At 45.6% G+C, this 53,860-nt stretch overlaps 1 protein-coding gene across 4 annotated transcripts; it reads right to left on the bottom strand.

Annotated features, from left to right (window-relative positions):
* Positions 1 to 2,051: 2,051 nt before the first annotated feature.
* BCAM (basal cell adhesion molecule (Lutheran blood group)) lies at positions 2,052 to 49,688 on the bottom strand. 4 transcript variants are annotated; one of them, XM_089478156.1, is made up of 16 exons: positions 49,671 to 49,688; positions 19,920 to 20,050; positions 19,572 to 19,785; positions 16,574 to 16,644; positions 15,540 to 15,636; positions 14,098 to 14,280; positions 13,426 to 13,550; positions 12,388 to 12,562; positions 12,144 to 12,259; positions 10,602 to 10,743; positions 10,149 to 10,273; positions 9,814 to 9,940; positions 9,002 to 9,037; positions 6,923 to 7,070; positions 5,540 to 5,654; positions 2,052 to 4,877 (listed from the first exon to the last, which is right to left on the bottom strand). In XM_089478156.1, exons 2-16 carry the CDS (start codon positions 20,010 to 20,012, stop codon positions 4,872 to 4,874), a joined length of 1,773 nt encoding a protein of 590 aa, XP_089334282.1. In that variant the 5' UTR covers positions 20,013 to 20,050; positions 49,671 to 49,688; the 3' UTR covers positions 2,052 to 4,871. The 4 variants fall into 4 exon arrangements, with proteins under 4 accessions (XP_089334282.1, XP_089334281.1, XP_089334279.1 ...); XM_089478155.1 differs by lacking the exon at positions 49,671 to 49,688 and adding an exon at positions 49,250 to 49,347; XM_089478153.1 differs by lacking the exon at positions 49,671 to 49,688 and adding an exon at positions 22,666 to 23,331.
* Positions 49,689 to 53,860: the final 4,172 nt, after the last annotated feature.

Here is a 53,860-nt window from a genome sequence, read left to right as displayed (position 1 = left end):
AAGGTTTGGTTTCCAAACCTGGGACCGTCTTGGTCACCCTCCTCTGGACATCCTTCACCTTGAACTTTGGGGACCAGAAATGGACGCTGGGTTCCTGGGGAAATCTGTATCAATAGTGTCCAGACGGAGAGAAGTAATGTGTTGTTGTTGTGTGCCTTCAGGTCATTTCCAATGTATAGCGACCCTATCACAGGGTTTTCTGGGGCGAGAGTGTGCAACCAATCTGCTTTGGCCAGACCTCTCCTGGAAGAATTGCTCCAAAGTGCGGAATCCTATTCCTAAAAGACAACCCAAACCTGGGCTAGATCTCCCCATCCCTTTGCTCTCCAAAGCACAGGAGCCAGGGCTAGGAAGACAGTTGGCCTCCTAGGAAGAGAGGCAGAGAGGAGAAGGTGGAAATCTTCTTGGGAAGGGGAATGAGTAATAAGCCAAAAGCAGAGGGGCGTGGGACACATTTGGAAGGAAAGGAGGAAGGATGCTGTGAGTAACCAAAGGGCCAGGAAGGAACTGCTCTAATTGGGAACTTTGCAACCTTCCAGAGATGTTCAAATCTCCAAGGAGGAGCTGCTGCAAAGGATGGAAAAGCTGAGCCACCAAGGCTGGGTCGAGATGGTTTTGAGCATTTCCACATACACACAAAAAAGAGGTGGTAGGATTCATTTTACACAGGAGTGAGCCGTTCCAGGACCCAAAATAAAATAAACAACCAAGAAAATACAACAAAGCTGTTCAAGGATCCCCAAGTTGCTCCCAGCCCTGAAAGCCTCTGCAAGACTGAACAGCCCAGATCCATGGATTTTGAGTCCTTTTCTCAAATTGCACACAAAATAAATGAAGATAACAGAACCATCATCAAGAGGTTTAAGGAATGCCTGGGGAAGCCCTCCAACTACAGAAAATTTTTATATATATATATATATAAATATATATATATATATATTGCATTTTCTGTAGTTGGAGGGCTTCCCCAGGCATTCCTTAAACCTCTTGATGATGGTTCTGTTATCTTCGTTTGCATATATATATATACACACACACATACACACATGGTTTTAAACTCTTTTAAAAGTCATTTTTAGCATGTTAAAAAAATAGTAGGGTTTTTTTTTTAAAAAAATCTGTTTAACCTATTTTATGATGGATTTAACATTTTGATTTTTAAAAATATTAAAGGTGATTTTTCAGATATTATTATTATTATTAATATCCCACCATTCTCCCAAGGCTGGGACTCAGGGCGGCTTACAACATTAGAAAACACCCTACAGTTAAAAACATACAAAAACAGTCTATTAAAACAGAACTAAATTACTACAATAATTAAAACAAATTCAGTGCTAAAATCAAGCACTTTAAATGTTAAAATCAAGTACTTTAAAACCAAGTACTTTAAAAAGACGGGGCCTATACAATGACATCGGGTGGCATGAAAATAATTTAAATGGTGGGGTGAATGCAATGCATAAGAGTGACGTTATTTCATTGATAAAATGAGTCGCCCTTTCTATTTGCTTGCAAAAGTTACTTTCTGAAAGAGCACTTCAAGGAGCTTTTCAGCAGGATGGGAGACCGCCAACGAACCCCAAAAGCTGTAGGATCCAGTCCTTGGTTTTGCAAATTAAATACACAAAACAGTAGACTAGGAGGACCAAAAATAGGTACAGCCGCACAAGATGGACGCCAGCCGGCTGCATGGCCTGCTGACTGCCTTATAGGGATAGAAAGGAAATATGCACACAAAATAAAAAATGAATGACACACACAAACACATCTACAGAGCCAGTTTTGTTCCCAGTTCCCAGCTGAAGTTCCCTTTGCAGGAAAAAGGAAGGAGGGACACCTGCAAAAGCAATGGCTAAAGGGAGAGCCTTTGCTGGAGGACCAGCTATCTCTTACTGCTTGCAATGGCACACAACCCACACAAGACAGACAACAGAGAGGTTATGTTTCTTGAAATTCAGTCATGAAGGTTATATGTGGAGACTGGGCATTGCCGACGTCTGCCAGGAAACAGATGCAGCAGAAAACAAAACACGCTCTGGAGCCAGACGGGAGGTTACAGTATTTTCCTTTTAATTGCTAATGTACAGTGTAACCTGAGGAAAGGGCAGCAGGTGGCAGACACATCGGAAAGGGGGGCATTGGAGCTATGGCACTGGGGTTGCAATGGGGTGGCAGGTTACCGCGGGGTGCAAAATGGCAAGGGTTGCCAACTGACCGGCACCAGTGTTGCATCAGAAAAAGAAAATCAGTAGGCATGGCATCTCAGCACTGAAGGGGGCTTGGAGGTCATCTATTCTCAACCCCCACAAGACAAGAATATCAACATCACAAATGTGTTTCCAGAGGTTAGTAAAAGAAGGAGCAACTGGAGAGCATCCCATGGGATCCACAGAAGAAACGAGACTCACCTTAAAATGAGACTCGTTTTAAAATTCTCATCTGACACTCCGTTTTTCAAAGTTCAATGCATTTCGGCCCCTTCTTTATGGGGATACCCAGAATCAAAATGCACCAAATTTCCTAAACCATTTACTAAGCAAACGCAAAACAGGCCACTTTCTCAGCATCTTAGGAGGTGTTTTTCAGTAGATCCCAACCAGCAGAGCAAGCTGCAGAGTTAAAGAAAGGCGATTTTCAGTTTAGTAGTCCTGTTCTCTGGGGAATTTGGGGAATTTGAGTCCAAAACATTTGTTTCTCCAAGCTGCTGTGAAAGGCACAAAAGCATCAAGCACAAGTTTTTTGTTTGTTTAAAGAAAACAAAATTAAAGGAAGAAACAATAATAGAGACAACGGCACTGAGGTGCCACCTCTCTCCTGCAATGCAAATCTGCCAAGGGTTTCTGCCACGGCTCCAACGCCTTGCCCAGCTTTCTAAGATGCAACACCATTAAATATACTACATTTTAAAAAATTAAAAATAAAAGCCCCAAATCTGCCCTCCCCCAAAAAAGCCAGTGTCTTGACCAGACAAGTGCAAGAAGAAAATAAAAAGAGGGGAAGGGAACCCAACGTAGGGATCAGGGGACGGCAAGAAGGCGACGACTCCCACCAAGGCTTCTCCTGTACAGACACACGCACAAAAATATGCCATATACATATACATATATATATATAAAGATTTAAACAAACCAATGCATTTCAATGGGGAGAATCAAGATACTGGAAGATTTGGCCGCCCTAGGAAGGTAGTTGAGGGTGCGGATGCAGAGATGGGATCAGTAGGAATGGAAGGCAAGCCCCGAAACCAGGATCAAAAAAGGGTTCGGTTCACATGGGAGCCAAACGGTTGCCCCAAAGAGAAGCCCGTGAAAAACCTGAACAGAGGCTAGAAATGAAATAAAGTAGCTGCCTATTGGGAAGATTTGGGGCAAAGCGGAGTCACTCGTTTCCCTTGGGAAGAAAAAAAGGATGGGCAATGGAACCATATAATGGAGACAGTCCTGAGACCTTCCTTAAGCCTTGCCCCTTGCCCAGGTAAGCTCCACTTTCTAAAACCCAGGAGTTGGTGTTAATGTCTGAAGGAAGTCTTCTCTATTTATGGAGGAAGGGAAATGCAGGAAGCACACCTCTCCAACCAAGTTGAAACAAAAAAGCATCTATCTTGCAGGACAGATGCAGGGGTGCTACAGGGTTGCCAGCTGATATAGGGAAACATAGTGTTATAGTGCTATAGCAGTGCAGCGTGAGTGTGCCTGGGGTAAAACCAGGATAAATGCAGACACCAGACATGAACACCTCAACTCCACTTAACTGAAATATAAGAAGCTGAAGCTTTATATTTCCACAGCATGGCAGTCCACATTAGCACATGGTGCATTGCAGATGTAATGGCTGTTAATGGTCAGCCACAGGGGAAGGGGCAATTCCAAAAGCTGGAACTATCACAAGCTGGCATGCTCAAGATGCACCGTGGGGGTCTGTCCATGTGCTAGGAACACAGATGAAATTTCAAAATTGAGCAAAGGACTGGGAAGGCCTTGATCGTTCACACAATAAAGAGCGAATGCACACAGACACAGAAAGGGTACATGAATGGCACACGTGAACATGTTGGCATCTGGATAGGATAGACTGACACATATCTGCAGGTGGAAAAGAAATGCCCACTTTCGTTCCTTCTTCATCCCTGGGTATATTTTCAAGTGATGCATGTAATTAGCACATCGTTGTGCATTTGGGGAGGCAGGATACACTTGTGGGGTATGTGCATTTGGGGCATTTCTTTTACACCAAGGATACAGAGGGGTACAACTGTCCAAATTTGCTGATGCCCATGGCTTTGCACAAGCTCAAAAAGCAGAGTTTTGCCCCATTCACCTGCGATGAGTGGGACTTGTCTCCAAGCGACCAGGCAGCCAAGATTTCCAAAAGGCAGTTTTTGTTTCCAGCTACATTAGGAAGACATGTGTTTGGCAAAAGGCAGTAAACCCAGGTTTAGAAAATTAAAAGTAAAAGGAGAGGCCAGTAACTCTGGCACTCTCCCTTGCAAGGCAGCGTGTTGTGTGTTGCTGACGTTAAGTGCCTCCAGGAGTAAAGTGTGCAACAGGGGTGCAGCCGGTGTGGGGGAAATAAGGGGATGGGGGTCAGTTTCTTTAGGGTGACAAAAAAAAATCATCTGGCATTTTTAAGGAGGGAGAAGAAGTAGTGGCAGCACAATCATCCCCACACCTTGTCCCATACCCAAAGTCTAGATGTACGGACGCTCCTTCAGCACCCTAAGGAAGGGAGGAAGGAAGGAAGGATGGCGGAAAGGGCCAGAGTGACCATTTCCCGCTTGAAAATACCAGCCTTGGCATTGTCTTCATCCAAGATGGGTGCTGGGTTCGGTGCAGAACGGAGAGGAGAAAGAGAGAGAGGTTCCTCTGTTCTCAGCACTGGAGGGAAGGAGGGACATTGAAACAGAAAGAAAGTTCGATTAAAAAAGAGTCACAAAACTAATTGCACAACAGACTTGTTAATCCTGGTTTTATCCCCACTGTACTGCTATAATACTATGTTTCTGCTTTAACTGTTGTTGCTGCATCTTAGGCAATCCTGGGATTTGCAGTTAGGGAGGAACGCTCAGGGTGCATCTACATTGTAGAAATAATGCCTTTTGACAACACCAAACTACAAGCCTCATGATTCCACAGGAAGGAGCCCTGGCGGTTAAAGTGGAACAACAGCATTATAATTCTGTATTGCAACTGATTCCTAATCCATGCTTGGGAGAGGTTTGCAAAAAGGTCTTTTGAAAAATTATTGTAGAAGATTTCAGTGAATTTAGAGAAGTTTAGCAAATTCATTTCCAATCCTTGTTCCTCCCAAGCCCTGGGCAACAGAGAGATAACTCCTGTCCCAAAACATTAGCAGCACTTCCCAACCTTTGGTCCTCCCTTTGTTTTGGACCTCAGTGCCCAGAAGCCCCAGCTGAGTAGGCCAAAAGCCAGGAATGATGGGAGCCCAAGTCCAAATCATCCAAAGGACCAAAGGTTGGAAAGCAGTAATCCAAAGCATTGCCTGGGCCCCATTTTATCCTCTTCCTCTTGCTCCTCACCTCGTTGGTCCCACCTCCACCACCGCCTCCGTGACTCAATAGCCCCGTCTGTTCGTTCCGTCTGTCCGTCTTCATCTCCACAACCGTGTCATCAGGATTCCCTTCCTTGGGGGTCCTGGAAGGCAATAGGAACGCAACACATCTGAGTACAACTCTCGGGGGATGAAAGAACTCAAAAGAGGGGAGTGTCTTTATGGACTTTTTCAGCAGTGAGAAATCTAGCAATATAATAATATGTGGCTATGGGTTCAGTCACATTCTCTCAGCCTCAGGAGAAGGCAATGGCAAACCCCCTCTGAACAAATCTGGCCAAGAAAACTCAATGATAGGGTTGCCTTAGGGTCGCCTTAAGTCAGAAACTACTTGAAGGCACACAATACACACAGGAGTACAGTTGGCATGCCACTGAATTCTGCATCCATGGATTCAACTACTGTTTGAAAATATTCACCAATTTCCGCCCCCTCCCCCAAAGCAGACCTCAATTTTGCCATTTTATATAAGGGACACCATTTTACTACCCCAGTGTATATAATGGGACTTGAGCATCCATGGATTATGGTATCCACAGGGGGTCCTGGAATCAAACCTTGACAAATACCAAGGCCCCTCTGTATTAGAAATATTTAGTTGGATGTGTGATAGTAGAATAATTTTCCCCCTTTTTATATGAGCTGTCAGGATCCACTGGGGTTTGGTTTCAAGATCCCTTGTCGGTACCAAAATCTGTGCTCAAGCCCCATTAAATACAGTGGCATTGTAAAATTGCATCCCTTACATAAAATGGTGAAATCAAGGTTTGCTGTTTGGAATTTATATATCTGAAAATGTATTTTTAACTCATGTATGGATGATTGAATCTGTGTATAAAGGATCTGTTGATACAGAGGGCTGACTATATCAGGAGTGCAGTGTCAGAGCCCTACTGCATATCCCAATATACAATAGACTCTACTGGTGCCCCAGTACCCCGATGTGCATCATGTGTGCCCAATGAACATGGGCACATGATTCGTCTGGGTCACTTTAATGGCTCCCTCATGTTGTAACACCATAACAGCCCCTTACTGAATACGGATAGTGCAAATCTTGTTGTTGATGATGTTGTTATGTGTCTTTAAGTCATTCCCGACTTATGGTGACCCTCAGCTGAACCTATCCTGGGGTTTTCTTGGCAAGGTTTGTTCAGAGGAGGTTCGCCATTGCCTTCCTATGAGGCTGAGACAGTGTGACTTGTCAAAGGTCACCTTTCATGGCTCCAAATCTACTCAGTTCTATTCATCACAGACGTAAGTCTCACACTGAACACCGCTGTCTTAGAGTCCTTATTCCAGATGGGATCTCCAAAGAGGTAATAAGGTTGTGGGTTCAAGTCATACTCACAACGATCTCTTTTCTCCACCTCCACAGGGGAGCTGCCCACGGCGCTGCATGAAGTAGAAGAATCCCACGATGATGAGGAGAAGCAAGACGCAGACGCAGACCGCGATGACCGCCACTGTGCTGCCCCCCTGTGTTTCCTGTCCATCCACTGTTGCGGGAGGAAGGCAGCCAATGAAACAAAGATCAACTCACCAATTCTCTCACAATTTTGCTTCTTATCGGTCAAATGGGCACGGGTGACCCAGAATTCAAAGTGGGGAAAGACTGCCATCCCCAGAGTGCCCCTTCTTGTTTGAGAGAGGCACTTCCTACTGCGCAACTTGGCGCTAGTGCAGCCATTTTAGCTCAGTTGCTCTTCCCAGCTGCCTTTTGGATGAGCTGCAATTGAAACAGGGACTCACTCCAAATTCCAAAATATGAGAGATCTATAGGAAGCATATGTTGCAATTCATCCAACACCACAGGCATAGCATGTGCCTGCATTGCACACTTAATAGTGCTATGGTTCCACTTTAACTGCCATGGCTTTATCCTTGGGTTTGCAGTTTTGGGAAGGGGAACTCAAACTCCCTTCCGAGGAGCTCTTGGGCTGCACATCAGGGGCAAAGACTAGATCTCTCTAGAAGAGAATTCCAGGGACCTCCTTGAACTACAAATCCCAGGGTCCCAAAGAATGGAGCCATGAAAGTTAATGTGGTATCAACCTGCTATAACTGGCTAATGGAAGTATCCCTTCGAATACTCTTAACACCAAATTCCTATAAAACCAGCATACTATTTCTTCATTTTTTTAAATGACCCTCAATTTTCCAGGCCTGTATTATTATTCTAGTATTATTTTACTCTCAGGAAGAAGGGGGATTTGAAACAAGACTAGCAATGGCTTTGAAACTCAGGATGAAACTCCAAGATTACACACTGCAAGCCTTCCTTGACCTTGTTTGAACACATGCAAAGGAAATCTGCAGCAGGCCAACTGGGAAATTAATACTATTCTGCTCTCTGTGGCAAAGCAGCAAATCTAAGGAATGTTTTGCTTTGCGTTCTGCCCAGGATTTCCCACTTTTCCTGTTCGCTGGGGGATCGGGGACTGAAGTGCGACAAACCCAGAACGTTCTCCTGTCCTGGTCTGCCCCATATCTACCCACTTCACATAGTAACTATGCTTCTCTGCATCTACACTGTATAATTAATCCAGCTTGACACCACTTTTAAATGCTGTAACTCCAACCTATGGAATCCTGGGATTTGTAGTTGATTCCTGAAGTCCAAATAATCCTCAAAATTATTTAAAGGAAAACTGCCTGCATAAAACACATGATTTTCAGCAAGCAAAAATCACATTTCTACAGAATATATCATTTTATGAATTAAAAGCTCATTTTCTGTGTGTATAAAATCATGTTTGCTGTACCAAAATACCACAAATTTTCTTTTGTGGAGAGATAAGCTGCGTTTGCACTGCAGAAATAAAGAAGTTTGACAACTTTTAAACTCATAGCTGGAGGCTAAGGAATCGAGGGATTTGTAGTTTGTTGTGGCACCAAAGACCTTTCACAGAGAAGACTAAGTATCTCACCAAACGACAAATACTACAGTTCCATAGTATTGAGCCATGGCATTTAAACAGCTGTCAAACTGGATTATTTCTGCAATGCAGATGCAGCCTAAGTCCCAAACAGTCCACAGTTCTCCCCAAAACACTACAGTTGTCAAGAATGTCCTTGCACTGAGGAGAAAACACAGCAGACTTGCTCTTTCTTGTCTTTGGAGACTGAAACTGATCAAAATATCCATCCCTGTTCCCCAAAGACCCACCTGTCCGGAGCTCAGGGTTTCCTAAGGCAGCATGCACAAGAGGGGCAAAAAGCGGTTAGTGGTTTAAAACCCCCAGATCTAAATGGTAAGATATGTCGCCCAGCCCATAGCCACCGTCCATTCCCCAACAAGCTTTCCCCAAACCTGCTCACTGCCCAGATTAGCAATGTAAGAGTCTGCAAGGATGGGGAGAGAGGTCAGGCAAGGAAGTGAGGCAGGTAAGCAGGACAGACGGACGGATGGATGGACGGACGGACTTACCTGCGGGACCCGGGGAAGATGATGCTGTTGGGGAAACTATAGGGAGAGACAGGTCTATTAGGAATGGTCCATGGAGATCTCTCATCCTCTTACCCCCATTTTCCCGTCACCCCTTCCTTCGTCACAGCAACCAGAAGTCTCCCTGAAGGACCCTGACATTCATGTCTAAAAATTCGGGGACTGATCCGCACACCGACAGCTATGGAAACTCACTGGGTGATCTTGGGTGAGTTATACACTCTTATCCCCCCAAAACCTCATGATAGGCTTGCCTTATGGTCACCATAATTCAGGAATGACTCGAAGGCACACAACAACAATGCCCCACTGAGACCTGCAGTTAACAGTGAAAAAAGCTGGGGTCTTCTACAAATGCCAGAAGTCACCTCCCTTCCTAGGTGAACAGCCATTTCTTTTGCAGTTGATGAGATATTCATTGGGATGCTGGTGTGGTGATAAAAGTGCCAGTCTTTCCCAAACTTTGGTCTTCCAGACGTTTTGGACTTCAGCTCCCAGGATTCCTGATGGTTGGCCAAACTGGGAGTTGAAGTCCAAAACACCTGGAGGGTGAAAGTATGGGAAACACCGGGTTAAACTCTCCCTTCCATACAATGTCATCTGCCCCCCAACAGCTGCCATTTACCTTAGTAAAAAAAATCAACATATTAAACTGAAATAGTAAACTTAACGCTGCATGCATTTTGACCAAGTCTTGCTGCAAATTAATGGTGAACAGAAATCATTCAAAACCTGCTGTAAAGTTGCAAAGGGACAAGGGACCCCTTGCCTAACTCGCCTCCTGTGCCACTCACCAATCTCAAACCGGAACATCTGCTTGTCTGAACCATGCTTGTTCTTTGCCGAGCAGGTCACCTCACTCTGGACCAGCTCAGGGGTCAGCTCCAGCGACAATTTGTTTCCAGAGTGCTCTATAGTAGCCTAGGGGGAAAAGGTGCAAACAAGACTATGATTCACGTGGGACAGGGCCTCCAAAGACACCCCAACTCCATTTTGTGTCTTCCTGTCCTGTCCCACATCCGACGCCATCCCCACACCTACTATAGCAGAGAAAGGGGCTACCTCTAGTTAAAATCAAATTAAGCTGGAAATTTCACTTCCTTGGGATGTCTGCCATCACAATGCTCACCTTTCCAGGGATGCTCCACTGGATCTCTGGTTCAGGGTGACCCAAAACCGAGCAGGTGAGCTCCACTGTCTGTCCCAAGGCATGGTAATGGGTGATGGTCTGGTGCTGCTCCATCTCTGGTTTCCCTGTTAAGAGTGGGAGGCAGTCAGGACATGAAAACATCCAGGCCCACACCCACCCTGTGACACTGAAAGGCCAAAGGTTCATTAAAATTAATTAGAAAATTTAAAAAGAAGGGCAAAGATCTATGCATGCCTCCAAAGTACAGGAAATCCTACTGAGCTTGCAAGACTACACATACATGTGCAGACATGGCAAAGTGGACGACATCTGGCCCCCCAGCCACTGCAAACCAAGCCCACGTTAATCTCGACGGTGGCTCTTTCCTCAAGCCCCGTCTTGCCCATTTCTGAGCCAACCCTGGCCAACTCTGAGCTTTGCTCACAACTGTACCTTCCACGACGACTTGGACAGCTTGTTCCTTCTCCAGCCCAGGGATGCTGGAAACGGAGGCCTTGCAGGAGTATGTGCCCGCCATTTGGTAGGTCAACGAATTCAGGGTCAACGTTGCACCTTTTTCTACCTCTTCCCCTCCCTGACGGTGGAAAAAGGGAGGAAAAAGAGAGAAGGCCTTCTTGATGGTTGCTCCCAGGCTTTGTAACTCCATCCCTTAAGAAGGCTGGGACGGCTCCCCTCTCGCTATCCTTAACCCACAAAGAAGCACACTTTCTGTTCTGACAAGCTTTTAGGAGTGGATTGCAATGGACCTTGAATGGTGTGCTGTCTTGTGGATTTTTATCTTCTCTCTTTTAATGGACTTCCAAAGCCAAAGGAAAAGAAGAGGAGGTTTGGAGTAATTTATTGTCCTTCCAAACCCTGTTTCCCCAGATTACACTTAGAATAGCAGTTGCATTTTGGGGGGACTAGGGACAATGTAAACTGCCACATTTGGGGGAATTTCATGCCATTGAGGTGGAAAATTCCCCCCAAATCAGCCTGATATATATATATTTTTAAATGTAAATTCACATTTAAAATTAATTTTGGATCAAATTTTAAAAATTTTCTTGCTCAGCTCCCAATCACATCAAAGTGGAACAAGCAGTTGCAGAGATGAAGTTTTAGTTGTGAAATCTTCATGGCAGAAGATGAAGCATTCAGGATTTTATTTATGGTTCCCCATGGAGGCAAAGCAAGGTTTAGTTGCAAATTTTCATGTTGCCAATTCTTAAAAAGACACAACTGGGTGAATGAGACAAGGCCAGGAATATCTGAAGAGGGGCAGAATGGCGATAGGCGGAATGAAAGAGAAATGGAGGAGGGAATAAGCCAAACTCCCCCAGATCTGGCCAGAACATTTGCAGCTTTGGAACAAGAATGTGCGGTGAAGCACCAACAATGTTTCAAAGACATCCTGATAGCGGAGGCACATGTTCATCCGGAATTACTCTGGAGCAAATCAGAAACAGAAATGATTTGCTTTGAGGGAATAGGAGCTCTCTAGAATGTGGGGGGACCTGGAGCCCTCAAAACCAGCCAGAGGGCCACATATGGCCCATGGGCCACAGTTTACCCATCTCTCTTGTGGGGCAACTGGGGGAAGAAGTTATGTTTGCTTAGTGGCATATGGGCACCTGCTTTTAGTGAGAAACCCACAGCTTGGAAGCAGAAGAGGACCCCAAAGTTAATTCCCAATCTCTCCTTTCGAAAGGGTGACCTGGGAGGCTGAAGACCATTGACTGTCAGAAGAGACGACATGCAAAAATACTACAGAAATATTCTGGTCTGGTCTGAGGTTATTCCCTGTTTTCCCACATTATTCCATTTGTACACTTCAAAATTTGGAAACATGGCTTTTCGGGGAGCTAAGCACTCCCCAGCTAGGAAGCAAGCGCTGGCTGGGGATTCTGGGAGATGTAGTCCAAACACGTCTCCAAACTCTGGCGTGTTTCCCCAGCGCTAGGAAGCTATATTACAAAGGAAAGGTGCTCCCACCTTCTTCCATGACAATTCGGGAGTCCTGGAGCCCGTTCCGGAACAGGTCAGTTCGATGTTCTCGCTTATGTTGACCACCACCATCGTGCTTGGAGTCACAACTACCGGGTCCAGATCTGGAATAAGACAAGGTTGGAGAGTTGGGGGGGGGGGGAGGCAGGTGAGAATATTGAGGGTTTGGTCCTGAGCTTCTCCCCCCCAAGTCTCAGCTGGCCTCTCCCCCAAAGCTCCATGGGTTACTCACAGTGGACGAAGATGGTCACCTCCTTCTCCAAATCTACTTCGGGGGGGCTGTCGAAGTCAAGCACCTGGCACCGGTACATCCCACTGTCGGCTTTGCTCACGCGATGCAGGCGGAAGATACCTTCAGGGTTGGAGCCCAGATCACGCTGCGCTTCACCCGCTTGCGTGTCCAAAGTCTAGGTCCACCACAGGCGAGAAGGACAAAGAGACCAAAGGAGAAAAATTGGCATGACCTGGGTCAAGTGGTGCCAACCCACTACTACAGATAGCGTCTCCCTTATCCAAAATGCTTCAGACCAGAAGCAGTTTGTATTTCAGATTCTGAAGATTTTGGAATATTTTTATATGCATAATGAGAGATTATGGAAATGGTCTTTCTCTCTGGACAGCTTATCTGTTCGGGTTTGGAGACAACCAGAGCGTTACTTAAATGCATCTTAGGTGTTGAACTATCAACATGATCTTGACCAAATGACTAACTTCATAGTAATTAACAGAACACTTCATGTGTATAAACTAGCAAACTATATTCCAGCATTCTCCTCCATTCATAGGCATCACAACTAGCGCAATTCAATTCAACAATGTTGGAGGGAAGGAAAATCCTCTTCTCGTGGCCGTGGGGCTCTGCCACCAACATTAGGAAAACCTTTTTTAACTCTGCCTTTATTAAACCACCAGGGCGTTTACGTGCTTTTTATGTTTCCTTCCTCCTCTATGATGAAAATGCATCAATTCATTGTCACTACATTTTGTGCGGCTGTGTGCATTGTTTAACAAACTGGTCTATGAGCCCACACCAGCCTCCACCTGGAAGTATGGTTTGTCTGATTCCTTGACTTGACTATCAATTTTAACTAACTGAGCTGCAAGCATTTTCTTTCACAGTGGAGGCCACAGACCTGGCCTTCTCAGTGCCAAAGTATGAGAGCCAATTCCACAGCCTGGAAGCAGTCACCACAAAAGTCCTGGGACCAAGAGGATCTTAAAACTCTGGTGGTCTCATAAAGGAAAAGGACCAGGCAAAGGTCAGCTGTACCTGTACTTTGGAGAAGTAATACTCAGGTGGGGGAGAACCGTCCGCCTTGCAATGAAGCTCCACATCATCCCCTTCCTTGATGAGCTCTGGAGAATTCAGAAGAAACTCCACATTCTCTGTGTAGTCTGGGGATGAAAAGGAGGGAAGGTTGTGTTGTGGCATGCAGCCAACATTTGCTTTACACCTTATTTTGCATCACAGTCATGTTGTAGGACCTGCAGGTGCCTAGAGCGACCACCTCTCTAGGCATCTGGGAGCCCTCCAGCACAACGTTATGGTCATTTTTTGGCTGAAATTGACCATTGAGTCATGCTGTAGGAACTGCGGATGCCTAGCATCTGGAGTTCTCCAACACAACGTTATGGTCAACGTATGGTTGAAGGTGGCCATAGAGTCACACTGTAGGACCAGCATATGCCTAGATAAGCCAACTCTGAAGCCATCTGGAGGACCTCCAGCATGACACTATGGTCAACTTCTCCTGGAAATATAGCATCTGCTATTAACCTCTGTTTCACCTCCACTGTGGATACAGAGCCCTACTATACAGATAAGCTTTTGTGGTTGTAGCTGGTTCACCTCATGCTTCGCGCTGTCCTCCCAGGAAGCTCAGAGGAAACCTCCACCTTGTTCCTAAACGCTCCCCCAAATTCTCAGCCATTCCCTACTTACAGTGCAATGTGAGCTGGAAGGAGTCCGTCTCGGTGCTGCCGACTCTCCCTTGAGGCATGGAGTAGTTGACTTTGCAGTGGAAAGCCGAGTCCTTGTCCTCCTTCTTCAGGTGCATGTACAGAGTGCTGGAGATGGAGAAGAGGCCTGACGTTTCCTTCACCGTCCGTGACACCACATACAATTCTGGGGAGGAACGCAGAGATATGGGAGAGGGTGAAGGCGACACTGTTGCCTGGCGGAAAGACTGCTTGAGCGTGGGATGGGGTGGCCCGCCAGGGATTCAAATGGCCACTTTGTGCTCTTAATAGCCAGTTCCTCAAGCATTTGCTCCAAGCACCGTTGGCTCTAGCCCAGCCACTCAACATACCGACGCTCTCAGTGCCCATTTCAGAGCCAATACAGCAAGGCTGGGCATACTGTTATCCATGACCACATGTGGCCCATGACTGTGGCCATCTAAATCATTATGAAAAAATTCCCAAAAATGGATTCCTTGAGAGAACACTTATCTAGACATTTGTAGGTTCTCCAACACAATTCTATGGTCAACTTCTGCAAATGTGGAGGGACCACTATTCAATGAGATATCTTGGAGATGGGACCCAAGTCGAAACAATTCATTTGTTTCATGTACACCTGACACACATAACCTGAAAGTAATTTTATAGCATATTTTAAAAATAATGTTGTGCATGAAACAAAGTTCTTGAACATTAAACCGATAGAGAGCAAAAGTGTCACTGTCTCTTTGTGTCTGATAGAAAGAAAACTAGAAAAAAAAATAGATGGATTATATTATATATGTTAACAATAACTAGACTTATTTATGCCAAACACTGGGAGCAGGAAGTAATTCCAACAGATGAGGAATGGATAGATAGATAGATAGATAGATAGATAGATAGATAGATAGATTGGAGGAAGCAATGGAAATGGCTATACTAACAGCATTAATGAGTGGTTTAAAGATGGAAGAGAGGGAGAGAGAAAGAGTGGGAATGTTTGAAAAGATACAAAGAAATTAATCAAGATTTATAGTTATAAGGAGCTACAAAGGAACTATTTCCTCTCAGATTTAAACCTTGTAACCTCAAGTATATATAATGTATACTAGAATATACAGAAATACAATAACTTTGTGGAAGCCTTTATAACAGGTAATTGTCACAATTTCAACAAGATGGTATTTTGTTTAATTGTGTATCATTGTATATATATATACATGTGTGTAAATTTGTATTTTGTACTTTGAACCTTGTTTAACTGTTTTGTTAATTTTAATGCTAGACTTGGTCTTTTTGTTTTGTCTATTAATAAAAAAAAGTGTCACTGTCTCAGGACCTGTGGGGATAATTTTGGAATATTTTGGAATAAGGGAGGCTTGACCTGTGTATCATTTCATTTAATGATGAAGAGGTTATTGCAATAGGCGGCTTCCTTACCTTTATTGCGTTCCGTGGAGGCATTGAGAAGGCGGCCATCTTTGTACCAGCTGATGGTTGGGACTGGGTTGGCATTTTTGCTGGAACAGGTTGCAATCTGGGGAGGGATGAAAGCAAAGCAGCGAGTTATTTCTAACACCCCAAATACCATGGTTCTTCTGTCCCACCTGGGATGCCTCCTGCCCTTATTACTTGGCTCTTCCCTCCCAGCTAAGAGCTTATGGCGGTGTAGTGGTTTGAAGTTACAATAGGACTCTGAAGAACAGGGTTTGACTACCCAATCGGCCATGGAAACCCACCGGGTGATTTTGGGTAACCCCCTCTGAAAAAATCTGGCCAAGAAAACCCTAAGACAGGGGTGGTGGAGATCAGTGGTTTCCAACCTTTGGTCCTCCATTTGTCTTGGACTTCAGTTCTCAGAAGGCTCATCCAACTTGGCCAACAATCAAGCATTATGGGCACTGAAGTCCAAACCCTCTGGAGGAGCAAAGGTTGGGAAGCACTGGTGTAGAGGTTTGAGTGTTGGACTAGGATTCAGGGAGATGAAGGTTCGAATGCCCACTTGGCCATGGAAACCCATTGTGTCCCACTGGTCCCATCACACTCTTTCAGTCTCAGAGGAAGGTCCTGTAGTAAACCCTCCCTAAAGAAATCTGGCCAAGAAAACCCCACGATAAGATGTCCATAAATCAGAAATGACTTGAAGGCACACAACAACAACAACAACAACTGCACAGGGAGGGATACATGTGTTGCATCTCACTTCTCCTTTGAGAGAATCTGGATTCTGCAACCGCAGTTAAGCTATGCATAAAACACACTTGACATCTTATTTTATAAAACTGGCTCTTTCTACTCCTCGTGAGGATCGGCAAAGTAACACAGAATGGTGAAGCCCTGCTCTTGGTAAGCCATACTCGACAATTCTTCGTGAGATTCACCAGTGTTTGTCTGATGAAACATGATGACTAGAGACTTTATTTCACTTTTTAAAAGTAAAAGAGCATGGATAAGGAAGAAAACGAAAGGTTCACCTCTGAAGCGTAGTCTCCGGTCACGGAGAGGGTCCCGGTGTTATACACAACCTCCGGCGTTTCAGGTGGATCTGCGAGGAGAAAGGTGGGTCATCAGAGACGTTCGGAAATAAGGCAAGGGTGGGATCATGGAAGGCAAGGCCAGGGGTCTGGTGCAGCCCACCCAGCCTCCCATATGAAAATATTATAAATTGGTAATGTGATTTTTTAAAATGTGTATCGCTTTTAATTTTGGTAAGCTGCCTTTAGTCTCCAGGCTGGGAAACAGGCCGGATGACGATAAATGAGGATCAATAGAATGAAACAATGAAAGGATAATCCTGGTCAAGGTAACATTCAGAACAATCTCCCTCCAAAGCCAAAGTCCTTATCAGCAAAGAAAGGTACCATAAAGCAACATCCCCATCAGTTGGGTTTATCCAAGGGAGGGTCCAGGACCAACACACAGTTTGCTTCTTATCAGCGAGCGGAAATTTCCGCACGTTTCCTGTTTGCCGTCACCGAAGGTGCAGAGACAAACACAGCTGCTTCTCTGACGGCTGCCCTGTTTGTGTTCCCAGGTGGAGGAGCTGGGCGTTATCTCAAGCAACGTTTTCTTCCCTGCAACTCAACAGAGTCCCTTTGAAATCATATCCGAAGCCAGCGGAGCTTCCAAAGCCTGCAACGTGTATTTTGTGCATTTTGGTTGGCCCCATAAAGGTATCGTTGCTTTGTAGATTTTTGGATATCATTGTAGTATTTTCCCAGGCTGATAAACAGGGTTCCTCACAACGGGGAAATGCCTGTTGGGGCTAGCAAAAATCATGCACCTTTCCTCCCTGCATTTGAACTTCTTGAAGCATTGCGGAGGAATTATTCCACATTGAAAGTCATGCGGGGTTTTTCTGTGCAGAAACCAATACTTCCATGCAAAATGTTATTTTTGTGTGTGTTTGTGAATTAGAAAAAGCTGTAGTTGGAGAACATTTTGTGCAAAATTCACATTTTTTTTTAGCATAGAAAATAGCATTTTCTGCACACCAAACAGTTTCTTATGCCCTATTTATGCATTGAAATATCAACTGGGATTCTGTAAATTCTCCTGGACCAACTCACCTCCAAAATCTGACGGAAACATTATTCTCCCATGCTCTGATTTCTGGCAGAATGGACCTTCTTCTCCCCATACATCTGATGCCCAATAAAGTAGTTTGGGAAGGGAGTTTGTTTCATGGAAATAGTGTCACAATCATGACTTAAGTAGCCATAGCAAATATGAAACAGCTACTTGGATTTACTCATTGGTAACCGTTTCATATTCATGATTGCTACTCGAAATCTCTGCCGAATTGAGCCAAGACACTGCTTACTTGGGGTGGAAGAAGGTCCATTTGCCTGTGATCAGAGCATGGCTGAATGACATTCTTGTCATTCAGTATAGGATGGACACAATTCCTACAATTATTTTCTGTCCAGAAAGGGGTATTTCCTGTGCAGAAAATCCAATCTGCTCTGCAAAACCACCACGTACAAATAAGTCCCAAATTGCAAACAGGCGTAGAGAACTGTGTTGTTTTTGAAGATTTTTTTCTTGCAGCAGGGAGAAAATTGAAAAAATTACTCATTGCGTCCTTCAAGAAGAAACTTAGGGTCCAAACAGACAGGCCAAAATAAAGCTGCTTTGGGTCACTTTGGAAGTGCACTGTTTAAATGACGTATGCTTCCTAAGAGGCCAGAAGCCACAACAAAGCCATGCTCCACTCCTAAGGATTGGAGTGCAACTCCGGCGCAGCTTCTGGCCTCTCCAGATGTATGTATCATTTAAACAGTATACCTACAAAGTGACCTGAAGCAGCTTTATTTTGGCCTGTCTGTTCGGGCCCTTAGAGAAGAACTGCATCTCTAATCTGTACTATGGACAACCCTAAAGAGGACAGGGAAGCCCCCCAAGGTAGGAACAGAGGCACCGGTTGTTGGGGAGGCGCAACAAGAAGGAGACACACAAGCCTTTGTTGGAGAGCAGAGGAGGCGTCTCCAGGTGTTTTGCTCCAGGCAGGGAAGAGCAGTGGAATTACCTGTCACACCTGGCTGCTGGAAGAAAGCTCTGGGCAAGGAAAGTCTATTTCTAGGGATCATGGGAAGAGCTATGGCAGAAGTGGGAAGTGTGTACCTTTCCAGATGCTCTTGGACTACAACTCCCAGCAAGCTCACAACCAGTACACGGCCAACAGAAAGAATGCTGAGAGTTGCCATGCAAGAACATCTGGAGGGCCTTGTGATTCTCTTGAGGGATTGTTGTTACTGAGTGCCTTCATGTTGCTTCCAACTTACGGAGACCCTAAAGTGAACCTATTACAGCCATGCTTCTCAACCTTCCTAATGCTGTGTAACCCTTTAACACAGTTCCTCATGTGACCCCCAACCATAAAATTATTTTTGCCTCGGCTTCTAAGACCATCAGACATAAGTGTTTTCCGATGGTCTTAGGTGACCCCTGTGAAAGGGTTGTTTGACCCCCAAAGGGGCTGCAACCCACAGGTTGAGAACCGCTCTCCTAGAGGGCATTCAGGACAATAAAAAGTTTGGAAAACTTGACACAATTTTGTGTTGACCGCTGGGGCTACAGGCAGTCTACAATATGGCAGAAATGTATTATTTATTTGTGGGATTTGTATCCTGCCTTCCTCCCCAAATGGGAGTCTGCCAAAATGTGGAATGACTTCCACAAGCCCTAGAGATTATATTTTGAGCACTGCAATGGCAAAGCAATTGCTTTGCAAAATTGCATATATATATATATATATATATATATATATATATTGACCCCTGGGAGTCACACAATCTCTGGTGGGACCCCGGTGGGGCCCACGCATCGCTTAGCTTTGTGTTAAAATCTGGGAGGCTTTATGCAGTGGAAACACTTGGTTTGGTAAAAATAAATAAACGCCGTAGGAAGGAATGTGAAGGGTGGTGTCTCATAAGCAGTGAGCCATATTGAAAGCCACGAGAGGAATCTCACCGAACACCTTGAGCTGGGTCTCTCCCACGCCAGTCCCCGACGTTGTGGTCACTTGGCAGGAGAAGGTCCTCTCGTCGCTCACGTCGGCCGCTTGGATGACCAGGCTGTGGCTGGAGTCCATGGAGGCCCGGTCTTTGTACTCGGTCCCTGCGTCCATCCCTTGTTGGCCTCCATCGTCGTAAGCCACTCGCCTCTGCACCCCGTTTTTGTCCGTCTAGGTGGGTTAACATTTATTTTTTTGAGAGGTAGGCAATAAAGTTGCGGATTATTACAACGCTATGGACGTCTTTTAAGTTACTTCCAACTGACACCCGGATGGCGTTCCTCTCCCAAAGCCCCCATACTCACGATGAACCACTCCACCAGGACGGGTCCCTCTCTGCCGGCCGCCACGCTGTGCGTGCACAAAATGGACACCTCTTGGCCCAGAAGGACCTCCATAACACTCGGGACGGTCACTTGGACTTGTGCCTGGCATTCTGAAAGGAAACAAAGACGAAGAGAGAGAAATTAAAAGAAATGGAAATTGCAACTGCTGGGGTCCTCTGTACCTGAGACCACCGAAACCCTCAGCTCCTCAGAGAGCCAGGGAGAAGCATTTTTAATGCTGCTGAGACGTGCCGTTCCAAAGGCTAAGCTACCCTCCAAATTTCCCAGCTGTGCAATAGGACTGTAACTCCTTCTCCTCTTTCCTGGCTAAAAATACCCATAGCTACTCCTATTGCCTATTTCTTGCAAGTAGCAGAGGATCTGGGCAGCTTGAGCTGAACTGGAAACTATCCCAGCTTATTCTTATCATCCACTTGCTCCAGGATGACCAGACATCGCCTTTTTCCAGGACACATCCTACATTTCAACCTTCTGTCCAGGAGGAATTCCAAAAATGTCCTCCATTTGGAGCATGACTAACAAGCACAGATTTATATTTATAGGACTGTTTTCAGCTTTTATATGTTGTAATGTCCCACATTTTTCTTGAATGTCCTACATTTGGCAGTGCTTTGTCCTCCTTTGTGGTTATGACATCCGGTCACCCTGCTTGCAATCCACTCTCAGCCCACCGTCCCAAAGTCCAAAGTCCCAAATGAATATATCCACAAATCCTAAATTTTACTACAGTTGCCACTCCATTCTCACGAACCTGAGATCCACAGTCTTGAATATTCACAGAGGGAATGTCAATGGAGCGCACCCCTATGGCACACACTCAATTGCCCCATTCAAGCCTATGGGGCTTGAATATTGGCAAGTCTCCGTTTTCACGGGGGAAGGCGGTCCATAACGGATCCTCCTCAAAAACGGAGGGCTGACTGTACTTGGAAAAAATTTGCCAGTGTATTCCATTCTGCTGTTTTGGGAGCGCTTTCTCTTTGTCCCACCACCATCATAGATTCAGATTGTAAATACATGGGAGAGGGCCTTCTTGGTGGCTGCTCCCACGTGGTGGAACTCCCTGCCACTGGAGGATCTCTTTTTGCCAGCAAAGGCAAACACCTTTTTTATTCACACAGCCCTTCGGTCTTTAACTGGGGGTGCATCTGCACTGTAGAAATAAGGCAGCTTGATACCACTTTAAATGTGCTAAAGCTCCACATCCTATTGAATCCTGAGATTTTGTCATTTTGCAAGGTTTTTAGCCTTCTCTGACAAAGAGTGCTGGTGCCTCACAAAACTACAACCCCAGGATTCTGTAGGATGCAGCCTAGATCCATTAAAGCAGTAGCAAGTTGCATTATTTTTCCAGTTAGAGATGCAGTATAAAGCATTGCTAGTCTTCTGTTGCACATCCTCATAGTTCACTACCAGGGTTCCTTAGCATCTCTGCTACATAGATAAGTAGACCTAAAAGTCACATAACGTCAATTAGTGTCTCTGCTACAGAGCTAAGCATACATAAAGGCGCATAATGTAGATCCTGACATAGGATTCCAGCCATCTCATATATATATATATATCTCTTAATAATAAGTATTGTTGTGATTATGAGAGCCAGCATGGCAAACTGGTTTGAGTGTCAGACTACGATTCTGGAGACCAGGGTTCAAGTCCCAGCAGGATGGGATGGCAAAGGCAAAACCTCCTCTGAACAAATCTTGCCAAGAAAACCCTATTCACCTTAGGGTCTCCATAAGTCAGTTTCTTTTAGGGTCTCCATAAGTTGGAAACAACTTGAAGGCAGACAACTACAACAACAGCATCATATTATTGCGATTGCAAGTGTGTTTGGTTGTTGTTGCTGTTGCCAGTTTGACCCAAATATTTCCACAATCTTCGGAAGGAGGGGATGTGCCATTGCTGGTGCCACGAACACTAAGCGTTCTCCTTTGTTCGGCGCAGTGTGAATTTTCTCATTTGCTGAAACAAAGCAACCATTCCCCCAACGCTCCTCTCAGTTCCAGCCTTGACAAAACCATGGACAGTTATTACCCGCCTTTGGCCCCACTTAAGGCAAATCTCGAATTTATAAATATGCAGCCGAGAGTGGGGAAATAATGTGTCTATTTGGCACGGTGTGGGTGGGGGGCGTGAACGGAGGGCACCCCGCCATTGAAAAAGGCCCACAGCCATGCAACCCAGCAGCTGCTTGAGATTCCAGGCTGGCGCTAAGGGCTTTGTTCCAGGATAAGCCCCTCCAAAGTAGGGTTTCTCTTTTGGGAGGGGGGGAGAGAAAGAGTTTGCTTTCATCTCTCAGTGGGCAAAGCCAAGTGCCCACAAACTGCTCAGTGCCAGGGAACCAGCTGGGATGCCCAAGACAGAGCAAGAGTAAAAGCAAGAGAGGTTTGGTTCACAGACTTTGCAAGCGCGGAGCCTTTGCAAGAACTTCTCATGCATCAACAGCTTGGAAAGCTTGCAACGTGTATTTTGTGCATTTTCCTTGGCCGATTAAAGGTACCTGTATAACTGTTTTGTGGATTTGGGGCATTAGTATACTTTGCTATATGGCCAGCATGGCTACCCCTGGACATGTTTCTTGGAAGAAGTTAGTAAAAGTCTGGATGAAACCCAGCAAGATGATGGTGGTAAAACCAAAAACAAGCCTTTACAGTTCCCTTCCTCCCGCAGGTTAAAACATGCCCCTGTGGAGGTAATGCACCTCCAAGCCATCCAGGTCCTTGTGCCGAAACATGCTCAGCATTCTTGTGTTCTTTGCATACGCTGGGCTGAAAGCAACCAAGATCTACCTTCCTTCCTTCCTTCCTTCCTTCCTTCCAATCTGGCTCCATCTTCTCCATGATATTCCCTTCAGATACTTAAATATAGCTGTCACTCACATCACCTCTCACTCTTCTCTTCTCCAAGCTAATGATGCCCAGCTTTGTAAATTGTTCCTCCTAAGGCTTGGTGTTTTCCAGACCTTTGGCAGTCTCAGTCACCCTTCTCTGAACACTTTCCAGGCTGTCAATATCCTTCCTGAACTGCGGTTCCCAAAAATGGACGCAGTATTCTGACCAAAACTGAATAGAGCGGCACTATTACTTCCTGTGATCTGGACATTATGGTCCTGTCCATGTAGCCCAAAACTGCATTGGCCTTTTCACACTTGCAGTCTCTACTAAGACTCCCCCAGATTTGTATTATTCACATTTAGGGTTTCCAAAGGCAGAAGGCTCCCAAAATCTCCAGCATCCATTCTTAAGCTTTCCTGGTTGCAAGAGAAAAGCTCACAAAGTTGTGGACACAGCATCTGCTCAACATTCACAATTTCTCTACATTTATCAAGCAGCCCAATATCATGACGCTGAAAGGACAGCCAACGATTCCGAACGATTGGAAGCTTCACTGGCTTCTTCAACACGCAAAAGACGATAAAAATCATATCTTTAAACTGTAAGCCGCCTTGACTGTCTTTTGAACAGAGGAGGGGGGTAAAAATAAAGATGATGATGGTGATGATTATATAGAAGAAGAAAAGTGTCTGTGTCAGAGGCTGCAGAAATCATCCAGTTTGACGCCACTTTAACTGCCATGGTTCAACGCAATGGAATGCTGGCGTTTGAAACCATCATTTTAATTCCATTTTAACTGTCACTTCTGTAGGCTTTTAATGGTACTGTGTTTTTGGACAGTAAGCCGCTTTGAATCCCAATTTGGGGAGAAAAGTGGGGTTCAGATGATGATGATGATGATGATGATGATGATGATGATGATGATGATGATGGAATCATAGAGTTAGAAGGGACCACAAAGGCCATCCAGTCCAACTCCTGCCATGCAGGAACTCACAATGATGATGATGATGATGATTCCCAGAATTCAATAGCATTGAGCCATGGTAGTTACACTGATGTCAAACTGGATTATTTCTGCAGTGTGGATGCAGCCAGAGTCACACAAGCCTTCTTTTTGTCTCAGATGTAACTTCCGTTGTCAGTTATGATGGTCTAGAGAGAGATATTAATGCAAGCAGAGGCCTTTCAGCTTCTCTCCTTGATAAAATTCAGTAATTTAGGAACAGGAACAATTTATAAATTGCAAATCCGTCTGCATCCCAGACGCCGATCTCACACTGATGTTGCAAACATGTCCAAGCGCAACCACGCAACCCACTTCTGGGCTTAGCCTAACAATTACACAAGAGGCTGCCATGGAAATGTGGCAATATGTCGACCGGCAGGAGCATCTCGCACCCGCCGCGCACATGTTAAATTGTATGCAAATGAGGTTAATTGTGCATAAATAACTCCGGCAGGTTAGCCGCCGCCGCCTGCCAGCTTGCGACGCTTCGCTTGGCTTGTGTTGTTGTCAAAGCCGAACAAACTCTGCACTCCTGGCTGGGTCCCAGCCTCCAAGATGCCTTGTTACCGTAATCTCAATGAAAAACCCAGGTGGATAAAGAAGAAGAAGAAAAGAGTCTATTAAAATCCTTCATTTATGATCAGACCATTTCTCTCTTTCTCACCAAACGGTCAGCGCTCTTTTTAAAGGACCATCCCAGTCAATATACTGAGACACTTTTTGCACACATGCAAAAAAGGATTTGCATACAGAGGCCATTAAATGTGTCATCTTAAACTGGGTTAATTGATTGGAAACCAATCATATCCTTTCTCTGTCTTCTGTCTGGGTTTTTCCTTTCCATTCGCTCCGTTAACTGATTATGAATATTGTAACAAAGGTCGGCAATTTTATTTTTTGCAATGTATTTTTGGGGGGAATGATGCAGGTAAGAACCATTGGTATGTATTAGAAAATGGATGGAAATGGAACAGCCGCCACTGGTTTGAAATGGGTTGTCTCTGAATTAGGATCAAGCTTTCTCTGGAAGTCATCATGGAGAAAGATGCCAAGGACATATTGATAAACCCAGCGACTGGGAGACTTTGGCACTTTGTCATTTTGATGCATGCCACCCTTTTGTTGTTCCAGGTCATCTATGCTGTTTTTGACTTATCACAACCTTATTGAGACCTCCAAGTCTCCCTGCCATCAACAGAACTACTCAGGTCTTGCAAACTCAGGACCTCTATATAGCCAATGTTCAACCGTCTTAGGAGTTTATCACACTGGGGCTCATTTCAGCATTAAAGAGAGATCAAAGTGCATTTAAAGCATCCCACAAATAAAGCAAAAATGAAACCCATGGGGAGACCCTTGGGCAAGAAGTCACACTCTCTCAGCCTCAGGAAAAAGCAATGGCAAACCTCCTCTGAACAAATCTTGCCAAGAAAAACCCAGGATAGGTTCACCTTAGGATTGCCATAAATCCGGAACAACAGGAAGGCACACAGCAACATTAACAAGTTATCTCTTTATACTTTGGAGGACTTTGTCTAGTTCTTTGACTGCTGCCCTTCCACATCTTATAAGTCTTCAGCAAGAAGAGCCTGCATGACCCCCCAAAATCCCATCCATCTTGATACCACCAAACACCATAAAAAACCAGGGCTCCATGTGTTTTCCAGAGAAGCCAATGCTTTCCCTGGCTGGGGTTCCTTTGCTCTGGGACCGGAAAGTGTGCCATGGCGCCATATGGGCGCACTCCGCTTGCGCTCAGTAATGCAAAGCCCTGGGGATGCTGCAAAGCATACTTTATCTGCGGATTATTTTTTGCTTCTTTCTGTGGGTGGGGAGCCTGGGAGGTTAAATTTGGGACCATTCAGCCAGCTGTTTTCATGACTGGGAAAGGACAGAAACTGCAGAACCTCTGGCCCGCATCCAGAGCATGGGAAAGCTGCAGCTCCTTTGGGATGACAAATGCCAGAATCCACCCCAGACAACATCAATGCTGGGATTTGTCATCCAAAAAGTCACTTTTCCAGGTTCAGGAGGACTGAGCACAGTTCTCTAACATTCTCTCATTTGCCATAGTTTTCTCAGTACCTGACATGAAGGAAATAGGTCTAAACTCTCCCCTTTTCAACTAGAGATGCATCTGCACTGAGCAATTAATGCAGTTTGACACTGTTTTAACAGCCATGATCAATGCAAATAAATCCTAGGGTTTGTAGTTTTGTGAAACATTTAGCCTTCTCTGTCAGAGAACTCTGGGATCACAACAAGCTACAAATCCCATGATTCCATGGGATGGAGCCATGACAAAGCGGTGTCAAACTGCATTAATTCTGCAGTGTGGATGCAGCCGTGGAGAGATATCCAATGACCTTGTATAACATCCTTTACACTTTTGAGGATTTTGACTAGTTAGCAAAGACCAGCTGCATGCCAGGCCTGGACAAGACCACACTGAACTGAATGTGTGCAGCTGTGACAAAATGCAGAAAGGGCTTTTGCTACTTGCCTGCAAAGTGAGGAATGTGCGCCTGGGTACATGGTTGCCAGTTGTGTTCAGTTAATCCTTCCTCCACAGCCGTGTGTGGGCATGGCCACATAAGAGACCCTGAAATGCATTTTTGCACCATGCCCACTTTGCAAAACGAGACCCACTAAAGCTCTTTTCCTTCTCAGGCCCCGTCCTGACCGTCGTTCAGAGCTCTTGGGCGGCTATGGCTACTTTGGCAAAAGAATTGCCCTCTGTGCATGCTTAAGTGCACTCTCAAAAAAGCTTCAGCCATACTGGGCTCATTCACATGTCACATGGTTTGCTTTAACCATGATTTATTGCTTAAGCCAGAAGGTGACCAAACAAACCAGGGCTTGCCTTCCCTCTTTCTAGTCTTATTAACTCCTTTTGACAGCTCCTGTTCTGGTGTTAAAACAAGCCATGATGGAGGATTTAGAAGTCACAAGAACCCAAAGCATTTATGGTGGTTGCTGCCTTTAAGTCGTTTCCAACTTATGTTGAACCTAGCATGGGGTTTTCATAACAGAACGGGTTTGCTATTGTCCTCCGAGGCTGAGAGAGTGTGGGTTTGCATGGTCAAACCAGGATTCGAACCCCAGTCTCCATAGCCATGGTCCAAAACTCAAACCACTATGCCATGCTTGTTGGTTGTGGCTAACTATGCACTTGCCTAAGGATTCAGGGCTACATCTCTTACTGGGGATGATGGATCTTAATCTTATGGTTAAACAGTCTGGGAAAACCCTAGAAACTGAATTTGGCAGCAACAAAGATCCCCTATAGAGAACTTTACAAAACTTTCCCCAAACGCCCATAATTCTCCTGAAAGGCTCATGGCACTGAATACAAAGCCAATGTAAATTTGCAATGCCTGTTTCTTCTTCCTTGCAAGTTTGCTGTGCAGCTTCCAATGGTAAACCTCCAAAAAGGGGAAAAGAAGACCTCAGTTGCCAAAGGACCTCCATCCCTTTTTGTTTGAAAAGGGGGAAAAAGAAGTCAAACGAAATGCACATCTTAAATCATCATGCCATAAGCATTGCCCAGCGCAAGCACCCACCTAAAGCTGCCTGAACCCGAGCATTGAAAAATTCAGATTTTAATCTCCAGACTGGTTCTTCCAGTATTTTGGCTCAGGGTCGTGCCAGTTCTTTGAAAGAGGTTGTGCATTTCTTATTTTGGGGTGGGGGAGATGTAGTATTTCTCCTTCACATCCAAAGAGAAATCATCCGGTCACGCCTGGCCAACAAAATGGTCTTTGGAAAAAACCCAAAGTTGGTTTCTCCATTTTCAATCCAAATCCAGAGGCGCAGAAGAGAGAGAATAAAAACCCACAAATGTTGCCTCCATGGATTTTCCCATTTTTCCTGTCGGTTGGTTTCTCCATTCTCAATTCAAATCTAGACAGGTTGAAAAGGGGGGATATTCTTCCCTGAGTTTGAAAAACCCCAATAAATTGCTTTTTGCCTCCATGGAGTCAAGTTTTCCCGTTTCGCTCCAGGAGGTCAGTTCCTTGATTTTCAGTCCAAATTTGGAGAGGTGGAAAAGGAAAAAAAAAACAGTACATTATTTTTTGCTTCCATGGAGTCAAATTTTTGCATTTTGCTCCTGCTAAGAGGCAAAAATGTGAATGGTGCCCATTCCTCGAGGGAGCAAATCCCAATCTGTTGGGAGGGAAATCTAGCCCCATCTCAACGCATTATTCTTTGAAGACCCTGAGCATCATCCCCTGATCAGACCCCAAGACGGACGGAGGGGTCCCACCTCGGATAAAGGCACACTGCCTCGGCACAAAAGATGTGTGGAGGCCACATCTGATCCTTACTCCCCCCTTTTCCGTCTGGAGCCTGGGGTCCTCTCTTCTTCCCCTTAGGCCACCTTCCCTGCTGGGGAAGGGATGATGGGGCTGACAGATTAGCCTCATTAGCCGGAGAGCCCCCCTGACTGGCCAAGGGACCCAGGCCGCTCCAACAGCTGGGACTTTGGAGGGGGATGCAATCTGGGGATGGAGACCCCCGTTGCCCTGCAAGCCCTGGCCAATGAAAGATGATTAAAGGTTGCCAGAGATGCAGAAAACCTGACTTTAGCACAATTATTATTATTATTATTATTATTACATTTTATTTATACAACACACTGTATAATAATAATAATAATAATAATAATAATAATAATAATAATAATTTGTATCCTGCCTCTCCCTGTATTGGACCTGCCAGTGGTGTGCATTCTAGAAAATGAAATATAATACAAAATTGATATATGGCCCTGCACAGACTGGCCTGAAGGCAGAGTCGGGGCGTAGCATCCAGATGACGCACGCCCCAATTCCGCCCCCAGGGCGCCATGATGCCACTCCACACGGCATGCAGCATCATGGCGCTTCTCCAACGCTGTGTCCAAACGACACAGCACTGAAGGCGCGCCATATTGCCATACCACCGCAGCTATACGGAATTGCTTTTTGCGCCCTTGAAAGGCTGGATCAGGACCACAGTGTGAGATTGCCATGGCCCTGATCCGGCTAGGAAAGAGTGGTGCCCAGAACTGTCCACATGTCTGCGCTGTGAAAAAAGATGGAGTCCCACGGGTGACGCAAGGTTGAGCTAAGAGAAAGGTTTACGCATAGCTTGAGATCCTGGCAGGTCAAGCGTTTGCCCGGTCTGAGAAAAGGAAGCGCAAGAGAGACTTCCGGAAACACAGAGGAAACACAACATGTTGTCACATAACGCAAAGCAATGGAGAAACTCCAGTGTGAGAAAACTGGAGCAGAGGGGAACAGAGGTGACCACACAATTGCACACAACTTTCCATTTTGCATTCACTTTGCATTTCATACTTTTGTACATGAAACCCATCAGAAAGCAAAAATGCCACTATCTGCCCATGCAGACTATTTCGGAATATTTCAGATTTCAGAATTCCAGAAAAAGGAGATGTAACTCATATTACATTTTAACACAGATGACTTAGCCCTATTATAAAACCGTTTTTAAAACCAAACTGCCAATGGCAAGGAGGACCAAAGACTTCCCCACTTTTCCTAATGCATATTTAAACTATTGGCCCACGTGACAAAAACTTTCTGGTAAGTGGCTAATTGGGAGGGCATTTGGAGGAATTACGTTCCTTGCAATTCAATAAATAAAGGAAGAGCCACTAGGGCTGGCTGTTGGGAGGCGAACAGAGCTGCCGTTAATAGTCTCTCGTTCATTCCCCTTAATGCATTAAACGCACCACGAGCCAAGATGGCTTTCGAAACCGCAAGACGGTGTGTCCTTCAGCCGCCGCTCTGCGTCCATTACAATTTCTTCCTCCAATTAGCTGATTTATGGACGGATTTTAAATTGATTATGGCCAAATGTTTATGGGATCTGATCTTCTGTCGATGATTGGAGTGGTAATTCTGGATTAACTAATGATGGGGTTGGAAATGTTCCTTTTTCAAGGAGGGGTGGGGACTATTGTTCCAAAGCGTACTTTGGGGGACTACAAGTCCCAAAATGTCAAACCTAGTAGCCACGCTTTCTGGGGGACTCTGGGTGGTGCAGTCCCAGAAAAGAAACTTTTGCAAGCTTTGATTTCACAGTCCTACAGTTTAAAAATTGCATGGATCCCATCACTTTGGGACACCAAAATGCAACAGCACGACCCTATAGTCGCCTATCCCTAAGGGCTGCAAGTAAGAGGCACAGACTGTGAGATGTGCAAGGAAAGCTGCAATTTTACCTATTGTTTGCAACCTGGCTTTATTTCTGCATTTCAAACAACGGTGGGATTCATGAAATGCTGTTGGACTGCATTCCTCCTCCTTGACAATCCTGGCTAGCTGCTGCTGAACTTCAACATCATCTGGGGAAAGTCTGCATCATTTCCACCTGGCAGTCCAGGGGGGGAAAAGTAACTTTCCCAGGCTCTAATTATTCTGCTGCTGGGACTTGCATTTCCAAAACATCTGGACAGGTGCAAGGTTTCCGTTCCTGGTTCAAAAGGTGTTATGTGCCACATCTTGATTAGAAGAAACCCAGCAATAAATCTCTAAATTATACACACAAATAAGACTCGTAATATCTCCCATTATGATATCACATGCAACAGGTGATATGGAAGACGCAGGCGAAGACAGGATGGAGAGGGGACTAATATCTAATGGAGCAAACTGGTTTTCTGCTGTGTATAATTTAGAGACTTACCACTGGGCTTCTAATCAAGATGTGGCATCTGCACTGCAGAACTAATCCAGTTTGGCACCAAATGAACTGCCACAGCTCAGTCCTATGGAAATCTAGGAACTGCAGTGTGTTGCAGCACCTGGCATCTCCGATAGAGAAGATGTTTCACAAAAGTGGCATCTGCACAATTGCATGGCATTGAGCCATAGCAATTAAAGTAGGGTCCAAACTGGGTTATTTCTGCAGTGCGGATGCAGACACGGTCTGCCTGGTTACGGAGGCGCAATCGGCGGGGAAATGACTAGAGAATTCATAAATATTTTAAACAGCTCTCTCTTTCTCTCCTTTCCGTTTTACCTCCAAAGCGCCTGCAGCGATGCCCAGGACATGGCCGCAATAAAACAATCAGAACCCACAAAGAATAATAAAACAGCAAACAAAGCAGAAACAAAGCAGATAAAAGGCATCTCAGAGGATAAATATAAACCAAGCCCAGCCCTACAAATGGCACAGAAACACCATGAAAGAAAGGGCCAAGAGAAGATGATCTCCTGGAGCAACAGAGCAAATATCAGGATGAGAGATACAGAATCTCAGCCTCAAATAAAACTCAGATGCATCTGCACTGCAGCAATGATCCGGTTTGACACCACTTTAACTGCCAGGGATCGATGTTATGCAACTCTAGGATTTGTACTTTGTTTTGGCACCAGTGCTCTCACTTAAACCTCACACCAAACTGCAAATCCCAGAATTCCATAGCAATGAGCAATGGCAGACAAAAAGTGGTGTCAAACCATATTAATTCTGCAGTGAAGATGCAGCCTATGGTGCCACAACAAACTACAGTTTGCAAAATTCCCTAGCACTGAGCCATGGCAGTTAAAGCGGCATCAAACCGGATTATTTCTACAGTGTGGATGCAATCAAAGGGAGAGGGGGGGAAGCCTTGCACATAGAAAGGTAGTGCATCATGGAGAATATTCTTCCTGACGTGCTGATTTTCCACATCCAGTTGCTTTGTTGTTGTTTAAATGGAGAACATTCAAACTACTGCATGAAAATGCCCTAAGAAGCGTCTTCCTCACTTGCCCACTTTCTGTTTGGGAGCTTATCTGTTATCTTTCATATGAAAAAAAGGATGGTTATGCAAGAGCATTCAACCCACACCTGCAGACTGAAAGTGATATATAATCCAAACAAAGCGATATCAGTGCCATCGACATTTTGGATGAACCACACCTGAGTTTTGTTGGCATCTAGGTTTACAACTCAACACCAACAACATTCCTGCACAACATCAGATCCACTCGACGAAGGGTGCTCCAGGTATGGTCCCTAAAAAGGGCAAGAAGGTCCTTTTCACTTCAGATCACAATGAATCACACAAGGATTAATTGTGGCAATGCGGGGAGGGGTGCAACACAAACACACAAGCTGAGAAAAGAAATGAAAAGCACACACATGCGCGCGCACATGGGAATGTGCTGTCTTACAGATCAAGAAGCAATTCAGGTTTGGAATCCTGTCTTGCGTTTTATGTTGCCCACAGAAGCAGGTGGGCATTTTTTTGTTTGTTTGATATCTGCATTATGTTCAGAGTAACAAGAGTAGAATTGTGCATGTAGTGCCATTGCAAATGGGTACACACTGTCCATGGGTGGGCATTGTGGAACTGGTTACTCCTTCGGTTGCAGATCTTACACTTGGCATTCCGCAGAAGAGTTGCAATGCACAACTAATGCACAACTAAAGGTGAAGGAAACAGAGCTGAGCATGTGGTGCTATGGTGCATCTTGTGTATTCAGTTACACATTTGGTTGCACATCTGGAGCTTGGTCCAACCACACAATGTTGGAATTCCACACAAGGGTTGCACCGCCCAGTCAATGCACAACTAAAGGTGATGGAAATGGAGCCGAGCATCAGGCACTATTTCACATGGTGTGCATGGTGCATGTTGTGTATTCAGTTACACATCCAGCTGCACCTTTGGAGCTTGGTTCAAGCCATACAAGGATTGCACCGCACAGTTAATGCACAACTCAAGGTGAAGGAAAGAAGAGCTGAATTCGTGGCACTATTTCTCATGGTTTGCATGGCACATGGTGCACGTTGTGTGCAGTTATACTCTCAGTTGCACATTTGATGTTTGGTTGAACTGCACAAATGTTAGCATTCAATGCAAGGGTCACAGATCACAATTGCATGCTAACCTGAGATTCCCAAGAGTGAAAGAATACGAATGTTATAATACATGGATATAAAACAAATAATTTTTAGCAAATAAATGGAACGGTGGGGCCCAGAGCCAATCTATAGGTTGCCCTCTCCATTTGGAGAGCGGACGAAAGGGGTCTGGGGTGGGAGAATCATCTCCGTCGGCTGTCCAAATGGAGGATCCTCCGGAGAAGAGTTACAAGGAGGCTGCTTTGAGAAGAAAGCGGAGGCTGATTAAACAAGAACAGGTGCCACTGACCCAGGGAACAGCTGTGCCAAGCAGCCATGAAGAAAGGAGCCAGGGACCGCCAAAGACAGCAAAACAGACAGAGCCAACCAAACAGGGACCAGGGAAGAGGGAAAGAGACACCCAAGAGGGATGCAAAGGACCCCACAAGAGAGCAAGGCTGCAAACAAAACCAAGTACAGAATTCTGCCTGTCCTCTCTGCTCCTGGATTTGCAAGACCTGAGGTGGAATGTGAATTCAGAGGGGCATCACAACTTGAGGCTGATTTGATGACAAATTTAAAAGCGTTTAGAAATTAGGCTCGGAAAAGATTCTCATTCCCACGAAGAAGCGATGTGTTTAGACTTCATGGCCAGGTGGAAAGAGAAATGTCAGAACTCTAGGAACGTGTAGGAATGCGGTCCATCTGGCCATCCTAGGTACCAGGCGGAGACAACGTGGTTGAAAGGCCTGAACTATGAGAACCTTTGCAATTGCAACACTGTCCACACCACAAACACAAGGGAAGAGTGAGCTACATTTATCACTATTCAGCCTCGAAAGACACACTCCCTCCCTCCCTCCCTCCCCATTTGCATCCATTATCAAGTGCCCAGCCATACTACACAATTATAGCACAATGGTTCTATGTTAACTTCCATTATTCTGTCCTATGAGATCTGTAGTTTGGTGAGGCACTGGAGCACTCTGGCTGAGAATTCGAAATGCCCCTTCCTAAACTACAAATCCCAGGATGCCATAGCACATGACCGTGGCAGTTAAAGTGGAAGAGTAGTGCAGTAATTCTGTAGTGTGAACAGGCTCCAAGTCTATACTATTGCACCAAAGTGGAAGCATTGCACCAAATTGTCTGGTTCTTGCTAGAAGATATAACTTCCAGCAGAACGAAACCGGACACATTCAGCTTCCATGGGGATATCCAAATTGATTTACTTTCCAAATGTATCTACTTATATTTATTTAAGAATATTTCTCCTCTCTCCTTCCAGGTCTGATGTTAAGGGAAGCCAAAGGCAATGTTGTTTTGTTGTTGTAGTTTTATCAAAGAAGCTTTACACAGTCCACTCATAAAGCATTAGCAAGCTTTTATACAAGACGTTTATACAAACTCTTGTTTATATAAAATATTAGCAAGGGAAGGAAAGAGCGGGGCGAAGGAAGCAAAGCAGTACACAGAGGAAAAGCAGCCCAGAACAAAAGCCTGGAAGGAGGAGTTGGGTCTCTGCAGAAAACACCCAGCTTTATAGGACGGACACCTGCCAGAATTAAGTCTTTAAAAGGTGACCGAAAACAGAGGACAGGGGACTTCTGGAGGCGGGAAGCCAGAGAGTTTGGAAATGTTAATCGTTTGCATTGCAACTCCCAGAAGCCCTGCAGTGACACTGATCAGGGATTATGGGCCTTGGAGTCCAAAACACACTTCCCCACACATAGAAGGCATGGAGAAGGTGGTTGGGGGACGCATTCCTTACTGACACCATTTGCCCCAAGGAATTCAAGACGCAGCTTCCCCACAACCCTTTGTAAAGGAAAAGATGTCCGGTACCAAAATAGACCATTGCTCTCTCTTGCTAATTTCAATCAAAGCCAAGGACGGGCGCTTCCTTCAAACCCAGGAAAAGAGATTTTCCCCTAGACACTGGCAGCAGCAGCACCAAAAATAAAACTCACAACGGCAATACTCCTTTATCTTCAAAAGTAACTTTGGGGAGATGAGAGAGGCAGGGTCTTTTCTACAGTGGCTCCTTCATTGTGGAATGGAAAACAAGCCTCAGGAGGAATTGCTAAGGGAGTTGGGTAGATTTCCCTTGCGGATGGAAAGGTGGTACTTTTGTGGGTTTTGTGGCCATAAGAGTTTGTTTCTGACGTTTACCCTCCATCTCTGGCTGGAATCTTCAGAGTCTCTTCTGTGTGAAGTGGGAGGCTTTCATGGCCGGCATCCATAGTTTTTAGTGGGTTTTTCGGACTATGTGGCCAAGTTCTAGAAGAGTTTGTTTCTGCCGTTTCGCCAGTGTCTGTGGCTGGCATCTTAAAAGAATGATGAAGATGCCAGAGAAAGATCAGGAACAAACTCTTCTAGAACATGGCCACATGGCCCCAAACCCCCACAAAAGTCAGCCCTCTGTATCCACAGGTTCTTATTATCCACAGATTCAAGCATTCACAGATTGAAAATATTATTAAAATATACAGCTTCCAAATTCTGCCATTTTGTATAGGGACACCATTTAACTCTGCCATTATATGTAATAGGACTTGAGCATCTACGGATTGTGGTATCTGCAAGGGGGTTCTGCAACCAAACGGTAGAAGATACCAAGGGCTCACCGTATGATGCAGCCATCTTGAAACATCCAAAAGGATGCCAGATAAAAGGAGGAGCCAGTTTGTTTCCTATTGCTCCAAAGACTAGACTATGATCCAGTGGGTTCAAACGGCAAAAGAAGATATTCCACCTAAACATTAGGAAGAACTCCTGCACTCTAAGAGCTGTTGGACAGTGGAACAGACTTCTCTTTGCCATTGTATGTAATGGAACTTGAGCATCCATGGATTTTGGTATCCATGGGGGGGGGGGGGGGAGTCCTGCAACTAAACACTCTAGTCTAGCTCTTTGCAAGTCTTGAAACAAGAAGTTGGATGGCTATCTTTCTGTAGTGCTTGAATTGTGGATTCCTGAGGGTCCAATGTGAAGTCGAGGGTCCCTTCCAACTGTCTAATTTTGGCAGACAGCCCTGATTAATCCTGCTTTTTCAGCTGCTTTTAAAATGTCCCGGTTTCTCTCTCCTTCTTTTATTCCCTCCCTTTGTCCTCAGATTACTTCCATTGCAGCAAACTGAGCAGCTATATAGACCGGCACTTTATGCTGGCCTGTGCGCAAGCTGAGCATCTGCAAGCTCAAAGCCCTTATGGCACTTCCTGGCCACCATTTTGGCACATGACCTTCTAGATGGCACACACCATGAGACACCTATGGCACAGCACCCAAATGGCGCAGTGTGGAAGAGGCATCATAACACCGTGCCTTGGCACTTACGATGCCCCTTTTGCTCCATCCAGAGAGTGGATCGGTGCCACTGCATGCAGTTGTATCGGGAGCAAAAAGGAGTGGCTGCATGCCAGCCATCTGTATAGCCCCTGAGTTCAAAATGTCACAGGAGTTAATGGAGTGCAGAGGGCATAAGAAGGGGACAAAATCTTGCCCTTCCCAGTGGACTCAGGCAAAAGCAAACTGCTGCAGCCCCTCCTAGTTTATGCGATCTCCTTTGTTTGCAACTTTTTCCACCTCCATCATATCCTGATGTTGCTCGGCCACACAATTTCCACCTGCCAGGCGCTGGAGGCTATGCTCTGACTCTTATGGTTTTATGATCCAAGAAAAGCTGCCTATATATGGGCAGAGCACCAAACAAAGAGAGATCCAGGCAGGAACTGTGGTCACATCCTGCTTCAGACGGAGGTGTTCCCACAGAAGGACTCAAAAGGGGGGGGGGGGATGATGGCATCCCTGCCCTCCTGGGGAATCCCGAAAGGGAGGTTCGCTTCGCAGCTCCGGAGAAGCCAAGTTATCTGTTTCCTTCACAAGTTTCTTCTGAGAGAGTAGAGAAAAATCTCAAGTATACTCATGGTTTGCATGTATGTCAAGATCTTGTGGGAGGCACAGGGAGGGAAAAACGCACCCAGAATTCCCCTCCCTGAGAATTTCAGCTATTTACCATCCCTCTTTGTTCTCCTTTAAAAGGAACAACCGGGTTCTAGTTCTTTCCCAAAGCTGCAAAGATACGAGGAGCATAAGAATGCAAGCTATCGCAGAATGCAAAGATTTGAACTAGCAAAACCGGGGAAAGCGCAGACCTCCCAACGTCTTTCGGCCCCGGAATAATCCAAATTTTGCAGAACAGGTTCCTTTAAATAAAGTTGCAAAGGAGGAAACGTGGAAATTTAATCAGGTTTTTGAATGCACCCAAGTCACAGAAAATCTGCCCATTTTCTTGCCCCATCTGGCTCAGCGTTGCAGCATCTGACACAGATTATATTATATTACTGTTGTTGGTGAGGACTGTTGTTGCTTGCAACAATAACAGTGATATCTTTTTCAGACCGACCAAAATGCATTATATATATATATATATGGCACAAGCTGGCTTCTGCATCAGTCCAAGATGTTAAAAAAGATCATTGCTGATTGTATAAAAATAGTTGTTGCTGCTATTGTTTTTCCACCTTTTCCTCCAATCTGGGACTCAAAGCAGTTTACAATAAATAGAAACAGGGTTGTTGTTTTTTAATAAAAGCAAAATACATGGTCATAAAAAAGTTAAAAATAGAATGAAACTGTCAGAAAAACGATTATGGTCAACGCTTACTAAAAATGCACTTTCGCCTCCTGTGCTCTCAGTCCTCAAAGGCCTCTTGGAACAAAAAGGGTTTTTAACTCCCAACTGAAGGATAGCAAGGAAAGTACCAGTTTAATCTCTGCAGCAAAGTTTATGCTTGTTGTTATTTATGTGCCTTCAAGCCGTTTCCAACTTATGTTGACCCTAAGGTGACATGGGGTTTTCTTGGCAAGATTTGTTCAGAGGAGGTTTGCCATTGCCTTCCCTCGAGGCTGAGAGAGTGTGACTTGCCCAAAGGTCGCCTAGTGGGTTTAATGGCCAAGCTGGGATTCAAACCCTGCTCTCCAAACTACTGCGCCACATACACAGATAAAAATGCTCTGGGAAAAACGGTGCACAGGACTTGTGTTGGATGGTTTGCATTAAACCCACAATGCTCTGAGCACAAAGCATGCATGCAAGAGGGTGCATCCAGGAAAAGCACATGGTTGCGGGCGAGCATGTTTTCTGAAAGTCCAGCGGAGCCAAAGGTCAGATTCCCACAAAATGCCTTTGCTCTTCTTGAGTGTCATGTCCAGAGCCAAGGCTCTGAGAAACCATAAAAAACAGCAACAAGGTGTAGGCACACTCACGAGGACTCTCTCTGTGGGCGCACACAGACAAAAATGTTCCCAAAACCACTTGTGTTGGATGGTTTGCATGAACCTACAGTGCTCTGAGCTCAAACTCTCTGCAAGGCGTGTGTGCATTTGGACACACCCAGGGAAGGCGCATGCTTGCAAAGGAAAGGCGCATAGGTGAGCAGGCTCTCTGCAATTCCAGCGGAGCCAAAGACCAGACTCCCACAGAATGCCTTTGCCATGCTTGAGTGTCACATCCAGAGCCAAGGCTCACTTTCCATCTCTGCCCCGAGTGCCGTGAGAAACAGCAAGAACCGAATGCCCAGCTATGAATAGCTCAAGCCCCTGGCTGCCTGGGGAGGCTGGGCCCCAAATCCCCAGAGGAGCTAAAAAAAGACACCCAACCCAACCCAATGCACGCCGGTCTCGAAATAACCAAAGGCCAGAGCAGCGGAGCAGAGGATTTTCCAAGCTCTCTTCCTCCTCTTTGCATGCCCAGCTCAGGATGAAAGGGAATAGGAATAGCCAGTGGGCACAGTGTTTATTATCCCCCTGGCTTCCCTGGGCAGCAGCAAGGATGGGAGCAAGGGCATTCGGTGATGGAGACGGGCTTAATGAAGCCAGCTAATTAACATGGGAGGGGGAAAGCAGGCCTCTGCCCGCTGCCAGGGCTGCTGCCAAGTGGGGCAAAGACAAATGCAAGTTTGGGAAACTTCGGAAAAGAAGCTGGGTGCCCAGGAGAAGGGCAATGCCAAGTGAAAACCACAGCCAGCACTCGGTGGAGTGCTTTTTCTTGCAGCTTGAGAACTTTATAGGACTTAAGTGGGTTACATTTTGTGTATGTGTGTGCCTTCGAGATGCCACCGACTTATGGCAACCCCATGGGTTTCGTGGTGTTTCTCAGGCCAAGGTCCTTCCTCTGAAACAGAGCCTACAGCACTTGGGATGCATTGGCAGCCTCCCATCCAAGTACTAACCAGGGCTGACCGTTTTTATCTTTCAGGATCTGGTGCCTTTAGGGTATATACTTCTCTATTCCTGTTCAATTACCTTTTGTTTCCCAGCCTGCCAATTTTGCTTTGAAACCTAGTCCTAGACTGTGCAATAAAGCCTGGGTGAGCTATTGGAAGGGGATGAAGGCCCTCTGCGCATGCTCAGAGACACCTACTGCTGCCCACATGGGCACAAAACTACATGGCCATGGGCCACACTTTTCCCATCTCAGGGCCCTTTTGCACTTCACAACCATAACACTTTGAGAAGGCGGTGGCTGCCATGGTTCCATCCATCTTATGCAATTTTGGGCTTTGTGGTTTCATGAGATATTTAGAATTCTTTGCCAGAGAGTTCTAGTGCCTCTCCAGAATACAAATCCCTGGATGCCTTATGACGAAGCCAAGGCAGTTAAGAGTGGAATTAAAGTGGTATAACTGTGTAGTGTGAAAGGGCCTCTGGTCTAAAGAGGTTAAAGAGGGTCAGGATTTGAATCCAGGGCTTCAGGGTTAATCTGAAAAGCATATCCCAGGACCATGCAACTGCAGCAGGTCTGGGCAAGGAGCACATATACATATTGAGACCCTCCAGGGCCACATGGACTACTGACAAATAAAACAAGAAATGGTAGATTTCTGCAGAGGAAGATTGCATGGCCCTTGGGGTCCCTTCCAACTTGAAGACTGTGTTTTAATAAAAACCCTCAAACTTGATGAAAGCCCCCTTTGGTCCTCCGAAATGGGTGGGTTTTTCATTCACAAGATCTTGAAATATATTTAAACAGTACGTAAGCATGTAGGTTCACCTATAGGCTTACTCCTCCAGCAATTCGCTCTCTTGGTTTTGCTGGGAAAAGGTCGGTTGGGGGATGCTGGAAGTGCCGAGGGCCAAAAATAATATCCTTTCCCACCCTGGCATACACAAAACAAAGCCAAGGAGAGATCTCTGGGATTCAAAACCCCAGATTCCACTCCTAACCCTTTTGTTAGGAGACCAAAAGCGACGTCTTTGGCGTTCTGGGGATAAAATGGGAGTATCCATGTTCGGTCGCGGCCGCATGTCGTTGCAAGGGAAAAAGAGGAAAAAATCATTAATTTCCACTCCTCGATGTGAAGAGGTGACACGCTTGGCTAGGTAAACACAATGCGGCCGAGGCAGGGGACAAGTCACACGGCAGAGGGAGAGAAGCAGAGAACAAGAAAATGGAGACGGAGGAAAGGAAAAAGGAGAAGAGATGAAGGAGGAGACAGGGATTGCAGGTGCCAAAGACGCACCTGAAATGGCGGGTCTTGGAAATGGCCCTTGTCCGTTTAGGATCATCCCAGGCCTTAGTTTTTGGGCCCAAACTTCAATTTCTAGGGACAATGGCCCCTGGTGATGTTTTCCAGCATTGTGCATTAAATCCCAAGCATATTTGCTCACAGCTTGTCAAACACACACAACACAAAAGGAGAACATATAATCCCATCTGGAAATTAAGACAGACATTGTAGCTGAAGGGGCTATTATTGCTAGATCAAGGGTTGTTCTTTCTCCGTTGTTTGGTAAGATGGGATTGTGTTCCTGTTGTGTGCCTTTGTTTCTGACTTATGGGGACCCTACTGCGGGGTTTTCATGGTGACATAAGGAACATTTAATCTAGCCTGCTTTCTTTTAGCTGGAAGGTGGAGAAGGAGCAGAGTGGATGGTGAGCCCTGACACCACAACAACTGGGATGGAAGGGGGGATCTATTATTATTATTATTATTATTATTATTATTATTACCGTCCTTTCTCCTAATATAAGGACTCAAGGTGGTGAACAGCATCTAACTAAGTAAATACAGCAGCACTCCATTTTCGTGGAGGATCCATTCCATACCCCTCTGTGATAATGGGTCCCATTGGCTTGAATGCCATTTTAACCCTCCCCGCTTGCCGGTCCACAAAGGACCAAAATTGCAGACTCAAAGTCCACAAAAATGGAGGGACGACTGTACATCTATTTCCCTACCAAGAGTCTTTGCAAGTTGCAGCAACAAATCAACCAAGCCTTGCAAATTGTATTAGCTGAGATGGAGATTTGCAGACATTGGAGGATTTGCACTCATCTCCCACCTGGACTACAAAAACTAGAGACTTAGAACCAGGTCCAGAGCTCTGGCAACGCTATAGGCCCAGGCTAAGGCAAGTTAGGGAGCAATGTTTTAGGGGAAAGGGAACCAAACACTCACCAGAGGAAACTGCATCCTAACCTTGGGCCCTAAAAGAGCAGACTGAATATGTCCCTTTATATATTTACTAAAGCTGGAGGCTTAAAACAGATGGAGCAAGTCTCATTTCCCTTAGCAGGGAGTTCCAGAGTTGAAACTCTGCTACGGAGAAAACCCTGGCCCCATCAACCTAGCTTTGCAAGGTTTTGGGAGATGCACCAGGGCTTCAAAATCTCACATTTCAAGAAGAGGTGGTCTTTCAGGAACCCTTAAGCTGTTTGGGGCTTTGCAGGTTTCATGGTTTTAGCTTGGGACTACTATGACTCTGGAGACCAGGGTTCGGACCCTTGCTCAGCCGTGGAAACTCCCTCGGGCAAGTCCTCTACAAACTACAAACGGTGTCATCTGCTTCGGAGTAAACCTTTTTTCAGATTAAACTATAATTTACTTCTTTTTAGAAAAAGCCTGTCTAGGTGCAGGGAGACACTGTACCTTCCAGAGATTACTCAGAGGTGTTGAGTTGTTGGAAGGGAGGCAGACGGAGTTGTTAGAATTGGCAAAAAGAAGAAGAAATTGGGAAAGGAACAGTATAGGAGAGGCAACTACTTCTTGAAGATTTTTCTCGCTATCTATGAGAACTAGAAACTTCTGTTTTCATGAAAATGGAAATTCTGCTTTAATGTTTATTTCAGAAACAGTCATTATAGTGTAGTGGTTTTGAGTCTGGGACTAGGACTCTGGGAGACTAGGGCTGCATCTACACTGCAGAAATAATCCAATTTGATACCACTCTGACTGTTCAATGTTATGAAATCTTGGAATTTGTAGTTTCATGAGAGATTTAGCTTCCTCTGTCACAGCACTCTGGGGCCACAACAAACCACAAATCTCTGGGTTCCAGAACATGCAGACATGACAGTTAAAGCAGTATCAAACTGCATTCATTCTCCAGTGTGGCAGCACCACCTTCTTCTTTTAGGCTGAGAGTGTGCAACTTGCCCAAAGTAACCATTGGGTTACTTTCGGCAAGTCACACTCTCTCAGCCTAAAAGAGGAAGGCAACAGCAAACATCCTCTGAGTGAATATTGCCAGGAAAACCCTAGGAGAGGGTTGCCATAAGTTACTTTTAAGGAGCCAGCATAGTGCAATGGTCTAAATGTTGGATTAGGGCTCCAAAGGAGTTGGGTTCGAATCACCACTCAGCCATGGAAGCGCATTGGGGGACCTTGGGCAAGTCATGCTCTCTCATCCTCAGAGAAAACCAATGGGGCAAACCTCTTCAGAATAAATCCTGCCAAGAAAACCCTAGGAGAGGGTTGCCATAAGTCGTAAATGACTTGAAGGCACACAACCACAACATCCAACTTAGCCTTAACCTTTTATTACACCAAGTTCATGAGCCTCAGATTTCATCCTTTGCTTCTTCCTTGGCTAAATTGGGGGTACAGGACTGAAGGCCCTCCTATTGAACCCCACATTTCCAAAACCATTCTTTTTTTCTGAACTGTCACCCTCAGCAACGTCGAGAGTCCTTGCTTCCACCCGACGCACACCTTAGATGGCCAAGAACAAAATAAATCTGTTTTTAAGCATCTCAACTGGGGGAAGACACGCCATTCATCCATCCGCCAAAAGGGGTAACTCATCCTGGCAGGCATGGGACCACCTGGAGAGCCAGCCATCTGGGCTGTTTCCCACATGGCTGAGGGGATCTCCATAACCCATCTGCAACCATCCGTAATTTGGAGACTCGGGAGAAGAATAAAACTCTCCCGGCACAAAGGACCAGCTCCGTCGTCCGCGGTCCTCTCCAACTGAGCCGCTGCTTGGTGCGTGAATGCAGTTCACGTTCATTCGTAAAGGGCAAGAAAAGATTGTTAAAGGATGTCAGAGCAACTAATCCATTTTAAGCCATCGTGACTATATGTCTTCACACTGGGAGCCCTTTGCCAAGCCCAAACCTTCCCTTGATATTTTATTAAGATATTTCCCTCTCCGTTTCCCTCCTACACACCCCCCAAAATTAAAATCCAGGGTGCAGTTTTTGAAATTGATATAGAAGCATAATAGATTTCTTTTCTTGGGCTTTTGCGGCACAAGGGGGTATAAATGCAGAGGAAGAGCATGGAAGCTGACCCTAAGAAGGAGAAACTAAGAAAGGAAGTGATTCCTCAGGACATCCAACCTCTCAACATAGCAACCCAGCATCCTTGGGCTCATAGGTTCATAGAGTTGGAAGGGACCCCAAAGGCCATCTAATCCAATCCTCAGCTAATGCAACGGCTGAAGAAGTGGGGATGTTTGGCTTGGAGAAGAAATGACTGAGAGGTAACATGATATCCACCTTTTACTACCTGAAGGGATGTCATGTGCAGTTGTTTTCTGTTGCTCCAGAAGCTAGAACATGAACCAATGGATTCAAATGACAAGAAAAGAGATTCCACTTAAACATTAGGAAACATGATCTGATCGACTGCCCCAGAGGATTGTGGATTCTCCATCTTTAAACAAAGGTTGGATGGACCCCTTTCAAAAGAACCTTAGTTGTGGATTCATGTATGGCACAGGTTTGGATAGATGGCCCTTGGGGTCTCTTCTGACTCAGATTCTATGATACTAAGCATCCCAGGGTAGACAAGTTAGTTGCCATTCCCTCACCATAGAGGTATTATTTTGAAGCATTGTGAGCCACACCAAAATACCCACCCCTGTTTGTGGCACTTGTGCCCAATTGCCAAGAAAATCTGCCAGGACCACTGGCAGCGGAAGGTCCGCCCAAATGCACCTCTGCCCCCAAACCTGGAGGTGGCCCTGCACTGGAACTTGTTGCACGTACTGTATTTTCTGGCATATAAGACTACTTTTTAACCCAGGAAAATCTTCTCAAAAGTCAGGGGTCGTCTTATACGCCGGGTGCCATCTTATAGGGCAGGTGCTGAAACTTCTGAGCTGGAATGGAGACTCTGCGGTTGCCACATATGATGGGGGAGCTCACAAACGGCCGCAGTCGCATCCCCACCACATGCGACGATCGTATGAAAGCAGCTACTGCTTTGATAGTCCTGGAGACAGGGAGGGCTGGGCAGGCAGGGAGAGCTGACCAATCCAAGCAGGCTTTGTATACAACAAGGTTTCCTGCTAAGTACCTGCATGTCATTTGAATTAAAATTACCATATTGAAATCAAATCTGATGTTTTTAAAAATTTTATTTGGTGTGCGTTGGAAGAGGGGTAGTCTTATACGGTGAGTATATCCCAAACACTATATTTTAACTGGAAAAGTTGGGGGTCGTCTTATACTCCCAGTCGTCTTATATGCCGGAAAATACGGTACCTTTCCTGACACTCAGTTTTTGACAGATAGAAAGAAAACATCCTGCTCAGGTGTTTGTTTTTTCCCACCTCTTTTTCACAAGGTACATTAAACAAAACAGCAAAATATCTGAAAGACAGGATGACTATGCTAAAGGAAGGGTGACTACAAGAGAGTTTAACCTTATTGCAGACTAAGCCATGATCTGATTCCATGGTAGAGTGTGTGTGTGTTCCTGAGAACATACAGAGCGCAAATCTTGTCCCAATCAGGATGGCTAGGTTGTCCCTCCTACACTGAGGATTGGGGATATGACTCCAGCAACACTAAGGTGAGCATAGATGGACCAAATTAACAGTCCACCAGACTAGGAACAGGATGCTGGACTAGATAGTCCTTTCTTTTGATCCAGCAAGGCTTTTCTTATATGAGCAGCTTCTACCAAGGCCCAGGATGCCTCCCTTGCAGGTGACACGTTGGATGAGAAATGTTGGAAGAAGGGGATGAAAAGACCATGGAGAAAGGTCTTCTGGAGCGTCCTCCCAATCTCTCCAAACCCATTGCCTCCCCATGGAGCAAGGCAAGAACCGTCCTGGAGGGGCAGAGGAAGGATCTGCACCCAGGAGGCTGGGAAAAGCTAACGCAGGGGACCTGGAATGCAAGAGGCGAGGGCTGAGCAAACAACCAGCTGGGACATGTTTGGGGAGTAAGAGCAACCCTCCCAGCACTCCAAGATCAAGAGAAGGGGCCGGGGGACTTAAAACTGATTTACACACTGTCTCCTCCTCCATCTTTGAGTGCGCAACTGAGCATCCCCGGCCTCATTCCACCCAAAGCCTCCACCTTCCCACACCCAACACGCACCACTTTGGCATCCAGAACCATCCACCTCCCTGTGAACCAATTAGATAAACATCCTCTCTAGGGTTACTTTATTTTTTCTTGCCAGCCTCTGGTATCTGAAAAATTTAGTGCCAGAGTGGGGCATGACCCACAGTTCTGGCATGTTGGGAAGTTAATATGAGGAGGAAGGGAAGGGTAGGGAGAAGTCAGGAACTCCAGAGTTCTCACCTTTTGCAAGGAACAGTTTTAGTAACTTAAAACCTACATGAAGGCACCTTTGCACCTCTGAGACTTTTGCTGCTGCTGTTGTTGCATGCCTTCAAGTCATTTCTGATTTATGGCCACCCTAAAGTGAACCTATCATGGGGTTTTCTTGGCAAGTTTCTTCATCTTGTCATTGCCATCCTTGGAGGCAGAGAGAGTGTGACTTGTCCAAGGTGGGCTTCCATGGCCAAACTAGAATTCAAACCCTGGTCTCCAGAGTTGCAGTCCAACGCTCAAACCACTATTCTATGCTGGCTCCCACCTTTAAGTCTAAATCCATTTATTTCAGCACAGAGCTTTTGGGGATTATGATTCACTCACGAAATGCAACATTCAAACTTTAGGTACGCACCAGATCAAAGTGAAATTGGATGCCAAAAACAACAACTCTGTGTGTTCAACACTGGTCATAAACAGTCAGCAGAGAGCAAGAAATAAAGTGAATATAAAATTACAACAGCGAGCCAAAGCCTCTCTGGTGCCAGCTTGCTGAGACAGGTATCCATTCTCTGCAGAGAACTGGAAACTTACCACTTCTTTTTGGTGGATTGTCGTTCTTGTTTTTCAAAGAAGAGGCACTTGGGGTTCAACTCTGAAGGAAAGCCACACCCTTTGAGTGTGATGCCCTAATTCTAGATGTATAAACTGCGGTTCAGACACAACACACCTTGCCCACACCCAGCCATACTCTTCTTGGATATGAATTCATCCCCTTCCAAACCACATCCAGCCATGGCATTGCAAGCAGGCATCTTGAGACAGGAATGTTCATGAGGACTAGTCACCCTGCAATAACCTTTTTACAGCCCAATAGTAAAAAACAGAGATTTTAAGGGTGGAGTTTTAAAACACAGGCTTCCAGATGGAGGGAAGGTCTGAAGCGGAATCAAGCAGGTTAAATTCAGAGAAGAGCAACTACAAGTGCGAAGACAAGAGTCTGGCATTTATTCCAGGTGTGTTACCCTGGAACAGTTAAACCAGGTTGCACAATCTAGTTTGCTGGTCTTCAAACTTTGGCCCTCCTGAGATTTTGCACTTCAGCTCCCAGAAGCCCCAACCAGCTTAGCTAATAGTCAGGGATCTGGGAAGTCCAAAATGTCTGGACCACCAAAGATTGAGAACCACTGATCTAGTTGACCAGAACATTATGGCCCTCTGCTTTTGGTCTCCATTTGGGAGGAGATATTAGGAGGCCATGTTTTCTTGGAGGGTACCTTCTGCTAACAGCAGCCCTCATCCTCATCACACACACATTTCTCTTCCATATTAAACTGTGTTTCAAGCAGTCCCTTCCCATCACATCACCATGTCCATGAGTCACTTCAGATGGGCCAAGTCACCGCTGAGCAAGAGGGATCCAGGAAAAGAGGGATGATGCCAGTCATAGGGAGGAAGGATATGAGTTTGGGAAGGGGGAAGAAGGAAGGACGGCTCAGATTTGGGGTAGGAAGGTGTGCATGGGCAGAAAAGGGAGCAACGTAGTCTGGAGGGTGGAATGATACAGAGATACACTTTGCAATCCAGTGTCTCTCCTGGTGTCTTTAATTGTGGCAAGTGGAAAACATCAACTGGAATGCTTCAGTATACAACGGGATCTTGTGATGACTAACAATCTCAAAGATTATTGTTCCTAGTCCTAGTTCGGTCAAAGGACTGAATGAACCTAAGGAAGCAGACTTAGTCTATATGCTGCCAACGTCTTTCTTTAGTTAGTGTCAAAGGTGCTACAAGACCTCTCTCTACATACTAGTCTCAAAGATGCTACAAGATCCCTTTGCATGCTGATTTGCCAGCCTATGTCTTTGAATTCTATCACTAATGGAGTGCTTTAGTTAAGTATTCCAGCATGGCAAGGGGGTTGCATTACATGGCCCCTTGTGGTCCCTTCCATTTGTAAGAGGCTATGACTTCCATGGGAAGAGGGATCAGAAGGGAGGAAAAAGAAGGGGGGGAAGTGGTGTCACTTTGCACTAGAGTGCTTTTCCAGCATGGCATGGGGCTGGATTAGATGACTTCTTGGGATCCTTTCCAGTTGTAAGATCCTATGATTCTAACGGGGAAGAGCAAACAGAAGGACAGACAAAGAAGAAACAAAGGAGGCCAGTTTGCACCAAAGGTTTCCAAAAGAGAACACCCTTTTTTTACATACAATTGCCGCCCCCCCAAAAAAAACCTTTACTTTTTGACCCCAAACCAGGGCTCCAGTGCCACACCCCATGCCTTGGTCTCCTATCCCCCCCCCCAAAAAAAAAACCCCTTCTTGACTGAATAAACCAGCCCCAATCTGCCTCTCCCTTGAGGCTTCAGATAGAGGGGGAAAAGAGTCCACTAAATGCAATGAGGCTGGAAAGTAGACACTGAAAAAGAAAAACACACCTCCAGAAGGGGAAAAATAATAATCTTTCACTAGGAAAGTGAAAACCAAGACCCAAGAAGCAGCAAATGGCAGGTGCCTAAGCCCAGGGTGCCCACCTGTCCTGCTTTCCCAGGACCTGTCCTCCATCCCCACCACCTGCTCTCCATTGGGAACTCCCCAAAGTCCTCCATTCTCTGAGCAGAAGGAGCATGCATCCCTATTGATTTCTAGGAGCGTTTGGAGCGGGACATACTAAAACGAATGATAGTACTTGCCTATAGGGAAACCACACTCGCCCATAGAGAATCATTGGAGAATACTTGCTGATAAGAGAATATAGAGGCTGGATTGCTAAAACATTCAACACCAGAAAAGGAATCCATAAAAGATTCTCTTTGGGTATTATCCATTGATTTCCTATGGGCAAGTATTCTCCTATTATTCTCTATGGGCAAGTATTTTCCTATGATTCTCTATGAGCAAGTATGGTTTTCCTATGAGCAAGTATTCTGCAATGATCCTGTATGGGCAAGTATACTCCTATGATCCTCCATGGGCAAGTATTCCCCTATGATTTTCTATGGGCAAATATTCTCCCATTATTCCGTATGGGAAAGTATTCTCCAATGATCCTCTATGAGCAAGTATGGTTTTTCCCATGAGCAAGTATACTCCAATGATCCTGTATGAGCATGTATTCTCCTATTGATCTTTATGGGCATGTATTTTCCAGTGATTCTCTATGGGCAAGCAGTGTAGTATTCTCCATTAGGAGGCATTCTCCTATCATTCTCTGGGAGCAAGCATTCTTCAAGGATTCTAGTAGGGCTGTGCTAGGGCCAAGCACTGGCATTGCTTTGAGCAGGCCCCCTTGGGAGCTTTCCCTTTGGGAAGAGCTCCTCCTCGTTGCCTTTGTCCCTTCCTTGCTGCTTAGGAAGCCTGCAGAAGCCCCAGAGAGGGAAGCCCCCAAAAGGAAGCGAGAGGAAAAGTTGGCAGAGTCAAGCCAACTCTTGGAGAGGAGTGGGATTTGGAGGCTGGTCTCCAGAGAGAAGGAAGGGAGGGGGGTCTTTGGGAGAGGAAGAGGAGGAGCCCAGGCTGTGGGGAAGAAAGGGGGGAGAAGCAGGTGGAGGGGTCTTTTTGTGCCTTGGAGCAGGTGGGTGTCCAAAATTGGGGGGATCCCTGTGCGCCCCAGGGCGCCCCAACCTCTCCAAGGGAACTGTGCTGTGCGCCAAGGCGCACAGCACAGTTCCCTTGGAGAGGTTGGGGCGCCCTGGGGCGCACAGGGATCCCCCCAATTTTACCCCCCCAAAGCCAATGAGAGTCTTGGCTTCCCCTTTGGGGGTCTGCCCTCCTTCCCTTCCCTCCCCTCCCCCCTCTTACCTGATCCCAGGAGGAGAAGGACCCCCAGCCAGCAGAGCCTTCTCCAACGAAGGTGCCTCTTTGGAGAGCGCAGGGGACTCATCTTTGCGCCGGAGGAGTTGCTCTGCTGCTGCTTGCAGTGCTCCAGCTCCACTGGCCCCCTCCTCCAGCTGGGCTCTCCATCTGGTCCGCCCCTGGGTCCGCCCCTCTTGGCTCAGCCCAATCCCTGCCTGGCAGCCCCACCTCCCCCCCCCAACTCCCCTGGGCCCCAAAGAAACCGTGGTTGAATAAAAGGGGGCTGTAGAGAGAGACAGGCAGGGAGGAGGGGACCCTCTTTTGGGGCCCTTGGTTGCTGGAGATGTGTATCCAAGGGGACCCTATTAGACGAGGTTTTCTGGGCCAGTGGCCTCAAAAGAGGCTGAGAGAGTGTAGCTTGACTCACCCTGCCAACTTCAGTGCCCTCTTGGTCTGTAGAATCTGTATGCAGAGAGGTCTTGCAGCAACTTGGAAACTCCCTGCAAGAAAGCAGTTTGCAGCAGGAGCCTCCCCAGACTTAAGCCAAATAGCGGATGTAAACAACTGGCTCCGCAGATGGTGCCGCCAAGAACGATTTGGATTTTTGGATCATGGTCTGAGGTTCCATGAGAAGGGACTTCTGGCAAGGGATGGGTTGCATTTCACGCCAGTTGGCAAAAACGTTTTTGCCAATAGTCTCAAGAATTTGATCAGGAGGGCTTTAAACTGAGTTATGTGGGGGAGGGAGACAGAATTCTGGAAGGCAAAAGGGCTGGAGAAAATAGGCAAACTGACACAGAGGGAACAAGCCAAACAGTGCAAGGACCCAAAAGTGAGAGGCAAAAATCTTGCACAGGCAGAAAGTCAAGAGGACACATGGTCTACGTTGTCTCTACACTAATGCACAGAGCATGGGAAACAAGCAAGATGAACTCAAACTGCTAGTACAACAAAGCAAATATGATATAATAGGCCTCACTGAAACCTGGTGGGATGAGTCTCATGATTGGAATGTGGAAATAGAGGGGTATAACCTTTTCAAGAGAAATAGGCCAAACAGGAAAGGAAGAGGAATAGCCTTATATATCAGGGACATTTACATGTGAATATGGGAATGTGGCAACTTGGCAAGTTTCTTCAAATGGGGGGTTGCCATTGCCATTCTCTGAGGCTGAGAGAGTGTGCCTTGCTCAAAGTTACTCAATGGGTTTCCATGGCAGAACAGGCCCTACTAATCTAAAAATCTCAACCCTGAGCAATGCCTTTACCATAATGCTGGCCCTGAGGTACTAGCAGTGCAGATCTGGCATATCTGATACCTGGGATAACGCACAAGGCGAATGCTTTGTTTCAAAAAAGCAAAAGCAAAAGCAAAGCCTGCCTTCCTGGAATTCACATGTTCTGACATGACTTTTTATCTCTAATCCCAGATGTGTGATGATGGCTGGTTCTCCCCCTCCTCTCCTTTAACCCTATTGCTTCATATAGACTTCCCTTTCCCTTCATCAACGACTCCACTCCGTTGGGAAGAAAGACTGTCAAAACTGCTTTTTTGGCGTTTGATGGACTCCTCCTCGCTCTGCGACTGGGGAAGCCAACCTACAACCATGTCAGCAATAACATCACTTTTGGGGGAAAGCTGAAAGCATATTCCACAAGGAAGCAAGTGAATGGGAGATGGAGTGGAACTGGCTTAGAGGCGTTAAAAAGACTGGGAACCTTTCGTATGATGGGTGGTTGAAACAAAATCAGTTTAGGTATCGGGTGGTGATTCAGAGGCGCCTGGAGTGTCCAGTTCCCCAAAGCTTCCTGAACTCGGAAGGGTCGAAACCGGGACCTTTTGAAAGCAACTGAAGAAGTGGGACTGCGGAGGATTGATCAGAGACAGTCGAGGTTAATCCTCTGCCATCCCACTTTTCAGCTGCTCTTAAAATGTGAAATCGAAGGCTTTCACGGCTGGCATCCATAGTTTTTTGTAGGTTTTTTGAGCTCTGTGGCCATGTTCTAGAAGAGTTTATTCCTGATGTTTCGCCTCTGAAGATGCCAGCCACAGATGCCGGCGAAATGTCAGGAACAAACTCTTCTAGAACATGGCCAAATTGCCCAAAAAACCCACAAAACACTGCTTTTAAAATGTCCCAGTTTCTCCCTCCATCTGCTGCTTTGTCTTCAGCTTACTTCAACTTCTGCAAAATGAGTTCAAAGTGCAAAAGTTATTGCATGCGATTAATTCATCCAGGAGGAAAGGAGAGAAGAAAGATGGAGTCTTGCCTTTTCCAGAAAGCTTAGGCAAAAGCAAACTGGTGCAGCTTCTCCTAGCTAGTCCATTCTTCCTCATTCATAACTTTTGGCATCTTGACCACACTCTGATGTCGCTTGGCCACACGCGTCCCGGCTTTCGTCTGCAAAATGCCGGAAGGTGTGTGGCTTCACACTTAGAAAATGAATCACCTATTAGTGTTTTCAGTCTGGATTCCTCTCCATTCCCACTCCATTTTGTCTCCTGGGAAGTTACCTGGCTCCTTTGCAAGGCCAGAAGTTCCTCTTGGCTTCCTCCCCAAGTCAGGCCCACCAGGATCAACAAGCAAGTTAATTCCTACCCCATTGAATCCCATAGTAAACGGAGGGCTCCAGTAAGCCCCAGCCAGATAGGAGCGGCTGAAGGTCAGCCAGTCAAAACAGAAAGGAAGAAGAGCCAAAAAAGATCTGTAAACAGAGCAAGTGGGGAACCTGGGACGTTCCTGGCAAGCTGTTGCCCAATGTCTGTATGATTCTCATTTTTCTTCTACTGCAGACGCAAGAGAGGAAGGAGAATGGCACAGAGGAGAATACTGGGCACCTGCCTGCCCTTGTAATAATAATGATAATATGTGTGTGTGTGTGTATATATATATGCGCGTGCACACACACACACACACACACACACATATTAATACAGTGGACCCTTGTTCTCCGCTGGGGTTTGGTTCCAAGATTCCCCGTGGATCACAAAATCTGTGGATGTTCAAGTCCCGTTAAATATATTGACATAGCAAAATGGTGTCCCTTATAAAAAATGGGAAATCAAGGCTTGATATTTGAAATTTATACTTTTTTGGAACATTTTCAAACCGTGGGTGCTTGAATCCGTGTATAAGAAAAGCCGACTGTATTAAGTATATATTATATAATAATTATTATTAATAGCACACCTTTCCCCCAATAATGGGACACAAGTTGGCTAACGACATTATAAAACAATACAGGCTAAAACCACTACAAAAGTTAAATGAAAAGTACAAAATAGACGGTTGCAGCTGGCCCTCCACATTTGCGGCTCCGACTTTTGTGGATGTGATTTTTCATGGCTTTGGTTAATCTGTTCTCTCTAGGAATCTTCAGGCCCTTCGGCATGACTCTGCCAGGCATTGACCATAGAGCCACGCTGGATGAGAGACGAGAAATTCCTAGAGAAAACACTTATCTAGGCATTTCTAGGTCCTCCGGCGCAACTCTCTATTTTAAGGCACTTTCCTCCCAAATTGGCCACTCTTGATTTTGGAAGAGGATATTTATTTCCTTTGGCAGTCCAGATGTGGCACCTTCGGACCCGAATCCAGGACGGTGCCAAGGACGCTGGTGACCATTTGGACATCCCTTTCTTCTTTCTTCCCTTTTGATGTCGGGAGGGAAATGTCTCTCCTCGCTGGCAACCTTTACAAAGAAGGGGGAAATGTCATTTTCTTTGAAGAGGGACACTCCTTAAGGACTGACAAGCGACGGCTGTCTAATTTTGCTCCTTTCAGGGCAGCTTCGCTTTCTGTTCCTGTATCTAAATAGTACCTCGAAAGCGTTTGTGCTGGTTTTGTTTTTACTATTATTTCCTCCATGAACCAGCTGGGAAGATTTCCGTGGGTCTGAATAGTCTGTCAGAGGAAGATAAAACATGTTTTATTTTAATTTTAATTTTACAATTAAAAATGTCTCTAAGTGCTTTCAAGATGCCCATCTGACTTATGGCGACCATATTAATTTTGCAAGGTTTTCATATTCAAGGAATCCTCAGAAGTGGTTTTCCCAGTTCCTTCCTCTGAAATAGAGCCTCCAGCACCTGATCTGCCTTGGTGGTCTCCCATCCATGGACTAACCAGGGCTGATCCTGCTTAGCTTCCAAAATCAGAAGGGATCTCTTGCCTTTAGGGGTTTGAGTTGTCTCTGTGCAGGTGCCTTCAAGTGCAGGTGCCTTTCGATCTATTGCAACCCCATTAATTTTCTTAGGCAAGGAATCCTCAGAGATTTGGTTTTGCAAGTTCCTTCCTCTGAAATACAGCTTGCAAAACCTCATATATATGCATTGGCGGTCTCCCATCCAAGCTCTAACCAGGGCTAGCCCTGCTTAGCTTCCAAGATCATGCAGGAATCTGGTGCCTTTGGGGTATTTAGGCCTTATAAAAAGGAGAGCTTGTTCTAATTCTGGATGAGGAATTGTGTTATCACCTGTTGCAGCAAGAGTGAGCATTTCTTCTCACTTGGGTTAGGAAGAGTGTATGGCTGTAGTTTTTATTAATTGTGATTATCTAAGGAAGCGATGAGTAACGCCAGCCGTCTTTCTTCTTGCTATGAGAAAGCCTTTGAAAA

The sequence above is a fragment of the Sceloporus occidentalis genome, unplaced genomic scaffold, assembly GCF_023333645.1.
Source record: "Sceloporus occidentalis isolate IW3139 unplaced genomic scaffold, rSceOcc1.0.p SCAF_13, whole genome shotgun sequence".
In the NCBI taxonomy this organism is placed as follows: domain Eukaryota; kingdom Metazoa; phylum Chordata; class Lepidosauria; order Squamata; family Phrynosomatidae; genus Sceloporus; species Sceloporus occidentalis.
The sequence above is the reverse complement of the archived record's forward strand: the minus strand, read 5'-3'. Positions and strand labels throughout refer to the sequence as shown.

What these genes read in the sequence shown, in the direction of transcription:
- BCAM (XM_089478153.1), bottom strand. Translation starts at nt 22,804, where the DNA reads ATGGAGAAGATGGAGCCAGATTGGAAGGAAGGAAGGAAGGAAGGAAGG. An exon ending in GGTGACCATCTTCGTCCACT is followed by an intron (nt 12,260 to 12,387) that starts GTGAGTAACCCA and finishes GTCTTATTCCAG; the next exon opens with ATCTGGACCCGGTAGTTGTG. An exon ending in AGTGGAGCATCCCTGGAAAG is followed by an intron (nt 9,941 to 10,148) that starts GTGAGCATTGTG and finishes TTTTCCCCCTAG; the next exon opens with GCTACTATAGAGCACTCTGG.